Below are 72,089 nucleotides of genomic sequence, written 5' to 3'. Positions count from 1 at the left end.
GCATGTTAGCACATCAAAGATGACATAAAAACACGTTTGCTGTCTGTACACACAGGAATGCAGAATGCACAGATCATTAACCTTACAGACTCTTTCACTGACGAGACTCATTTTACTGCTCGACGTGTGTGCTGTTGCACGTACATGCGCTCTCAACCCCCCCCCGCATTATCAGGCAAACTTGATTAGACGGGAGGCTCTCAGTCACCAGAGCTGCTGCTCTTTGTTGTTCATGCAGAAAGGTTGCATATGAACGTCTCTGGTTCTCGTAGGAGCAGCAGAATACCAGCGCCTCCTCCTGTCTCTCATAAACACACCTGAGACTAAAACCAGCAGAGCATTCCAGTTCTGTTAAGGACCAAAACCAGCTTTTCTCCCCAGTTTTCCTTGGCGTCGTTCAAGAAAATCCGCGTCCAAACAAATCGATGGTCAGAGTTCCCTGTCCAACGAGACCAGCGGGAGGTCTGAGTTCACTGTCCAACGAGACCAGCGGGAGGTCTGAGTTCCCTGTCCAACGAGACCAGCGGGAGGTCAGAGTTCCCTGTCCAACGAGACCAGCGGGAGGTCAGAGTTCCCTGTCCAACGAGACCAGCGGGAAGTCTGAGTTCCCTGTCCAACGAGACCAGCGGGAGGTCAGAGTTCCCTGTCCAACGTGACCAGCGGGAGGTCAGAGTTCCCTGTCCAACGAGACCAGCGGGAGGTCAGAGTTCCCTGTCCAACGAGACCAGCGGGAGGTCAGAGTTCCCTGTCCAACGTGACCAGCGGGAGGTCAGAGTTCCCTGTCCAACGAGACCAGCGGGAGGTCAGAGTTCCCTGTCCAACGAGACCAGCGGGAGGTCAGAGTTCCCTGTCCAACGTGACCAGCGGGAGGTCTGAGTTCCCTGTCCAACGAGACCAGCGGGAGGTCTGAGTTCCCTGTCCAACGAGACCAGCAGGAGGTCAGAGTTCCCTGTCCAACGAGACCAGCGGGAGGTCTGAGTTCCCTGTCCAACGAGACCAGCGGGAGGTCTGAGTTCCCTGTCCAACGAGACCAGCGGGAGGTCTGAGTTCCCTGTCCAACGAGACCAGCAGGAGGTCAGAGTTCCCTGTCCAACGAGACCAGCGGGAGGTCTGAGTTCCCTGTCCAACAAGACCAGCAGGAGGTCTGTGTGGAGGTGTTTCTCCACCTGAAGGAAACAGTTTACATCTCCACGGTAACAAAGCATCTGTCTGCAGAACTCTCCGTTAACAAGCGGTGAAGTCTCTGTTTTCAGCTGATATCTTACTTCCTCTCTGTTCACTCACTGGATTTCTAACTTCTCTATTTCCTCTCCCGAGAATGTTGAATGGTGTAGAAGAGAATGGGTTTTAAAAGGCTGGCACCAACGCTCACTGGGCTTAAGCTGGTCAGAGCTCAGAACAAGTCCAGAACAAGTCCAGAACAAGGTCTCAGACCTTCAACACTCATAATAAGACTCAAATACGCTTCACTGTGGACAGCCTTTTAAATCAGCATGAAACACATTCATAGCCACCGTGTTAGGAATAAAACATGCAAACCAATGTTTTCAGCTGAGCCCTTAATGATGATCAGTCTAGTGTGTGTGTGTGTGTGTGTGTGTGTGTGTGTGTGTGTGTGTGTGTGTGTGTGTGTGTGTGTGTGTGTGTGTGTGGCAGGAAGCCGAGGCCATTTGGCGAGCAGCCGCCTCCGTCACCGGGATGAAAACGCCGCCGAGCATCAGGAGAGGAGAGAAAGTGGAGGAAGGCAGCAAACGCCAGCGGACACTCACAGGAATCACACACACACACACACACACACACACACACACACACACACACACACACACACACACACACACACGCACACACAGTGAGTCCTGTCAGTACTAACACCGCCAGAGGCAGACCGACACGCTTCAGCAGGGAAAATATCACACATATATATACTGTATATATATATATATATATATATATATATATATATATATATATATATATATATATATATAAATATATAAGGCCTGGTAATCAGAGTCACACACAGACAATGCTGAGTTGGTCTGAGTTGGTCTGTGCAGCCCAACAGGTCACACATTTCTGTGACAGCAAAGCAAACAGCAGCTGCTCTCAAATGTTTAATGAGAACGCCGGCGTCGCAGCCCGCGGAGACACTTTAGTTATTAATGTGCTTTGTATTTTTCTCAATGTGACAGATGCTTTTTATTATGAAGCGAAGCTGCATGAAAAAAAACTAATTTTAAGGAGAAGAGTTGTCTTCTTAAAATTTTAAAATTAAGAAAATAAAGAAGATGAGTTTCAAATGATAAATGAAGACATTTAGAATAAGTTTAACAGTCAAATTTGCATCTTCATGGCTGTGTGGGTGGAGTTTGGTCAGATTTGATTGAACAACAAAAATGATATTGGATGATTCTGGGATCTTGTTAACTTACATATCTATACAATTCTGCAGTTACACTATTGGTTAAATAAACTATGGTTACAGCTCGGCGACCAAACCCTCCAGTCAATAATAACAATGTATCCACTCCGTTAAAGGCATGGATTATATTAATAATCAGGTTTTCTTTGGTGTATAATCACCTGAGAACAAGAAGTGTTGTGTTTTCGTAACAGAGAAACAGTCATGGCCCAGTGATTGGATGAAACCATCAGCCAATCAGAGGCCAGAAGGGCGAAAGCATCTGTTCCATCTTTTCTCTTCTCTCAATGAAGAAATACTCTAGATGTGACCGAGCTGCAGCATCCATGCTAACCTCTAGTTGCTGTTGGTTTGACCCAACAGTAGCCCCTCCCACACTTAAAGCACACCTGTAGCTGCAGGTAGCTCCTCAGGGGAAGCCGATTGGTCCAAACCACTGTGGTTCAGACCAAAAAGCATCACCTGAAGCCTGATAGATGGATTTTTATGTCTTTAAGAGAGATCGTGAGAATCCTGCTGCCGTGCAAAGGTAAAGGATCAGAAATCTCCTGTAATAATATAATATAATACTTTTGCCTTTAATATTGTGTTCATGTAGCCGGCCGCTTAGAGGAAGAAGCTAAAAGGGGGAAAGAAAAGTATTTTAACATCTCAATGACAGCAAGCAGTAAATGTTGTTTCACGTTGCATGTTTCCAGTCGGGTTGCTTTGTGATGCTTTCAAGAGCATCATCGGAACTTTCCAGTCGAGTTTACCTTGAAGTGAAAACAAAACAAAGACGGCTCGGAAAAGGCAATTTGCTTTTGAGGGAATTGCTTCAATCCGTTTCCTCCCGTGAGCACGGGGGGGGGGGGTGATTGACAGAAAACCACAGCAGCAACGATGTGAAGAAACACACAGAAATGAGATCAAACAGAAGAAAAAACTTTGCAGGAACCAAATTTACCATTTCCTCTTGTCAGCCATTAAAAAGGAGATGAAGATAAGTCGGTGTGATCGGGCCGAATGCCAGTCAATGTGTTCAAATGTTTTCGCTACAGCCACTCCACTACTCAGGGGCACTGTGTGTGTTTTATGTGAGAAAACGAGAGAGTGTGTGTGAGGTAACGCCATGGTAACGGGAGTCACTGATCATGTTTGGGGTGGGTACGGTCGGAGGGACCGGAGTGTCTCCGGGTCGCAGCAGCATCACAACAAACAGCACCGATGCTGGTTTCAGGTAATCCAAGCAGGAAGTCAGAAGGCCGAGATGCTCCTTCTCTTTGGAGAAAACTAGAGAGCTGATGCACCATGAGTCACTTTAACACACACACACACACACACACACACACACACACACACACACACACACTTTTCTGACTGAGACCCAGTTGGATGTTCTGAATATCTTCTATGTACAATGTGTATTGTGTTTTTTTGGTTTGTTTTTTATGACACCAGTGAGTTACAGCAGCTACCATGAAAACAAATGGTGGGGGGGGGGGGGGGGGGGGGGGGGGGACTATGACATCATCTTCTTTACAAATTAAAACACCGTGATGTGTGTGTTTTCTCCTGCTGGGACGTTAATGAAAGCCATTGTGACCTGAATCAGGCTCCGCTCTGAAGCAGCGTGTAACTCGATTGCAGTGGTAATGGTATTGTTGGATCTTTAAGTGATATTCTCTCCGCTGGAGGAGAAGAGAGCGGCGGTGCATCGGCCGACCCTGGAAGCTCCCATCCCACTGGCTCCCTCCACAACAAGCAGTTTCTTTTAGAAATTGGATTTTGGATTACAAGCAGCCGTCTTTGATGCTTCCATGTTTTGTTTGGGGAGATAATCCTCACAAATCAAACCAGTTTGGAGGGTAAATACGATCGCCAGAAGCAAAAATCGAAACAAACAACATCACAGTCTGCATGATTGCAACTACACACAACTCATTTAAGACACTAGAAGCTTCAAAATAAGAGCGTTAAATGGAGACGCTGATGAACAGCTGAGGATCTGGAGGTTTCTCCCATTAATAAGTCGGCCCGCTGTAATCTAATTCTGTCCCAAAACGTGACGGAGTGACAGCGACTGACCTCAGATATGAAATTGGAAACGAAGCAGCCACTCAGTCAGTCTCAGGAAGTCCTGACTGAGCGACGGAGCAGTGGAAGGTGTGGATGTGAGACAGACAGAGAGACAGACAGTGGAGGACGAGAGGCAGAGGAAGCCTGCGTGAGGGTGAACCGTCTCGGCTCACAGGGGATACGTTTTCAGGAGCATAACAGTCCATCTGTCCCCTTACATAAAGTGTTTCCCCTCAAGTGGGATTGTGAATGGAGAGGGAAATGCCCGGCGCCATTCAGTCTGGTGAAAGAGAAAGCCATGTGACCCGTAATAAAAAAGGCTGGGACCGTCCTGAAGGGCATGTGATGTTCCCGTTCTCATCCCTGGCCGTCATTCTCCTCCTACAGTAGGATTTTACTGTAAACACCAGGGACGGAGCGGATATTTTACTCCAATAAGAACTACATTGTGCGAGATTCTATGCGGATAAAAGTAAAAAAGTATACCGTTAATGTGCTCTAAGTGACCGTTTGTGGGGTTTTTTTTACAAAAGGTGGCAGAATAGAATGCATTAACATGCGAGGGTTTATACACTTAACCAAAGGAGGCAACTACGGAGGCTTAACGCATTTTTCTGAGTCAATGACATAATTATCTGAGAAATATAAAGATATATCTCATCATTAATTCAGAAAAGCAGCGGCTGAGACACTGGACTTTCATGCAGGAGACCGCTGTTCCCATCCTGTGTTTGACTAGAAGTCACAGTAGAGGATTTTCTCACGACTCCTTTCCATTATTTTTAGCCTAAATTATGATCGTTTTCTGAACACAATCAAGTGCTTTTGTTGCTTAAACCTAACAAACATGTTTGAAGTTTATTTTGAAAAGCCTGCTTGTGTTGCTGGACATTTGTAGGAAAACTGAAGACAAGATATCACACGAACCATTGAATATGATATGTTGACCTGTGACCTCACAAAATAGCTTTTGAAGAATAACTCAAGAATTCATGCAAATGATGACAATCTATGTAACCATTAATTAATACAAATTCTATTTTTTTACTTAGACTTTTGAGGGCCAATCTCCCATAAAAATGCTTGACAGGCGTCGCAGAACCATAAATTGATATCGTACTGATATTAGATCACAACGTTCTGCAGCTCCAATTCAAATAGTGTTTTCTCAGACATAATCCAGTGTGTCGGTGCTTCCTTTTAAAAAATAAGACAGATTATGAAAGAAACAATGGAGCGGAGGGATGCTTAAGTTTATTACGTACTTGTGATTAAATTGTGAGTCGCTCCATTTAGAATAATCATGCAGCGAGGGCCGGTGGGAAGCCTTATTTTGGCTCATGTCCTGAGGCCGGAGCCAATCTGTTGGGCAACCGGCCAACGAGCAACTGAGCAACGACGGAGCGACCGAGCTCCATGAAGAAACACTCACAGGGAAAAAAGAAAAGTCCTCCAAAACATTTAAATATGATTTTGATCCTAATTAGTTTTGTTGCTTGACACATCTGAGATTGTTGTTTTTTTATATTCAATCATATTGTGACAGCATTTCATTATAAGTTCCTTAAAGCATGTCGCTTTCCTTCACATCAAAGAGAGGGGAAAGGGAGAGGGAGGCGTGGGAGAACAGCTCCCTCAGAGATTGCTTTCATAATGTGACCGCGATGTGAACTTTGTCGTGTCAACAATCCTCCTCGGCAAAGAAACCACCGTCAAATGTCTCACATTGATGATCGGTTGCTGGTTGTTTCTACGGGACGAAGTTTTAAAGTGAGGGAAAAGGAGATGATGTGGGAGGGTGGGCGGAGGGGTTCTGGCCGGTTACCATGGCGATGCTGCACAAGTATCACTGAGGGTCCTTTTGCCTTCCATCACCCGAGATAAAACTCCCCCACAGAACCACATCGAGAAAACGCATCGTTCTCACTCCTGGTTTGAGTGGATGATGTCAGATTTTGGTCATGTCAGATATCTGCAGGATTTAGGAAACATATTTCATATGTCATGCTGCTCACCGTTAATGAAACACATTCCCAGCCGTGCCATAAACAAATAAAAAAAGACCAATGTGTTCAACATTTCCATCTGGGAGAAAAAAACCCAGCATGAAAGAATCCGAAGTTCCTCCGAATCCCAGCATAAATAAACAGGAATGAATATGCAATGGTGGCATCTGTTGATCCGGGCGATTTAAAGCCTGATGCATGGCATCCTTCATGCATCACTCCCGTCTCCATCAGTCATATCTCACATGTGGAAACGCAGCGCTCATGTCTCATGCACAAGAACTCAATGAGCCGGGCTGCAGATCCTGGAACATGTTTGACGTGTCATCCAGCTGGCGTTGCTAATGATTGCCTTTTATTTCCACTATCGGGCTCAAGCACAGAATATATCAGCTAATGTTAGATAACAAAAAACATCATGTTAAAGCCATCCAGCCAAAGATGAATTGGCTTTTTTTCACAGCGGCCATTTTGACATGTGATTGCAGCGTAAACAACAGATGTGATGAATAACATTAATCATTAAGGTGGACCAGAGACTCTGCTGGTGTCCTGCTGGTTCACTGGAATGGAACGACCCAACAATGTGACCAGAATTACTTTAACTAAACACACCTGTGTTCACCCTGCTGTGGTCTCAAAATGGCTGCAAAGAGGCCCAACCACCCAACATTGTTCATTTGTGATGTTTCCTACATGACATGAAGCTCATTGTTCCATAGTGAACATTGAATGAACACACTTTACCGGTGCTGAGGCTTCTTCTTCTTCTGGTGTTGAGGAAGGAGCAAAAGATGCTCCGCCCACAGCAGAACTCTTAAATACAGGAAGTGTCCTGTCAGAATGTACCAATTAACTGCCACATCATGGGGGGGATAGAAACTTTTAATGAAGAGGTTTTTATATACATATACATACATGTGTATAAATATATAGGCACTCGGCCGTCGGGAAGCACGACTCTTCAGAAACGAGGCAACTTCCTGCGGACAGAAAACGCTACAGAACCTTTATGTGGCTGAGCGTGAGCAGTAATCCCTCCGGTGAAGCGAGTCGTGGTGCAGCTGCTCTGCCAATGTGAGATGTGGTTTATGTTCGGGTCAAGCCTGCACTCGAGTAGAAGACGGCAAGGTAAAAAGTGCAGCCTGCGTGTCTTTAAGTGGTTTATTGATGCCTGTCGGCGGCGGTGCAGCTAATCACGAGCGACACCTCGTCTCCGTGCTGAGTGAACGGGGGCTGTAGGTGGAGGCACCTCTCCAGCAGGAGATCAATCAGCCCGGCTCATCCTCTGAACTAGCCCAAATTGGAAGGACTTAAAGTCTATTGGCGTTGTGGGCCTGTAATGATCAGATAGTGGAGGAGACAGCTTTCCTATTCTTAGATCACTGCCATCAGTGGGGCAAACATTAGTAATAGAAAAGGGGTAATTATATTTCCACAAATACCACTAGCTCCAAAGATCTGTCTCACTATCCAAGTTTCACACATTTTAAAAGCATTTCCAAAACACTGAGACTACAGACCTGTTACAGACCAGTGGTGGGACCCACTGAGACTACAGACCTGTTACAGACCAGTGGTGGGACCCACTGAGACTACAGACCTGTTACAGACCAGTGGTGGGGCCCAGACTACAGACCTGTTACAGACCAGTGGTGGGACCCACTGAGACTACAGACCTGTTACAGACCAGTGGTGGGACCTCACTTGCAGAAACTAAAAGCAACATCCACCATACGCGGAGCTGTGCATTGTGGGAGTTGTTGTTTTCCATCCACATGCTCCAAAAAGTCTGTCTTTTCTTCAGTCAAGAAGGCACCAAATTGTAAATGTATTTTACATTTTGATCACATATATGACCCGCTTACAGATTCATGTTCCTCCGGTGAAGTATCCCTTTAATGATATTTTCAAGTAACAGCCGGTCGTGCAAATACTCCAGTCAAGTGCCATTAAACCATCACAGAAGACGATGAGGAGATTAAAGCAGCGCCAGTGGAACCTCAAAGGATGGAAAACTACGTTCAATCACGGACGGCTTTCATGTTCCTTTCATGTATTAAGATGAGGAAGGTTCAGCTTCACGCAGGATGTTTTCTTGGTGTTTGCGTCACTTTGTTTGAACGATGCTTCGTGTACATCGTCGTTTTAAAGCCGTGTCCATTGTGTCTATTATGCTTTGATCAATACATGATCAATACTGTTCCACCTTTGTCAAGCAGGAACTTTATTTTCTTGGCCTTGCCACCTGAGTGTCGTGTATACACATTGAAAATGTGCATAAAAACAGGTGGATGCAGACGTACTTTACTTACTGAGTGAGAGTTTTCTGAATAATTCTGAGTAAAGCAGCAAATATTGTAATATATGGTTTGCACAGTTACATATTTCATTACTTTGAAACACAGACAGACCTGACTTTGTTTGTTGCCTACTCCTTCACCACTCTATACAGTGGATACATAGAGAATATAGACGAAACTTGACAGAAGGCAATTAGAAATCCGTCTGCGACTTCAGCACCACGGACAGCAACATGAATTTATCAATACGCAGCATAGTTAAGGCTGCTGAGCCGCTGTTGGGGTCACGGATTCTAACCTGCTTCAGATCAATGAGTCAGACTCGACGAACACATTCAACCCAACAACCCGCCTGCCCTCATCCCCCTCTGCTAGCAGACGATGAAGAGAGATGGCCAGATAACAAGGAGGCGTACGCTCTGGTCATTATGCTAACAAGGTGTACTGGAAGGAAAGGCTCGACCCGTTTGTGGTGACAAGAATTCATCAAATCCAATCCTTGTGGATCATTAACAACAAATTTGATGGCAAATCCGATCCGATGGTTATCTGATATGGATCTACCATCACCAACAGACCCACTGGCTAAACTACAGTCCCGAGAGTCACGCCTCTGTGGTGATGAAATATGTCATTTATGCACTTCACAGTACGAGAGATTAATCATCGCTCAATGGATCATCAGACTCCATCAGATAAATTAGGGCTTTTTAATCAGTCTGTTGAGCAATCGCAGTGAAATTAAACACTAAAACTGTCTCATGATGATTTAAGTGACCTTGCCAGAGCAGACATTTGGATTTTGTGCATAATTATATCATAAATAATGAGATAAACAAGTACAATACAATAGTTTGGATTATTGTGCAGTGAAATGTCATAAATTATAGACTGTCAGTATACATTAAATATAGTTTTATCAGAGCAGCGACGTCAATCATCAGCTCACGTACATGAAAACACAGCTGAGAGCCTCCATGTAAAATAGAAGCAGCAACTCAGAATCCGTGTGATGCTTTGCTTCCATTCAACTTGTGATTTTAGTTGCTAATCTAAAAAGTGCAACCCTATCAGCAGATGCACGCTGTGAAGGATTGGGCATCGTGTCAGTTATTGCTAAGTATGCATCCGGGGGGAGGGGGGGGGGCATCAAATCCAATCCCCTACGTCGATGATGTTTAAACACATCAGTGACACCCGTCATCTCCAATGAGAGCTTGAGCGGTGAGTCAATACCCTCATTAGCTGTTTGAGCACCATGCCCGCGTAGATAAGAGACTGTTCCGTCTGACAGGCCAGATTATTTTCAAATGGCGAATTGTTGAAGCTAGCAGATTGGGAAACCACGTCATCGACGTGTGTTTGCATATTTAAAAAAAAGAAAAGTAGGACACTGGAGGAGTACAGGACACAGACAAACTGATTTAGACATTAAGTCACTCAGCTTCGGAGAAAAGTAGAAAAATCTTTCGGGGAGCAAACGTCCAAACAAAGAACCTGTAAATGATTTATTGCTCATGAGTGGTATTCTGCAGTACGACTGAAATCTCATCAGTAATTACCACTTTGATCAACAGTTCGTCTGTGCCTGTGTATTGATTTGTGATGTGAAAAAACAGGAATTGGAAACCAGCCAGTAGGAGGCACTGGACCACAAGGAGCATGGCAGCGTGGGTGAGCTGGGGCAACTGGCAGTACCGGGGGTTGATGCCCGATGGAGGGACCCCCAAGGCTGCATTTATTTAATATTTATATTTGGTTATCATAGGTTGTATTCATATATTCATGTATTCAAATATTTAAATTGTTGGAAGAAAAAAAGTTTGGGAACAAATCATTTGGGGGGACCCCCCTGCAGTAACCCCTGTTGAAGATCTCTGCCCTGGATTCTATTTAGGAAGTGGTCCTAGTCTTCATGTGTGCACCTGAGTGGAAGCAGTGAGGATGTGTTTGCATTTCAGCCATGATGGCAGCCGGGAGGTCGACGCACCGGTGACGGGGAGGTCTGTTATGCAGCTCGCCATCAAGGAGAAGCCATTGTGGCAGTTTCACTCGGCCCCCAGGTACGACTTATTCTGCGAGTCAACTATAATATCGCTGAATGTGATCTAAACATCTGTTCCCCTCCTTCGGCATGTGTCTGCCTCCCGGGGAGTCTGAGAGAGCGAGACATCACATCACCCAACCACACTATGAGTGCTGTTGTGGTGTCCTCGAAGATCAGCAGGGACCCAGCCCTTCGTAGCTTCAAGTGGCCGTCCGTAACATTTTCATCTGTTTAACTGTCTTTTAAGTTACTATCTATCAAAGAGTGAGTTAAAACAATGGTGATTGATCATGTGACCACTCATGGAAGTGCTTGTACTTGTGTTGCCACATTCAAAAGAATTCAAAATGAGTGATTGGTTGGTCAGCCAGGTATGTATGCTGCATTTCATTTAAAGATTTTTTTCCCCCAACATTGTAGATATAGGAACAGAGCATTGTTTATATATTTCCTTCTGATTCTTATATAGAAAAAACACAACCATCTCATTTGTCTGTGTCTTTATCTAATGCACATTAAAACATTTCTATTAAAACACAGATTTGGCACTTTTGATTGCTTTCGTCTCCGTCATGTTTCGGGTTTTGTTGGTGCTGTAAACTTTTAGTTTCATGAACATTGGTATCTTGGAATGTTGATTAGTCTAAAGCTGCTGCTGCTCCGTGTTGGCCTAACAGTTAATGCAGTATCTGTACATCTTTAACTGCGTGAGACTCTTCTGATGACAGCCACGACACAGGAGGTTAAGAGTTCTCTAATGCTCCTGCCTAGAAGGCCATATGCCGGCCGACCGCCTGCCTGGGAACTGTGTAATGGTATTGGCTGCCTGGAGATTTGGACCACGTCTTGTTAAACTTCTTATCACCATCAAAACAACGTGATGCTGATAAGAGAGTGGATATAATGGTTCAGATTTCTGCAGGATTATCTCCAGATGGATCCAGATCCAGATCCAGTGAGGGTGCCGCTCTGCCTGCTTGTGTTTCATCAGATCCACCCGTCGCCCCTCCACAGTCCAAATATGGTCACTTCCTTCACTGGTTGATAAAATTCTAAGATGGCGACAAACCGATGGGTGACATCGCCATGAGCCAGGTTTAGGGTTGTTGTTAGGGTTAGGATTAAGTTCAGGTTTGTTGTTAGGGTTAGGGTTAAGTTCAGGTTTGTTGTTAGGGTTAGGGTTAAGTTCAGGTTTGTTGTTAGGGTTAGGATTAAGTTCAGGTTTGTTGTTAGGGTTAGGGTCTAGATTGTTGTTAGGGTTAAGTTCAGGTTTGTTGTTAGGGTTGGGGTTAGGGTTAGGCACCCCGCCTAAACAGGAACCCCCCTCCACATATCAGATGCTGCTGACGCCCCTGGACACAGCACATCTTTTTTTCTCTCCAGTCGATGTGTAAGAATCTTAATGAATCTCTAAATTATTGCTCAAAATTGCAGAACACTCTGTTATCAAAAGAACAAAGTGCTTCATAAACATCCCGTGAAAGAAATATCTCCTTTCAATCACAGATGAAAGTTGTTTGGCTTTGAGGCCAAAAGCAACAAAAACATTTGGTTCATCCTTCCTCACACAGTGTGCTATAATGGGACGTGTGTTGTTAATAACCAGTCTGTATAATGTGGGCTGATGGAATCACAGTTTGACTGCTGCCATTCTTGTGTACATGCTCTTCACTTGTGCAAAATGCTCAATTATTGATAACAATTTGATCAATAATATATGCGGTCCTGCTGATTTAACATCTCAAGGATACGCTGGCGTTGTGGAGATGTTACAGAGATGTTGAAGTGTATCCCATCAGGGGGCCAGATAATGAAAAAGGAGTTTCTTCCACACAATTAAATATGAATGAGAAGTGAACGGAGCACATAAGTGGCTCGATGCACACAAATACTTTTATAAATATGTTTAATATGCACATGTCTGTGACGGGGAACAGCTTCATTGTAACTCCTGAGTACGGGAATTTAACTCGCTGATCTGAAAGCATGTTTGCAATGAGCTCCTGGTGTGAAACACGGGAGCGTCAGCCTTCTGGGACTTTGCTTCTTCTCATCTCTGGTAAAATGTTGGGGGGCGATTAATGTCTACACCGGTGTGTAAACAGAAGCTGAGCGGAGCCAAAAACAATCTGGGGAGCTTAGCACTTATTCCTTGGCTTGAACTTCAGCTCGCTCTGTAGTTGTTCAATTAAATTCCAAAAGGGTCCAGGCTTGTTATTCTTGTAATCCGAGACAGTTCAATCTCTCTCTGTGGATGTGAGCCCGTCCTGGTGTCGCTCCATGACAGTGAATTAAAACTCAGATATTGTCGACACAGCGAAAACATCATGGTTGTTTTTCCTCGACAAACACAGAATGCAAAAATAAACATTTATACACATACAACACGTCTCATACTTTCTGTGTTATTAATTATATTCAAAGATTAAAATGTGTTGAAGCCTTGGATATTGTTTTTATCTTTATATGTGACAGATATTGATAGAATTGTATGAGAATTGCTAATACATTGTATAAATCACAGCTAGGCAGGTGTATTGCTGTGAAACACTGGATGACCGCATGAACAAACACATTTAGCATTTTAACAGTCTATTCATCATCCGATAGCACCATCTGGGTCGGCCAGATTTCCTGGCTACTGGCTTTACGAAGCCACGACCCTGCTCCGCTATGGATTGATTATATCACAAACATAAAAACAACACTTGTTCTGTACCTCAATTTCCCGAAAGTAGATTGTGAACGTTTCGTCTTAATGTATTTAAATGAAAACTTGACAACATCACGTTACGTTTATGAGACATGTTTTGAATGAGTGTGTATGAATACACCTGACCAAATCACTTTGTAATAAAAATAGCAGTAATACAACACATTTATCAGCAAAAGCACTGACAGAGGTGACTTTTGGTGATTTTTTGAATAACAAATAAAAGCAACTCCAATGATTAAGTAGGTCAAGTGATAGAGGAAACATCTCTCCCAGTAAATAATTATATATCTCACATTTAAACCAATCCCAACGGGTGAATATTCTCTTTGTGTGTATATTTAGACGGATCCCACTGTGAACTGCTTAACGAATTTGCTCGAGGGCCACTGGGGAGCTGTGGCTGCCGCTTTGAACATTTCTGGCAGGTAATATGTGTTTCTGTCAATTAAAGCTCAAACTAGGAATCCCCGAGTCCATTATGGGGAGGGCCACTTCAGCAGCAGCACTGGTTTGACCAAGAAAATGATATTTGCACACTGAGTGGCCTGATTTCTAATGATGCACTTTGAAGTGAGAGAGGGGGGGGGGGGGGAGAGACAGAGAGAGAGAGAGAGAGAGAGAGAGAGAGAGAGAGAGAGAGAGGGGGGGGGGGAGGGGGGGGGGGGGGGAGACGGAGAGGGACAGAGAGGTAGGGAGAGAGATGTGGATGTATTTGTATATATGTGTATATGTATGTATATACAGGTATATATGTATTTATGTGTATGTATATGCATGTGAATATGTATTTTCTGCTTATATTATTTGTATATATGTATGTTCATTCATTTATCATTGAGATAAACAAATAAATAAAAAGTCAATGTGATTTTAGAGACAACAGTGACTTGTTTGAACTCTAGTCTGCATTCTGTGTCGTGTAACGCAGATAGTATAACGTGTCAACCCTTTTTGGACCAATTCGCTTACCGTAGTTCAAACACTGGTCTCGGGTTGCTTAGCAACGGCCTCTAACTGCAAACACGGAGGTTGGATCGATCTACCTTTAGCACGGACGGTCGACGCGGTTAGTTTAGGTCACTAATGAGCGGCACAATACATTCATATGTATATATAATATATTTATATTCATATTGGCGGGAACGCGTGAGCATATTAATAACAACAGGAGGGAGTAAAAAGAAACTTCCCCCGCTCCGAATCAAACGACCGGTTCTTCAGAGAGAGACCGGACCGAGACTCGCGAGACTTGAGTCATATTAGAAATTGGCGCGAACACCGGCGTGACGCTAATTCGTTTTGGCTAGTTAGCCAGCTAGTTAGTTCGCTAGTTAGCTTAGTTGGTTAGCTAGCTAGTTAGCTTAGTTGGCTAGCCAGCTAACGTTAGCAGGAAGCTAGTTGAGTTCTCCTGACATGGACCTGGATATTCGTCGGCGTCTCATCGAGGCAACGGAGCAACGAGGTCTGTAACGTAGCGACATTGATTCAGGTCTCCAACGGCCGCTAGCTGCACACACAAAGAAAGTTCAGTTTTAATACTGTTTTTTTTTTTTTTTAGAGTATATCAATTTGAGATTTTACAAAATACATAATGTGACATTCGAGTCCAAAAGCTAGCAGAATGTAAACAAATTATACAATACATGTGTCAAAGATTCTGGTTCATTGCAAAAAAAAAAAAAAAACTGCACATGTAACGTTACTGTACGTAGACTCGGGAGCTCTGCGCTCAGCCTTCCGCTTAATTGAGGATGCTGCAGGAGCTGCAACCGGCGGACCAACTCCACCTGACCCGGATGTGTTCGTTGTTTGTGCGGAAGCAGGTTTACAGGTGAGAGACTAGAGGCAGGTGTGTTTTCATTGTAATGTGGCCTGTTGACATTAATTGACAAAATAACAGACCCTAGTTAAATGCAGGGGAATTAAACCACTACATATCATACCCGTACATTCTTACATCAGGTTAATATAGAATTGTGTGTAGGCTTACATTGAAGACAGTCACTGTGGGTGTACAGTACACTTTCACCTAATTCTGCCAAGCCGTCAGTCTGATGCTAAAATCCTTGGAAGGTTGACATGAGATATAACACATGCTCTGAATGTGCCTGCAACCTTCCAGGTGAGCGTTTTCCTGTTGTGAGGAGTTCAGAGGCAGCCCAGGTGTTACATGAGACGTGATGCTTCAAGCAGCCTCCAAAAAATTGAAAGAATTGCATCTGACAAAATTGTAGAGCTCATTTCATATTGGTAAATGCCTGTCACGGTGATGACACGTAAGCATCTTCATTTGTGGAAGTTCACGAATTGATTTGATTTGACTGAATAAAGCAGGAACTAGATCCTTTTTGGGGTTGTTGGTTGACTAACACACTCCTCTGCAGGCTCTCAGTCCCCCCGCTGATAGAAGAGTCTTATCATAACTTTCATTATGGACAATAACTTTCTCCAGCTAAATCTAACTATTCTTCCAGTATGATAACATAATGAATATTCACTAATGTAGAGTGAACTGTCCTCGGGTGAGGGAAACATATTTGAGTAATGAAACACAGTGATATTCCATAGTGTTATTTGTTCTCTCATTTCTAAAAACAGATTAAAGTTTTCTCAGTGAAAATGCAGCTTGCCTTGAAGTGTCAGGCTTTTTTAAATACTGAATTTAGACCATCATCCTCACACGTATAGTCTACATGAGAACTATGAATATTCCTTTTGTGAAAAGATATTTTCTAACACTGATGCAAGGTTGATTACTGTTGTGTTATGATCTTCCAGCTTGAGAAACAATACTTATTTATAATTTATTTTACCCACACAGCACTTCAGGTCAGACAGGAGGCAGTATATAACAAAGTACTGACATTCTCAAGGGCAACAGCCTGCAATTAAAATACATTTTTTGTCATGCATAAAATAAATGTGCATTGCACATACATTAAGCCATTTCTGAATTGTTTTAACATCAAATGTAAAAAAAAGAGGCTGGTGACACAATGCAACTCTGAATGAGGTTTAAATATTCATTTAGCCTTTGTGGGGCTTTTTTCCCTGTTTTCAGCTGGGTTGTTTGGAGATAAGCACAGCGTGTCTAAAGATGTACTTTGAAGGGAATCCGCCGCCTAATCAGTTTCTGGGTCGAGCCTACCTCTGCCAGGGCCAGCTGACGTCTCCGCCGGCCACTGGGAGTGTGGTGAGGACAGTACATTGGACACATCTCCTCAGGAGGGTTGTGTGTAGTTTCTTTGCCTCTGGGATAAACACACACGCATGCAAACACACCATTACTGCAGAGACTACTACTGCATACTGTACTTATTTGCACTAACAAAGAAGCAGATGTCTTAACAATGTTGTTTTTTCACACTTTAGTAGAGTTACTGTTTTTCTTGGCATTTTATCAAACTGTGACCTTTATTGAATAGTTGGTTTGTCTGTTTATACTTAGTGACAACGTCTCACTTCCCCTTCTGCCTTATTTTTCTATTTCAGGAAGACTTTGAAGAGGCCGTGCTGTATTTGCTTAAAGCAATTGAAATTTCAAAGCATGAACCCGGGTATGTAACCGCTCAGAAGTATGCTTCCCTTTGTTGTAATAGTGTCAACAAAGTTGACTGATTTATGCATTGTACAGTTTATCATCTCTGATACTGCTTGGCAATGCCATTAAAGTGCTAAGATGCACCTGTAAAGACGTGCGATGAAAGTGAAATATTCACAACATGGGATGTTTTTTACTAGCTATGAGAGGTTATGAGGGTTCAATCTGCTGCATAAAACATATTCTAGGTCACGACTGTTTCATTTGCCAAGAATATTTTGCAAATATAACATGATTCTTCGTGCTTCACCCCAGAGCTTTATTCACATGGATGATGTTCAGCATGTTGTCCTATGCATTTTAACAGCTGACTTGAAGGATCTGTGAGCAGGGCGAATATAGATGCAACAATACATAAATATAGATGTAACAATATTAATTGTGGAAGTTCTCTTCTTTCTTGCTTTGAGAGGCGCGTTGGGAGATGGAGACGTAGCATTTGCAGGCAAGCAGCATTGGATCTCTTTGCTAATGAACTCATAACCTGTCAATAAAAGGACTGAACGAGCGATCCCAATTAACACCAAAGGGAACATATATCTAATACATCCAGCCCAGACTAATACACAGCAAACTCTCTGGTGTATAAATTAGCAGCACTCAAACTGTCTGTTCACACAATTTCCTCTAAAACAGCACTTTAAATTCATAAATTTCCCCCATGTTGCATAGAAAGGAGAATGCAGGAAGCCCTCCCGAGGCTCATTGGACGATGGTTAATCCACACGCATTTGCAATTCACAGAGACCTCCATAAGGAGCTGACACTTGTGGTCTTAATTGAGTTGTGCTAAGAGATGAAATGGCTTGCATGTGCATCATGTAAATAATTCAGTTTTCTCTGTCAACTTATTTAGCATGTGTTTTATTTTTCTTGCAGATACCATTTCTTGGTCTTCAATGCCTCCGTGCTGTACTTCCAGACTGCACGTCTTCTCCTGCAGCCGGGGCGGTGCCGCCACCTTGTCCCCTCCCTCAGGCAGGTGATCCAAGGTCTGGAGGAGGTGGCAGACCAGGACCACAGCTGGAGGGCTGAACTCATGATGTAAGTGACCCCACGATGCTCTCTTGGCTCTCGTTCATGAATAAAGTCCTGTTCTGACTCTGTCCAGTCTCACGCTGGATTCATGGGGGATCACAGAGCTAATTATCCAGCGGTTCATTTGTGACAGTAGTGGTCTGCTTGATTTATTCACTTATTATTCTGGAGAATTTATTCTCACGTAAGCTGTTTTTTATCATGTCTCCCATGACACATCAGGCTTGAATGTTAGTTACCTTTTTCGGAGGACATAATGTACCATTTATCTACAGTGTAATGTCAGTGATACAACCAGCCTGGGTATAAATAGGATTGGGTACAGTTTGTTCAAAACACAATAATGCAGTGCATCAAGGTTCTTTGGGACACTTGGTCCAACAACCTTTTAGTAGAATACAACGCCACTGTGTCCACAAAACCTGAACATTACAATCTTAATAATTTATCTTTTATAATTGATATTTGATTATGTCAGGTTGCATTGGATGTACAGTAATATACTGGGCACATGCTATGCAGTGCTGTGGAGAATGACCAATGTCCATATGTGGTGGAAATATCCCAGTAACCTTTGCAAAACACTGCTCTCACTTTTCTCTCTGTTTCTATTCAGACATCTTATCAAATGTATTGTGGACTCGGGGCAAATGGAAGACGCTGCAAGTTTTGCCAAAGTTACAGAAGAATTCATAAAGTCACAAAGCCCACATCTTTATCCGAGACTCTTTACGTTCCTGGTAAGCAGCATTTCTTTGTGAATTATTCAAATTTACGGATTTTGTGGGATCATTTGTTTTGGGAGTTCACATATTAATGAATTATTAACAATTAACATATCCAATGAAATGATGTCTTGAATGTTGTTTTAGCATTTTGCAGTGCTAAATGCCAACAAATATGGACTGAAGCAGAATATACAGTGACATCTACATTTGACTTTTCTCTCCTTAGGTACAACACAAGCTGACAGAGAGTGATGCCCTCATTGAAATGAGCAGGCAGAGCAACACCTTAACGGTCATTTACGAAATACAGGAATTTAAAAAGTAAGGAAGGTTTCTTTCTTATATTTATCTCTGAAAATGTTGGAGATGATGATAATAGGTTTGCCTTTGTTTGGAATGCTCCTTGCAAATAGAGGCGATTTCAGTCATGGCCTTCATCAGTTACCATGAGGTAGGCACAAAGCCGCAAGGCTGTAATTCTAGTTTATATATGCCAAGTTTTCTTCAAATGTAGGAATTACAGGGATATTGGTGAGTTTTTCATCCAGAAAATCGTATGCTTTCAGCTCACATGGAAGCTCTTCACACATGAAACTTGATCCACTGGCCCTCATTTTAGCCTGTAGGGTCCCATATTGGGTAGGTTAATCTGGCTGCCTGGATACAATCATGTTATTGCACTATGGCTTCTGGTGGGGCATAGCACCAACCCAGGCCGAGCCCCCACCCCCCCATCCTGCAGGCATGTACTCAACATGTCAGAGCTCCTTATGGCTCTTCAGCTCAGCCATAAACATGGGCTGCATGAGTCAGTCCGACCCAGGCGTCGTCAGCATGGCATAGGTTATTTTGCCTGAGGTTTATGCACTGGTGTGGGTATATAAGGGAGACACAGATGCTTGCCTATTCTTGGATGCACACTTGTATGTATATTAATGTACACAGACAGGTTTTTTCACATTGTTTGCAGCAGGTTGAAAGAAAGAAATGCGGCCAAGCCAAAGGCAGAGAAGCTTAAGGAGATTTTTTCTCTCCTGAGAGAGCAAGAAAAAAATATCAAAGAATCTGAAACATCTGCTACGCCTGTGAACTCTGGTCCTCTTCAGAGCCCAACACCTATCCAACCATCTGACAGGTCTGTGACCCAAAGAGTCCTGAACAAATCTCCTACCCAGCACACTTACCTTTATTACTCCCTCCCTCCTAGACTTACATAAAAAGCACACGTGTATATCACCGAGGGCAGCGCGTGGCTCAGATTACTGTACTGGAGTAAATTATATTTTATCTGGGATTTGCAGAGTCGCCTTCCTCCTGGAGTTGGCGCATCTGGCCTTGGAAGTGAAGCATCAGAAACTGGTTGCCGCCTGTTTGAAAGAAGTGAATTCATTGGAAGAGGCTGATTGTCTGGTATTGTCTTACATCCTCAGGCAGCAGCGTGGTGACGGTGCTGTTACTGAACATATTACACACATGTAAATGTATGCATAGGATTCCACATCCCATCTTCAGTAGGTATTTAACAATAGATGAGTTAATTAACTGAGCTCATGTCCAAGAGCTTAAGAGGTTCCTGCATTTCTTTATTTTCAACAATGTAGAATTAATTTCATAGAAAGGTGTATGGGTTTATTTTTAAGTTGGGAAATGACAATAAGCATCATTGCATGTGTCAGAACCTTTGGCATTAAATATAAATAGGATCTACTTAATTGTAGATGTGTGTTCACCGACTCCTTATTCCTAAACTCACATGTACGTGTATTTGTTCTTTTCAGACTAATGGCCAGCTCATAATAATGGAATGTGTCAAATGTGAGAACGAACTCCTGAAGAGACGGGTGGAGATGAATGACGGCGTGGAGGTGCTCCATCATTACATTTACATTTAGGCCATTTAGCAGGCGCTTTTATCCAAAGCGATCTGTTTCTGATGCATATGATGCAAGCAGTGGAACCATTGACTCTAGATTAACAGTTCAATGATATTTTCTCCACTCTCATTTTGTTATAAGGCAGAAATCCATGAAATCCCCGTTGAATTGAAAAGGTTTCCTGCCTTAAAAAACACTAAACCATCTAGAAGTGTCTGAAAGAGTTTCAAATTAAATGATCACATAATGTTTTCAGGAGATTTTCCTCTCTGACAAGAAAAAAATAGTCTTGAGGGAAAATTGGAATCTCATTTTGTACCATTTGAATCATTTATTGTGAAAACCGTCGCATTTAAGAATTGGCACCAGATATTAAATCTGATTCAGTCCAAGTTTACTTGCCAAATGATAGAAGTGTTACACTGTTGTTGCTACAGGAGAGCCTTTCAATCTGTTCCCACAGGCGCGGCTGACGGAGATAGGCAGGCTGGATGAGTGGCTGCAGACGGCAGTGAGGGAGAAAGACCCCCAGGCCATGCAGGCCGTGTGTGCTACCCAGTGGAACCTCTGCCTTCCTCTCTCGCAGCACAAACTCAGGAAACGCATCCGGACACCTCTGCTCAGGGTGGCCCAAGTACTGGAAGATACACAAAGGTTTCCACTTTCCTCACATTCACCCTGATATGTAGCTGCATGCTGAGACTAAAAAGGCCCCCACACACCGCCCAGACGTCCAACTGCCTTATCCGACCACTCTCCGCCCACTCTGTTGCCTCTCGTCCGACCCGTTCGGCAGAAAAGTTGCGTTGTACACACCGCTTCGACGTGCTTCCGACAGCACAGCAGCGTGTACGTTCTGCGCCTGCGCGAGATGCAATAAGCCTCCTTAACAACGGGTGGCGCTAGTCTCGTGCCAGTACTCCAAAACAGGAAAACAGGAAATGACGGAACGGAGTGCAGATAAAAACAATGCACACACAGTCTTGGTTCAGTATTCGTTCGACTCGAGAAGACCTTTGTGGACTAAATACTTGGCATTTCTGGAAAGATGACTCTGGCTAGGGTGACACTCGCGTTGTGTGCTCTCGGGCTCATTATTTTACGAAGACGTCGTGAAGTCGTGGATCGTCACTTCCGCCCCGCCCACACACCGCCATTGGATTCTCTGATTCGCTAGCACACCGCCAATCAGAGTATCCAATGGCTCAGACGTCCAACAGCCCACCTCCTCAGACTTCGCATGCTCAGTCTGATCAGACAACGTCCGCGCGGCTCCGAAAGCTTCCGACGCAGCTGTACACACCAAACATACGTGTTCCCGACCTCGTCCGAGCCTCTCCAAACGCTTCAGACGTCCAACGGTTGGGCCGGTGTGTTCCTGCCTTAAGGTTGTGGCCTAATTCATCACGTTGCCCAACTATGGTGCACACAGTTTCTAGATCTAGAAGGTCCTTTGTTCCCACAGCAATCAGACTCTTTAACAAGAGCTGTTGACATGATTTATGCTGTTACTGTAACTTATGCTCTTGTTGTGACTTATGCTGGTGGTATTGCTGTGATTATTGTGCCCCGTCAGTGCCTATGTCTGGTGCAAACTTACATATTTGTTGTTGCAGTGTGTGTTGTACTGTGCCCTGTCTTCAGTATCAACTGTCCTGTTGATGTATGTTGTGTGTGGTGGCTTGGTAGCAAAAGAATTTCCCCCTGGGGAACATTAAAGTGCAATCAATCAATCAATCAGTACTCATCATGGTATCGTGGGTGAGCGTGTGCTTCAATGCAAATATATATCGTTTTCATAACGTTCTCTTGGTTTTTGAGGTAATGCAGACTGGCTATTTTTAGCTCTGAGGAAAATAATTTTCAAAAAATGCAGTATGTGTTACATTTGGATCTAGAAACCTGCTATTATGATGATTTATAGTACGATTCAAGATGACATAAGTCCTCTATATGTCTCCTAGTTGTGGTTTTTGGTATCAGAGCTACAACATATTTATTAATGTATAATATAATAGCTGGGTGTGTGTTATTTTTACAGTGTGTTGCTGGAGACGCGCTGTCACGTCCACATACAGCTGTCAGAGATTGAAGAGGAGGGCGGCCGCCTCCAGGCCTCTTTGACTCATGTTGAGAAAGCCATGCTGCTGGATGACGGGACACAACGAGGACGCCTGTCCTCTCGCCTCCTGCTACTCAGAGGGGCCCTCACCCCAACGCCTTCCCGGGCCGAGGACAAAGTCGCTAAGCTTATGCAGCAGGTTTTTGTGCACAGCCTAACATTTCAAAATGAAACGGCTCTTTAAATCTTAACAAGCATACGTGGCTTATCACCAGCAATCATAGCTGTCAGCGTGGCTGCACGTTAACCTTTATATCTCTTTCTCAGACCTGCAAGATGCAACCCCCAGATGGGGCCGACAGTCGGCTCTTCCTGGTCGCCCAAGGTCTCCTTTTGGCCCCTGATGATTTCCAAACGGTGCTCGATGCTGACAACACCTCCAAAAGTACACATTTCTCTTCCTTGCTTTCAGTTTTAACACGATAACACAAGTCTTATTTTGCAAGAACAAATTAGGATCTCATTTGTAGGATAGCTTGAAACATATGAACAAGCGTTTGGCTCTTGCATCTGCACCAGGAATCGCACATCTCATTAAACTGTGTTACTTTGCAGGAAAATAGCCCAGACACCTCTTATCCGGGGTTGATTGCACATTCCTCTTTATGCTTATACATTTAAGAGAGGAATGAGAACCCTTATCTCACTATTCTATGACACCAAGCGGGTGTCAAGGCACTGGTGGGGTTAGTTCTCATTATACTTGAACTTAACATTCACTCAACTTTAAATTCTAATTTTATTCTTATGATAAGACATTTACGGTTTCCTCCTGCTGAACCTGCTGCCTCGTCATTTTATTTAATTGTATTATTGCATTGATAACTGTGGCCTGCATCAATGTTTTCTGAATCTTGTTAGATCATTCCTGAGCATCTCATTGCTACGACGTCATATTAGGGCCACTGTAGAAAAAATGTGCCGCTTTATTACCTCGCAAATTTGTCACTTTATTAATGTGAATATTGCCCACCTCTTTCGGCTCCGTTTTTTGTTGTTTTTTTCCTACAGTGGCCCTAATACGCCGTTGTACATTGCAGCATGATATATATATATATAGATATATATATATATATATATATATATTATAATTTAGTTTTTAAGCATGGCGATCCCAGACATATCCCACTGTTGTGCGTCGACTGAGCTCTCCCAGAAAGCAGCCGGTAGGCAGTCCTCTTTGATTGTGTAATAGACTGCTGTCTCAGTAAAGCAGGCGCTGATTACACACAGGTTGATGAACATCACAGAGCAAAATTAATGTGCGCTGCCTTGTATGTAAATCAGTCTCTTAAGTCTTCAACTCTGGAAGGAAGGTCGTTCGCTGTCGTGAGGGTTTTTGTGTGTGTGTGCAGCTTTGATCTCAGACTGATTCCAGGCTCCTTGGTCCACAGCATCAAATAAACAGCAGTCTAATGTCCCAGGATAGAACAGGCCGCAGTCTTTTGACAGCGAGTCAAAGGGCTTCTACTGGAGGCTTGGGGGTAAAAGACGCCGGTCCTTGGAGTTAGTCCTTGTTTTGGTCCATAAACCTCAAGCATCCCCTCGATGACAACACTTAGCCACTGTGTTCGGAGATTCAAAGCCTGCTCTAAGTATCTCTTGAGACCCGGGAGTTTAATTAATTGATGCATGCATTGTTTGCTTTTTGAGATGTGTGCGTGAGGGTTTGTGTGCGTTGTGTATTGGAGCGTGCAGGCACTGGAGCATTTCACTTCTTTCTACTACACTCCAGTCAAAGTCACAAACCTCCTTTTCATAATTCAGTCCCCTGTTGCTGCAGGCGTGTCTGACTCAAAATCTGGAACATGCTTCTTTGTTGTTTTTGGTTTGTTTTGTGTGGTTTTTGTTGATCTTTTTTGTCTAGATGATTACATGTGCCTGTTTAAAAGAGTTGGCGATGTTAGAAATGGGACATTTACCTTTTAGTTGGATTTCCGTTTGCTGCATGGAAATGGCATAATAAGGAGAATTTTGTCATTCCTCGAAAGGATAACATTCTCACTATGTATATTAGGGGCACATTTATTCCATATTTTATGTATTATGGACAATTATTGGAGGATAAGGAGTTGTGTAACAGAGTGATTCGAGTTTATGTTATGCACACTAGTCAGAACATTGTATTGAATCATTATATAGAGGGAAATGCAGAAGCTATCTAAAAGCATTAATAAAGATCATGTTATGTATTCAGTCCTACAATTGTCCAGTTCCCGTAGGCGGCCTTGGATCCGGACCAGCGGCTCAGCTCTCTGCTAAGGCTCAGCATCACTCTGCATCTGTACTGAAGGTGGATGAACACCTGGCCAGGCAACCAGATGACGCAGACAGCACAGAGAGGTGTGTGTGTGTGTGTGTGTGTGTGTGTGTGTGTGTGTTTCCACGTGCATGTTATTATTGTGATTATATGTGTGTGAAAGCCCGTCTTTCTTGGCAATTAGTTTCAGCTGTCAGACTTCCCAGAAACCCAGTTGGAAAATGTCCATAAACAGCCTTTTATGCCTTGTTGGATTCATCACTCCTTGCTGTTACTGAACATTATATGCTAATCAACAGTTTGATCTGTCAGTTAAATGTGTTGTGTGGCTGTAGGAGCCTACAAACTGCTATTTCATTGTTTATTTATAGTGCATAGTTGAGTTGCGTCTGTCTACCGATATCATTCCAGTAACAAAGTGTGCACAGCAGAAATTGCAGGTTTTAATGGTGGTATAACTGCAGAGACGTGATGTGAAGGAAAAGCTTCTCATTCATGGCCCTGCAAACAAACAACCCTTGATCGTGTACAGTGTGCTGCCGTGTCCTCGCCCTGACCTCCTCGTTTCAAAATGGCATCATTTCTACGTGTTCTTCATTCCTCGGTTGCTCCAGGGTGAGACTGTGGGCCATGCTGGTGAAGACGGCCAGGAAACAGGAAGTTTGGGACGTGTGCCGAGCCGCTTGTCGATTCTGTTTGCTTTACGACGACGGGAGGTGGAAGATTTCCAAGACTGAAGGTAAGATGATGAATGATCCTCAGACTCACTATAGAATAACTGAATTATGCCTGTAATATCACAGTGATGGGCAGGAAGTAGTGTTTTATTAGATACATACATACATACACAAACTAGTGAATTCACACCACACATTTTGTCACTTTGATCCAGAATGTCGATGCTCAGAGGAACGAAGCTGTGCAGAATGTCTTCACGGTTGCAATGGAAGCCAAGCCGTCGTGAGGGACCTGCTGCGCCTTTTATCTGAAATCCACTTCATCAGTGCTGAGGTGTGTGCTATCTTAACTACTAATACATGCACACACACTTTTCATATGTTCCCACTCCTACTGAGCCTAAGCAAAGTCTGTGATGTCATCTGACCGTGGTGATCCATTGTCGGTTAAAGTTGTAATCCTTACTACACTCCCTGACCAGCTACTCTTTATAATGCAAACCAATGGTTAAAGCAGCAGCCGCTCTAATGTGTCCTCGCTGAGGGTTTGCAGATACGACAGTCAGTGGACTAAATGAGGCAAATTGAACAACCTATTGCTTCACCCACACACTCTCATCACAACGTAGGAAAGCACGTTGCTGTCGTCCGATGAGTGACAACTTTCATTTTTCGCCTTTTTCTTTTGTAGTCGCACTTCGTAGCTTGACAAGCTATTGCACTCTGCCCTACTTCTGTGTTCACACACATAGGTTTGTCATCATTATTTACAAACTGTAAAAGGGTAAATCCAAAAGGTAAATACTAGATATAAATACACTGAATGGCTGAGTTGTGGAAATACTGCCGTTATATTTTGAGGTCTTCCAGTTTTTATTTCAAGCTTCTTTGGATGCCAATATTTTTCCACTGAGGCGTTCGTGTTCACAAAAACTGTTCTTTCTTAGATCATAGGAATATTTAATACATTTTTTTTAGCTTTTGAAATATAATATATGAGAGTAGTAAACATGCGTTATGGGATTTTTTTATGGGATTTAATAAACTGGCACGGTAGATGTTGATTGTTTGGAGTCAGAGATTGTTGTGCTTGTTTTATGAGCTTGTCTTGTGTAATCCAGCTCCCCGTCAAGCCTGCAGCTCCGAGTCTTTATTAAGTCCATAGAGATGCCAACATGATGGCACTTTGAAGAAAATGATCTACAACAACATCAACTATCCACAGCAACTTCATGACCTTGTCAAAGCTGACTCACACTGAAGCCTCTTGTCATGTATCTCTCTCTTTGTTGCATGGCACATTTATTTTTCTTTTTAATCGGGGTTGAAGTGAATTAAAAAGATACCCAGCTCTCTGTCTGATGATGAAGACAGGTTCCTCTTCCCCGAGTTTTACTGGAGTAAAACGCTTCTTTTCTCTTTCATCTCCTGCAGCTGAGCTTTATCAGCTCTAGAGAAACTGTCACAGCCATAGTGTGAGGTCTCTCCTTTTATTATGAAGTTATCAAAACAGGAAGTCAACTGTAATATTATCTCTTCGCTGAGAAATGAACGTGTTCTGTCTCGCCTCAGGCCACCGTCCAAAAGCTGCAAACAGAGGGGGTGCAGCTCAACGGCCCTGTCGTCCCCCTAGTGGAGGGTGAGGTGTGTGTGCAGGAAGAGGATCCACACTGGGTTGTCTACAGGTGAACTATACGCACATACATGCACATGCACAGGCATGATAAAACTAGAATATTTTGTCTGTATTGTATGTTTTTTTTTATCCTGTTTATGTCTGCTTTATTAACTGTATATGTCAAGATTTATCTTATTGATCATTTTAAATCTAAAATGGGTCATATTAACTGATTTAACAGTTTTATTTATGATTATGAACAGCTGTAAGGGGTGCAATATAAATAGGGATATGAAGCCTCACCTTCTTCTTGACGGACTCATGATTTTTTTTTTTATTCTAAGGATCTGAAAGTGTTAAAACCTGGTGTTTGTTAAATTGATAAAATGTTTTGTAAATAATGATTTTAAATCCCACCAATGCCTCTATGTGCATTGTGAACCTTAGCTGGTGACCGTCAGTTTAAAGGGACAGCAACACAAGAGATGATGTTAGACAGTGGTGGGAATGACGATCTATCTCTCGAGCAACAAATCCATGAACAAAGACAGCTTCCGTTTCCTTCTGAAACCATTCCCACACCGGTTACGTGGTTTAGACGAGGCTTCAAACATCAGTGATGTGATTATCTTTATTAAAGACCCGAGATGCTGTGGACGTACGCTACGAAGCTCCGGGATGGGAACAGCCTGTTTTCCTTATTGAAATGTTCAGACCTGACATGTTGCATTCATCGGAGGAACTACTTCACTGCTGCGCTCTGCCTGAATTCCCTGTGAAGTTCACCTCCAGCACACTGTAGTGTAATGCGGGCTGAGAGCCGTATCCAAGTGCAGTGGTGTTGGATGCCTCATTAGATATAACTTACTTGAGTTCCACTCTGCTTCACGCCTCGTTCAGAAAAACCTGCCAGGAAATGGAACTAAACCCTGCACATTATACGTTCAAACAAGCACATTTCTTACTAGTTCATTGACTTTTTCACCTTTTAATCGTGTGCTTGAGACAACACTACCCCTTTCCCACTCTTTTCTACCTCTCTCACCCAGAGACTGGATCCAGGCTCTGTCCGCCCACGCCACCTCCAGCTTCTTGAGGGCAGCGGAGCTCGGAGCAGAGCTCAGGGAGCCGTGGGTGGTTGCAAATGCAGCCGTTTACATGTGGAACTACAGCCACCACTCGTTGGCAGCCGGGGAGTACCGACGCCTGCTTCCCGCGTTCCAAAGTCTGGTGGAGATTTTCCAGAAGACCAAGTTCACCGGCAATGCTGGGTATCTGAATTAGCATTATATTACAGAGTAATGTATGTATGCCTGTTGGTTGGAACGATGTTTGGCCTGGAGATCTTTAAAGTTTATTTCAGCCCAGTGCCAAGCTGCTCCACTGACAATGAATGAAAGGCTAATGTTGTGCAGTTGATGTGTCATTCATCAGTGTGTTTTTGTAAACAAGTCATAAACAGAATGTCACAGTTGTTTGATAGAAACCCTTTCACACAATGTCAGCCTTACAGGAAACATGAAAAACGGCCTGACTGAATTTCTCCAGTGGGGTTCCAACTCTGGACAGTCTGTCTTGGGTGGGGGGTGGAAGATAACTTCTTTTTTTTAAATATGCAGAAGGCCTTTTTTCAGCTTTTTTTTTAAGATTTAAACTTTTTAAAGAAAACCCAGAGAAGGGCACAGTGAAGACTTGAACTTGAGCATTAGATATATTCATGAGAAAGAGCTAATAGCATGATGGCCAACTTGTATTGAAAGTTCCTAAAAAATAACAGGAAAACACTTTTTTTTACACTAACACAGATTTACACAAATATCCCCAAAATAGGTCACTTTGTTGTCTGTTTACTTAATGATACAAACGCGGCCCCTTGAGGTAAAAGTTTGCTCAACCATCAGTGAGCAAACATAGTCATTTTCACAACAGCACTATGTTTTCCTCCAGTAAAAAAACATGTTAGGCATGGTCAAGGTTGACTTTTTAAAAGAATGTTTGTTCATTTATTTTCTGGCACTGATGCTCGCTCCCAGAAAAGCAGGCGCTTTAAGCTCTGCTCTTGTTTTTGGCTGCAGCGAATGTTCATGCAAACAGACAGAACGGGCGTAGAATAATTATGTGAATTTGCTCATATTCTCATGTCATGATGTTCCCAAGGAACAAATCAGTCGGGAAGAACTACAATGCAAAAGTAAAGCCCAACTTTCATGCTTTGTTTTTTCTAGATGATGTCAGTTTGGAGCATTCTTATTGTTGCAGTGTGTCTCTCAGGCATCGTGCTCTGTTTGTGCTGCTGTGCGACGCCGTGGCCCGGGGATGGATTCAACCGCTGTGTGGACCAGACAGCGTGGAGCCAGCACCACCAGGAGACGAGGGCAGGAACCGACCTGAGAAGGCTGCCAGTGTCCGTGGGGTTTCCTTAGACCCTGTCGCCCTCCAGGATGTCCGCAAGGCATTAGAGGTGTGTGTGTGTGTGTGTGTGTGTGTGTGTGTGTGTGTGTGTGTGTGTGTGTGTGTGTGTGTGTGTGTGTGTGTGTGTGTGTGTGTGTGTGTGTGTGTGTGTGTGTGTGTGTGTGTGTGTGTGTGTGTGTGTGTGTGTGTGTGTGTGTGTGTGTGTGTGCGTGCGTGTGTGTGTGCGTGCGTGCGTTAATTCAAAGTACCATAGAAGCATTTGTGACCAGTTCATGTTCCTATGTCACCATATGTTGCCATAAAATGAATTTAATAATACTTTTTTTTCTATAAAATCCTAATCAAACTTTCTATGTCGCAGTACATTTGCTTAAACGCTGCACACATCATTTACCGCACATTTATGTTATTCTTTCTGCATCACCATTAATTCCCAAAGCAATCATCATATTTACATGGAGATAAAAAAGCCTATAAACATAACTCCTTACAGGCCAACTATCCAGTGAGACTCCAGTGGTTAATGCACTAATCCGGTCTAAACGTAATCTAAAAGATAAGAAATAATTCTGATGAAAGACTCATGAGGTCGAGTGTCAGGTAACATGTTCTCATGACTGCAGAAATCACAAAACTGCATAAAGTAAAATAAAACATGTTTAGTTGGAAGCAGATCGGTTGTATTTTGTTGGAGCAAACAAGGCTGATTGGATTTTTTTTCCCATTGTTTGACGTGAGAAGAGCTGAAAGGAGAATATTTGCCAGATGTGTTCAGAAACTCATTTTCTAACCCTTTTGCCTGAATAATGTGCAGAAGGTTTTTTGAATGACTTTCTGAAAGAATAATAATCTCAATAATAAATATCTAAAACATAATGTAAAGTCCTTTCAGTCTCAAAGTAGGCGTGCCATTTCATTTCATGGAGTCTTGTCTAGTTGTTTAGATTACTATCAGGAGTTGATCACATGGAGACGCATGTTTTCAGCTTTGTTGACCTCCTTATGTGTGGGGAGCCTGTATAACAGTGATGTAAGTGTGACATCAGCCTCTATCGGAGCCCAGTTCCACCCCCTACCCATGTCCAGGTATCGGCCGATTAATGATTAATTGGTTGGCTGCTATTTAAACGTCTAACTCGATATCGATATCATACAGATACTGTCCTGTTTCCCTGGAATGTTCTGTGTTTCTGCCCTTAGGTACAGTATATATATTAATATACCAAAAGGGTAATGGGGTTCACCAAAACAGACGATACACACTTTGTTATCTCACTCATTACTTGACACGCAGGCACACACATACGTGCCCGCTCACATGAAGCTTCCATGACTGTCTGATGTCTCTATTCTTTAAATGTGCTGCTGTTGCCAATTAAAACCCGTTTCCTTTCTCCTTTTTCTATTCAAAGGATCCACCATGAATATCGTCTCTTAACTCCAGATGAAAGGCATTTTATCAATGAATTATTAACTAAATTCCATCATGTCTGTTTCCTTTTTGAAGGAAAGATATAAAAAAAATACATATTTCATAGTTGGCAGTGCAGCGGGGTCAGATACAGTGTCCAACTCCAACAAAGTCTGACTGGATTCTTCTGTGTATGACCGTGGTGTCTGCAGCTGACAGGCTGGCACAGGGCCTTGGGCCAGAGAACGTCTTACAGATATGAATCATCATTTATGACATTTGAACCACATTGAGGATTCAGGATCATGCATAATCACGACTATGTTAACATCACGTTGTAACACCACGCCATGTCCTTGTACCTGATAGATTGCGAGCTCATTGTGGTTTCCTCCGCTTCCTTCTAGCTGTGTGACTACGCCCTTTGCACATCCACCTGCTCCGTCCCAGGGGAGGCCGTCCCCATCGCAGCCAGGAAACAGGTGGTGGCCACCTGGGTGCAGATCAAGAGGCTCCTGCAGGAACAGATTGGCTCAAAGATGGACCCTACGGATGAGGTACCGTCTCTCAGCTCCAAACTGTCCACGCTGCTTTGTTTGAGGTTGCTCATCCATGTGAAGGGCCTGATCAATATTCTAAAGCACTGGTCATCACGCTGTAGTCCAAGATTAGGTGGAAATCATTACTAAGTGTGAATGTTAGCTTCCTTATTTAGCAAGATATTCTTGTCAATTGGCTCATTTAGGTACACAGTGGTTACTTCTGGCAGTTATTGGGTGTAAAATATTTAGCAACAACTAATCTCAACTAATCTACGTGAAAAACAGCCAATTTTAATGTAGTGATGTGTAGAACTCTTACAAACAGAGGGTAAAACCGGCTTCAGGGGAGTCAACCTTTTCTCAACCTTTTCTCAACCGACGTCTGTCTCGTGTCACTTCTGGCTTCAAAAAATAAAGACAGCGACGGACCGAATGCAAAATGCAGTGCTTCAAACCTGTAGTCCAAAAAGCAACGGGTGATGTCATGACGACTAAGTCCACTCCTTGTATACAGTCTGTGAGTTCGATCCTAAAGCGGAAATTAATGCAAATATCCTGCATGCAAAATAACGTTTCACAAATCAGAAATTTGCAAGAGCTGCGTGAAAAGTAAACTGTGTGCAAAGAAGCAGAAATGGTTAAAAGTCAGGGGAATGCATTTAGGTGTTGTGATCCCTGCATCGCTGCATTTGCATTTTTCGAACACAGTTTGCAGAAGTGCATCAAAAAAATGGAGAAAAACCGTGCCAAAATTGATTTGAATAGCAAAACAAACAACAAAAACCTCCGGTGTTGGAATTTTTGTGATATAAGAAAAAGGCTGATGTATATTATTTTTCTTGGAGGGGATGGCCTCCTCTGGGTGCACTATGTCTAAGACTGAAAAGCCTGCTTTGGAATTTGTGAAAATGCGAAGGAGGGCGAATACTCGCTGAGACAACTGTAGCTGGGGCTCATTGTCATAACATAATCGTGTCACATTCATAATGTATCCTGTATAACAGCATGGCACAGCTCTCCTTTAATGTGCTTATAATACTGTGGGCTGATGATGCTTCACATCTTTATGAATCTTTGCGATGCGGTAGGTGTTTCTTCCACCAAAACAGCGTTTTATCCGCTGGACTGCCATCATCTCCGCATATTCCCTGATTGTACTGCTTCAGTGGGACAGAAATGTGGGGAAGAGCTTATACAATGTGCCTGTACATTAGTCACCACAGTCCTAAGACCATTCTCCTGCCCTACATCAGTCCCCTTCAGCCCCATGCACTTTGAGTCACGGCTAACTGAGCTTTGTTTCTCGCAGCACAAATTAAGAAATTCGGCGTTAATATAAATGTGGGTTTTATCTCTACACTCAATGAATCATTCATCAACTTATGTTCCACACAATAGCAAGTCATACATTATCAACGAGGTTATCTCTGCGGTATTTGGGACACATACAATATGATAATCATACTGCAGGGCCATGTATAATTCATGAGCAAATAGTCATACATGTATATGTATTTTTCCGATAATTACACTTAAGGGATTGGTGTGTATATTCAACACTTTCTTCCCCTGCAGTGCGAGGACGAGGAAGTGTCGGCGATGACACGCGTGCTGGTTGGAGTGGAGATGCTCCGGTGCAACAGGGACCCCAAGCATATGGAGTTCTCCGCTCCCAGCCCTTCCACAGTATGTGCTCCTGTGTTCGTGTTTCCCCACAGTGGCCCTGGTCCAGATGGTGACGACAGATGCCAAGATGGTTCCCCCCGGAGCCCACAGACCCCAAACCGCATCTCATCATGTGTCAATATCTTGAAAATACTGTAGCTGTCTCCATCGCAGCACTTCGGTCGGATTAAAAATGCGCCTGACGTGAGATGTGATGTGGAGATCTAATGAGAATCCCTCGCTATGATACTCGAAGCCCTTTGGCCGTTTTTACACCTCTATCTTCCTCCTCTTCCTCCCATCTTCATTCTGCTCATCCTTTCCTTTTTAATTTCATCCACTCTTCACGTTTTTTCACCCAATCTTTTTTTTCTCTTCCCAATCTTTCCCTCAATCTTTCCCTCTATTCCTTCATATTCTTCCTTTCCATCCCTGATTACCTCCTACATCCACTTTACACCTTTACTTTTTCCACCATGCTCATCTTTACTTATTTTACTCGACTCCTCTGCTCACCACTTTTCGTCTTTTCCCTCACTGATACTTTCTTCATTTCACTTTGCCTTTCCTTTTTCACTCCCTCCTCCCAATGTTCTCCCTTCCCTCCCCTCCTCTACATTTTCCCACCCTTGTTTTTAATCCAGCCCCTACTTGCCTTCCCTCCTTTCTCTCACTCGATATTCGCCTCTTTCCTCACACCTCCTCCTCTGTTTTCCCCCTCACCCCTCCACATCTCTCCCCTCTCCCCTCACCTAAAAGCTGGTGAGCATGGCGTCTGAATGCAGCTGGACCGACGCCGTGGTGGCGTTGCAGGTGTGGTGCCAGCTGGCTGACTTCTGCCACCATGCCAAGGACCACAGCTTGGTGTTGCGCTGCACCAAGAGCGCTCTGCAGCTGGAGGAGGCAGCAGTAAAGGGCCTCAAAGCCATGCCCTCTGCTTTGTAAGTCGAGTTGATTGATTGCAATTTATTTTGAATTGTCCCGATAGATCTGTCCCCCCCCCCCCCCCCCCCATTGCCTTAAAAATGGGCAAGAGAGACGGCACCTGATATGAATGTATGGGATTTGTTATGGAAAGCATTAAAGGTTCATGAGATTTCTTGCTTCCAAAGCTCTCTGTGGAGCAGCTGACATCTTGTGCATATTCAAGAGTATTGCAGTTGATGAGCAAGCATCACTTTACCATTTTTGCATGGGGTTTTCAATATTCAAATGAATATGCAAACATTGATTGATTGGCATTTCCTCGTATCCCTAGGTACAGCCTGACCGCCGTGGATGAAATGTTGAGCGGTGCCAGTTGTTTGAGGGGTTTAAGTTTAGTCCACGAGTCCAGTGGAGATCTGCACGCTTACAGAGAGGCGTTGATGGTGTTTCTGTCCGGTGTCAGGTGCTGTTCACCGTTAATGTGTTGACTAATCGTGCAGCTAAAACATTTCTTTTAATCTCATTCGTTTAATGTAATGTATTGTCTGATTTGAGCCTGCTGTCATTCTTGTCCATAGCTATGCAGAGAAGGCTGATAATCCAGCATTGTGTGTCGCAGCTGCCAAACATTACTGGAACACATGTCTGCCCCTGACACATACACCGGAGGAAAGACGGCAGCTCCAAGAGCCCCTGGAGAAGATCCTGATGGCTCTGGTTCATACCGACCGGAAACAACCACACGTACAGACCCCCTCTTTAGCTGCATCCTCACATTCATGTTATCCATGCACAGTCTGTCCATTTCATGGCAGACTTGGTCAGTTTTAATGTGAAATACAGCAAAATGAAATCCTTTAAAGGTCTGTGTTGTTTGGAGGTTTCGTCAGACAATTGGAAAATGTGTATTCAATATTTTAATGCATATGTAGATATTTAAAAAAGAGGGGTTACAACATTTTTGCCTTAAATCTCTGTTCTGTTAAACATCTATGCATTATTAGCAGGGCGACACAACTCCTAAGAGGAGCAATTAAATGGCACAGCAACAAGGGAAACAACTCCACAGAGTCTGCCCTTCTGTTAAGGGAAATGTTCCAGCTCCATCCCTTCACATTAGACAAGTCACTTTCAAATCTTACTCATCGCAACTGCTGACGGGACTAAAAGCTCTGCCAAGCAGCACAATGAATAACAAGCCAGCAAAACAAGAATTGAATAGCGGCCACACTGAAGTTCCATGTTCTGCTGTTCAGGCTTAGTTTTCCTGTAAAACCGGCTCAGTCATTATTGATGAAGGATTGTGTTGAGGGTGCTGCAGGGGAGAAGTGTGAGGAAAGTTCTCTCCAGTGCTACTGGTGGACAGCTGTCCAGCCAGGGGGATAAACACTCACTCAAATGCAAAATAACTTCAAAATCTATAATTAAAGGCAGCTTATGTGAGGTTTTCCAACGTGACAGTGTTTCAGCAGCGCTGCTGCAACCCACAATAAAAGACCTGTCCCACACATCTGCTCTTAACGGACTGCAGATGTGTTATGCTGTATGTGATGCCTAATTGTGAACATCAAACGGCCGATAATGCTGCAGGCTGCAGCTGTGGATACGGGAGCCGTGTCTGGGAAAGATCACATAGCAATTAGTGTTACAACACACATCAGTGAGTGTTAATTGTGGCCAACAATCCACCGCCACCAGCAGCACTTTCCTACACTTTCCTACAGTATCACCCTTGTAGCAACATGAGCAGTAATGCTTTCCCTTTTTGATTCCAGAAACAGGGCAGCATGGAAGGGTTGCTGACCTCGTCGGCGCCGCCTGTTAGGAGTTTGAGACATGAAGCAGCAGGCGAGTGATAAAAGGACCTTGACACGGTTCAACTGATGCATATTTGGAGATGGCGTTATGTTTGGTTTTGTGTCTTATTATGGATCTGACTGGCTTCCTATCTACACTAGATCAGCCGTCCTGGATATTTACTCGGCAGGGCGTTTCCCCATCACGTGCTGCATTCAAGTGCTCCTCTAAAGCTCCGACATAGCCAATTTAGATAGAAATACAAGGATGGAACCGTGGAAAAAACCTAAAATGTTATTGCAAAACCGAAAATACCACAACTCACAACTGCTTATAGAACCGTGCATGCTGTTCCGTACGGTTCAAGATTATATGGAGAACCGTGGCATCCCTAATCTACACTCTACACTATTATTTGTACAGCTGAATATCGTATATCCATGTTGATGATTACATTTTGAACACACACTTGAATTGAATGACAGATCAATCATCTAAATATCATTTCTGTGTATCTGTTTGTCCCTCTGTGAGTAGATGAAGGCGACCTGACCCTGAGAGCAGCCATCTACGACTTGTTGCTCCACATCCACGCTGATCAAACAGACTGGAAAAGTGCTCTGAAGCTGCTGGAGAAGGCTGTCGTAGATATGCCTTCCTCTAAACACACGTGAGTAAAAAAAGAGAGGGGGAGAAGAGAAGAACTGTGAAGGTAGATGGACAGAAACACATCTTTACTCTGTGTTCTATCAGGCCTCTGCGGAAACAGCTGATACTGGTGAAAACACGACTGGGTGAAAACGTACTGATGGACATGCTGATGTTACAAGATGGAGAGCTGTGCTGTTCGGATATGTGGCACCAGATGGCGCTGTGTACTGTTGACATAACCCGACAGTTCGACTGCTACCAGAAGTCCATCGCCTGTCTGTTGGTAATAACTCTGTTCTGCCACCATTAGTATAGAATTACTCAAACCTGATACATTCATTCATTTAGATCATGTTGGAATCCGTCATATTAGAACATTCCAGTCATCATTTTATTTCCTGTGGAGTCTTTCTGCACTGAGCAAAGGCAAATATTCTTTAGCAAAGTCTGTAGCACCATCATGTGGAGCCACTGTGTCATTGCAGCTTGGAATACAAGAGGAAAGCCAACCAATTTGGGCTAAATTAAGATTATACCACCCACAGGTGTCACGGCGTCCCAAACTGCAGCATTTTTTTTGATTTCTTGTTATTGAACAGAGTGTAGAGCATCAGCGGCAGAAGGTCAGCCTTCTGTTAGAGTTTGGAGAGTGGCAGTACTGTCACAACTTCCCCAAAGCCGGTGTCCTACAGCAGCTTCACAGGGCCGTAGACGTCCTACACCTGGAGACCGGACAGACAGAAGCAGCAGGTAGGACTCATCTCGATCATTGCATCACAACACAGCTGTGTGAGTCACTAGTTTTATCGTGCGTCTGTGTTCTTTAAAATCCAGAGGGAACGTTAGAGAATCCCCCTGGAGGGATGCATGTGGGTATGAAATGCAGATGTCTTAGATGTTTTACACTGACTGTAGTTTAAAAAGTAACATTTGCATCATCAGTAGAATTCAGTGTTTGTTCTATCATTCAATTGTTCCCCTGTGCAAATGTAAAACCAATTAAATGGTGTTCAGAGGGAAAAGGAACTGGCCAGACAAAGAAGATGATATTTTAACACCCCATGTGGGAATCCGACGAGAATAGCATCGCACCATTTAAAACGCTGCTGTGAGGCGTCTCTTTAGTATCCTGCTACGAGCTCCGTTATCGTTTCCCTGAGAGACGAACAAGTGGAAACGAATTACAGAGATATGTTTATTTGAACTTGTTGATGTAATGGACGGTAACGATGCTGTTCAGTTATACTGACAGTGATTCTACTTATGGGTCCAGAGTTGAGCTCAGTGAAGTGGGAGGCCCCGCTGGGAGGCCACGGCTTGTTTCTGACGGAGACAAACGTGAAGGAGGTGTGGCGCCTCGACGGATTGATACGGGCACACACTCTGCTTGCTGTCATGGCGGGCAAGGCTTCACCCGAGCACCAACTCCACCTGCTCAGAGCCTACGTCTTTGTGCTAGGCATGTGGCAGGTACGGCACCGCTCACTTTGACAGTGTGGATGATGATGAAATGCTGAGTATGGAGCGTGTTTTTTGTTTCTCCAGGTGTCATTGGCGGTTGTGAGTTGTGAGATTTCCAGCGAGGTGGCAAACAGCCAGCCTCCCCTGCCTCCCCCTCCCTCTGCTGGATCAAAAAAGGGCAAAGGCAAGGGCAAAGGCAAAAAAGTGAAAGATGTAAGTCCCATAGCTCAAACTCCATTCAGAATTGTGTTTATTTGCAGTTTGTTGAAGTGTAAAGTACTCGTTTTTATTATTGGATGGATAATGCAGTTACGTTCAGCTGCTGTTTACCCTCTTGGTCTGTATGATGATACAGAAATAATGCTTTTAATGAGTTTTATTATGTTGATAATGAGTTACAACATTTTATTTCTAATGGGAAGTTACCACAATGATACCTGATACCTGAAAATGTGAATACAAATGTGTATTTGCTTCATTTTTAAATGCTTACCGCACACGATTAACAGTAAAATATCAAATATGTATCTAATCTGTTTGCCCAGCCTCCCCCTCCAGAAGAGAGACTGAAACCCATGGTCCTGGATCAGGTCCTTCCTTCCACCCCAGAAGACTGGGCTCGCTACGTCTGTCCGGACCAGACCAGGCACTTCTTCAGAACCAGCAGTAATCCCCACTGCATCAATACACACAGCATTACAGAGCAGGCACGTTTCTCCTGTCTGTGATCTCTGATTGAAAAGCATTGACTTGGTATCAATGTCCCTCTAAGAAGTAAATGCATTTATATATAAGATGACCAGAAGGTTCTTCAGGACTGAAAGTATGGAAACAGTGTTAATATGTAAACTTTCTGGGTTGGACGTAATTATTTGTAATTCTTTATCTTTTCGTTTGTTTTCGTTGTTTGGCTGTAGACTCGAAGCCTGTTTTATCTCGACCTGCTGGAAAAAGAGCTTCACTCGCTCTCACTCGACCACCTGACCCTACCCATAATGCATCTTGCTGAGACCGTTGCTCATGACCTCTTGGATCGGAGGAGCCTCTCTGACGTCTACCGACTCAGGTAGGAACGCTGGTGCATTTAACCTGGAAGCTCCGCACATTTCACACATAGAAGTCTTGGCCAGTAGATATGCAAGTCATGCGTGTCCAGGTGCATTGTGGGTAATTTAGCCACCAGGGTTTAACAAGGAATGCATGGGATTAAAAACATTATATCTCTGGTTCTGCTGCACTGATTTCAATCCTTTTTCATAACTGTACATCACATTCAGCCGGAGCTCGAATCAGCAGAGCTTTAGTTACTGTGAATCACTCACAGGGATCACTCAGTGAAAGCTCTGCCGTAACAACAGACCATACTCACGTAGCTGACAGACTGAGTGAATCTGCTTCCTCTAAACTCAAACCACCCATATTTAAGGAGTGGATTAGACTTCAACACCATAAATCACTTTCCAAAACTCTGCACTGACTTTGTGTGTTTCTTTCTTTCGTCCTGATTAGGATTGTGAGGACCTGCTGTCAGCTGGGTCTGGAGACACACTCACCGTACCAGGAGGAGCTCGTGAATCTGAGTAGAATCCGAGAACAAGAGCGGCTGAGGTCTGTCAGCTGAGCTATAACGTTTTAGCGTTTGGTCGTTTTGCTTTAATGACTTGTGATTATTGTGTTTGTGATTCCAGTGCCCGCAAAACGATCTTCTCTTCACAAGCTTCACAGGAGAGGAGTGGCCTTCAGGTCAGCAAGCGCTCACTAGTGATTTATATTGGAAGTTTACTACATGCTGTGTAGGTTAAAACTTGTCCATCTCACAGCATTTGCTTTGAAAGCTACAGTTCATCCCATAAACCCAGCAGGCAAGCTTGTTGAAAATGACTGTTGTCCTTTTGAGTTAATTTAGAAATAAAAGCGGTCTATTTTGGTGATTTTTCAGATAGTTAAGGTGGCTAATTCTGAGCGACGGAGTAGGGATGTGTCTTCTCAGGACATCTGGCTGGACAAAGCTGAGGTTTGCCTCAGCATCGGGCTCTGGCAGGCAGCCAGGCAGCTTCTGGTCGAGGCCCACCACGTGGCTGCGGTAAGTGCAAACAGGTTTTCTTCTTTTATATAAGCTAACAAATCTGGTGTTCCTCAACCAACCAAACTCCCATTTCCAGGATAATTGAAATGCTCATGCCATTTTCTTGTGAGTGCCTTATTGCTGCTCACACCTTCTCCATCGTCAGCTCCTGAGAAAGAAAAATGACACTGATACCCTTACTGATGATTTATACCCACTAATATTAGACTGTTCTCCTGAAATCGTTCCCTACTTTCCAGGAGCTCGGAGACCACAAAGCAACGGCTAGAAGTTTGCTCAGTCTGGCTATTCTTGCTTGTGATGAGCAGGACTACAGCATGGCGTGGATCCTGCTGGACAAAGCCCAGGACCTGGGTGGGGATGAGGACTTCTGGTACCAGCTCACCCTCACCAAGGTCAGAGCTGCAGTGGGCCAGAAACACCCAGACCCACACACCAAGGTATGTCATCACGGCCTTCTCACAACCCTCTATGGGGCGTTACATCATATTTAAAGTGAGTACTTTTGCCATCATGCCCATTCTTTTTTCTTCTCGCAGACTGAACAGATTATAAAACAAGGCTGTGCGGCTCTGAAGCTGGTCCTGGAGCAGCGGGTCAACCCAGTCCCAGATATCACATTCTTGATCGCCTCATTAGAGATGAGGTAAACCCCGAACATCTACGGTCAAACCACTCTCATTCTGTTATGTTGTCTTTTTTCTGATTAAGATTTCAGCCATTAAGCTGCACAATCCATTTAGAGTAATGATATGCTGTATTCATGTTTAGAGGCACACAATATCGGAGGAATCGCAACAAATAGCAACTGCACCGGAGGAAATTTTAACCTCTGGGAAAAGCAGTCTAACCCTGCTAAATCAGCAAAAAATGTAAATACATTTTACTGAAACAAACGTCAACTGTAGCAAGTGACTTTCAGCATGTGACTGTATGTAATGTCATAGTTGAACTGTAATCCTGATCTGATGGGGTTGTGTTGTGTTCCAGAGGTGCTGTTGAATGTCTTCGTGCCCGAGGTGGCGGTGAAGCCGGAGAGGCGTTGGACCACGAGGTCGTCCAGAGGCTCATGGCCGCCTGCAGTACGCTCAGAGAGTGCGCCGGTGGTTTCACTAAACTGGGCTACGGAGAACGAGCAGTGGAGGCTCGTGTGGAGAACGCCCAGGGGCTGAGGTTAGTCCACATGGAGTTATTATTATTTAAACCATATAGGCGGGTGCATATATGAAAAAAAACAAACACCTAACCCTAAAATAATTCTAACAAAATGTTTTTCAACTGTTTTTGTAGAAGTTTACCAAATTCTGACCACTATAAAGGTGTCATTTTCAAGATGGCGTCCAAGATGTGTAAGGAAACCCTTAAAGCTGGAGTCTACAATTTTTCACTTGAGCCAAACTTTAGCCAATAGTAGCCATAAATTAATAGCCATTAATGAGCGCCACAGATTCTTTAAATCACTATTTGCGACATAAGAACAAATCTGTTGGCTCTCATCCATTTGTTGTCTTTCCTCCATCTTTGTTCACCCTTCACAATGTTGCTGTACAGGATACTAGCCAGCCGCTCGACTCACACTGAAGACAAGCGGCGCTTCCTGCTCGACGCCGTGTCCCAAATGCAGCTGGCCGTTGCAGAGCAGGAACATGCGGCGCTGAATGCTCAGAGGCTCCTCCCCTCGCACGAGGAGGCAAATGAAGTGAGTGCATGTTCCTTGAAAATCCATCTTTTCATTGTGAGGAAAAAAAAAACACCTTGGGAGGTCACGTGTTGGAAGAAAACGTTGGGTCTTCTGTTATCCACGCTTTTAACCAGTTGCAGCCGCTCTTTGTTTTGAGGACACTGATCAGCAGAGAATGAACAGAGAACACTGGAGAAAAAAAGAAAAGCTTTTAACAACAGTCGGCCGTTACACTTAAGCACAGAGGCTGAGTTCTGAAATGCTGGCCCATTGAGGACAGATGGCAAAATATTTGATCCTCTTTAGAGAAGTACTGAGCATGTTTTTCCAGTGTTGAGAGAATAAAGGATTTTTCCTGTGAAAAGCTTAATGACAGAGAGAGAGGCTTTGTTTGCACTATACGCATCTAATTGACCGAATCACAATTAAGCTGCTGCGTGAGGTTATGAGGCCCTGCTGTGCCACTGTCATGGATATATGGTGTGTGTGTGTGTGTACCGCTGTTTGTATCTCAGAGATGTTCTGACACAAACAGATAAAGCCTCCGTCGCTGTTCCTTGTCAACAGCAGATGGGTTGAGTGAATCCTATTTTATCCACACTAAACTGTCACACAGATGAGGTTATCTGAAGGCTTCCTCGCCAGAGATGGCTCGGCTGGAAACTGACTGCTGCAGCCTTCATTTATGTCGATGGAATCGGGGGAAGAATATATGAAAATTTAACAACTCTCACGCCCGTTTGGTATTTACAGCAATGCACGAGTGAGAAATGAGGTAGCGTTTGCCGTACTTCCTGTTTCCTCGTCTCAGAGCCGATGAGTTGTTGGTTGGACGCCTGAAATAAGGTCTGTGGTTAACACAAGCTTCAGAGATTGTGATGAATCAGCAGATACGTCGTGAGTTTTGAAGCTTCTTAAGAAATGTGGCGGCTAACAAGTAGCTAAATGAGACATCGTCATGCCGACTAAATAATCTTTACAGCCTCGTTGTGGTCATACTGCTGCTAATGCAACTGTGATGTAATTCATTCACGCCTAACTTTATTGTTTTACTTCTGCCGATTGCATCCACCCTCATAAATCATCTGTTTCCACAGACTTTATCCAATGAAAGAATCCCACTGTTATATTTTGGAGAGAGAACCGGTGCTATGCTAACTTCTAGGGTTGGCCTATTGATGCTTAATTAGTTTTTATATATTATTAATTGAGGGTTTTCCCCTGCATGTATGCATCCTTTATGGATTGGGTGTGAGAGGGGGGAGGAGCACTCTCTCAGTGCATCAGAATAACACGCCTAAACAAAGACTCAACATAGAGGACCAGGATCAGTGCAGGGATAGATGGAAGATGCTAGACCAAGCAGACTCTGTGAACCTCGCATTGCAAGACCCAGTGACGGGCACAAATAACCGATGTGTGGACACGTTTCAAAACTAGTTTCCTTCTCTGTATCGAGAGCGACGGACCAAACAGTGCATAGATTTATCAGAAGACTGTGGTATCGCTCTGAAGCTGAGGATTAATATTACGATGGTGTCGAATAACAGGAAGACCAGGGAAGCAACTACAAATAAAGACTCGGATCTGGAAGTATCTGGAGGAGTGGATCCTCAGTAAAAGATCAAAAGAAGCAAATGTCCCATTGAGACTGTGGATGTTGGATTGTAGCGGAGTGTGATCAGCAGATGGCGCTGCTGCCCTAGTTAGTCAGTACTGGCATGAACCTGCACTGGAAACCAGAGGCCGCTGTCATCACAGGAATCCTGCTCTTTAATTCAGTTCCTTTAGTTTAATTTCGTCTCATTCACACCATTGTTTCTCGTTTGCCACGTCTCACAATATCATATATTATATCACAGCCCACTGCACCCTAACCTGCCACTTACCGTTTTAATAGTCGGCAGTCTTTTTCATAATGAGAAGCTGTGTCTTATTTCCTGTCTGCAAATGAACTTCTGTGGCGTTTCCTGTGTCGTGTTTAACGATGGTGTTTGAATCCTGGCCAGAGTCCCGGACTGTCGCTGGTGGCCGAGCGGCGGCTGCTGCGTCTGCGTCTGGCGCTGGCAGAATGTTGTCTGGTCGTGTTGGAGGAGCAGCGTGCCGAGGAGAAACGCCAAGCCGTGGCCCGCGAGAGGAAGACCTCCGCTCAGATCGCTGTGGAGGAGTTCACACGTGAGCCCAACTCCACAGAGCAGGTGAGAGAGCTGAAGGCTGTACTTATATAACCCAACCAGCACAGTGATGATGCTCTATAGTGTCGCCCTATAACACCAATCACTGTAGCTAATTAACATATGACGCCAAACAAAGTGTTGCATTAACTGGTCATTTATCATGAGGGTGTTGCATTTTAAAGAATAAGTCAATTTGTAGCAATAACTTTCTCCTCTTTGGAAAAACAGATATTAATCTAAATATCTAGATGATGTTCATTTGGATAATATACTCTGCTTGCATTAAAATATAATAATCATGTTTTAATCAAACCTTATAATCATGCATTAAAGGAACAAAAAAAATAAGTTTATACTTGTATTATTATTGTAGTGTTTTGCTTGCATTAAAAGTACTCTCCTCCATTGTTAAACATAAAGGGCATTGCATCAGGTGACATTTATTATTATTAGTTATTATTGTTTCATAGGCAAAATATCCTCAGGGAACGCAAAGCGACACGTTTACACTTCAAAGAAAGGAACATATTACTGCAGACATCAACAAGTTAAAGGCCAATGTTGATGATGTTGATGATGTCTGTCTTGCTATGGAGGTCAGAAGGCTTAGTCGCACATCATTGCCACTGGGTGGCGCTAACACTCAAAGTAACAGCAGGTTGTTATGTACTTTACAGTCCTTATCTGTGACCTCCAGAGCAAATCTCTCTGGTGGCTGACCAACAAATGATAGTGACTGTTTAGCTTCTCTGTCCCTCTTTATGTCCTAAAGTAACCACATTAATTACTTAATTGGCAGTTGTGTATTATTAATCACTGTTTCAAGCAAACAGCAACAAGTAAAGTGGCTTTTTCACGTTTGTTCATGGGACATCCCCGGATCCAAGCTGTTTGGAGAGTTTTACCTTCATTTAGAGTATTTATGTGGGAGTGCTGGTTTTAGAGACGGTATAGTAAATAGTGTGCATGTTTGAAAAGTTGCCAAGGGTCATGGGTTAGCATACACTCTCTTGACTCTTCTAATCTTATATTAATATATACTTTATTTATAGGGCACTCAGAGTGCAACAGAATAAAACAGACTAGTGTAGTAAAAAAGAAAATGAACATGTTTAAAGGAAATACAAATTAAAACTCAGGTAAAAAAGGCTGACTCAGCTGACTGAGGATCTCAAAGTAGGTACCGGCAACCAAGAGCAGGTAGAGCAGTGGAGATGGTGGATTCATATAAATATTTGGGGACAATAATTGATAAAAACTTGACATATGACCTAAATACCTCAACAATCTGTAAAAAGGGCCTTCAGAGATTATACTTTCTGCGCAGACTAAAATCTTTTAATGTTGATAAGACCTTAATGGTTCTGTTCTAGAGATCTTTTATTGAGTCAGTTTGAACTTTTTGCTTGATCTCATTCTATGGAAACCTGTCGGTTAAAAACAAAAATTGCCTGCTCAGAGATCTTTGACAGACGAGTCTTACGGAAGGCTCGCTCCATCCTGTCTAGCCTGGATCACCCATTGTTGCAGGAATTCATTTCTCTGCCGTCTGGACGGAGATATATGCTACCTAGGGCACGAACAAATAGGTATAAATTTTCCTTTGTTCCACGTGCAATCAAAGCAATCAATCTGCACAATTCTTAAATGCACTGCTCCTGTGGCATTTCTTATCCCTTATACGCTTTATTCTCTCTGACACCTATATTCTTATTTTGTTTAAGATTGTCTTAAATCAAGTTTGGTTGTGTTGTACTCTGCAACATTGTTTCATGTCACTGTTTGTTTATTTACTGTTGTTGTGTAAGTTGCATTGCCACTGCAAATCAAATTTCCCCTGGAGGGACAATAAAGCTCTGAACTGAACTGAACTGAACTGAACTGAAGAGGTCAGAGATCTCGCAGAAAAAGAGGCCCAGAGTCTTAAAACGAATCAGTAAAATCATAAAAGTCCATCTGTAGTGTTTTGGTTTAGGCAAGGAAAAGCATGTAATATAGTCTCTGTTGTGTCCTTAAAAGTTAGGAGAATTCTTAGATGATTAAACCATGATTTTACCAGCTTTGTGCTGCTCAAAACCGTTCAAAATCACTGTCAGACCAGATGCCAAGATTCCTCGAGACCGACTCGTGATCCAATAATCGAATTCTCCGAGACAAATAACAGGATTTGCCGTTCGCCGACTTATCCAGAGAAAGGCTCGGTGCCCGTCAGCCAATGTTAATCCTTCAGACGAGGAGGCTTTTACTACGATGTGGAGCTTGAAGAAGAAGGCACTTTCATCAGTCCAGCAAGGGCAAACCAGTGTTTTTACTGTACACAGACACAAACAGGATTTATACATGTTAGTCAGAGATGTTAGTCAGAGCCATGTTGCTCAAGGGCTCATCAGTATTACACCTTTCCAGCTACCGGTCCAAACTACTTTGGTTGGAGCTGAACACGTGAACATCCGGTTCCCACAGTCCCTGCAGATGGAGCTGCTTACAATTCAACCACTTACTGTCCTCCGTGATTTCTCCACAGGTAGAACGCCTCCGTGCACTCTCCCCCCGCTGCCTCCCAACGCCTTTTAACAGCACAGCAGAAAAAAAGAACATTAAATGTATGGGAGACCTTAATCAATATGTGCGTTGAAATCTAGACAAGTTTGTGAGTCCAGAAAGCTTGTTTGTGAGTTGATAGTAAGTGTTTTGCTCCCATCTCCTCGTATGACCTGAACGTACTTGGGTCCCATCCAGGAGTGGGTGAGCGTGGGCAGCACCTTGGGGCCGGTGGCTCTGAGCCAGCTGGACACAGTCCGCTCTCACCCCCTGGACGACGTGGAGACCAAAGCCCGTTGCCTGGGTCTGCAGGGGAAGTACCTGAGACTGCTGGCTGTGCAGGAGGACCCCGGCTATGTGCATGCTCTCTGGGACGGACCAAAACAGGTACCCATGTTCACACACACACTGTGTACATCGAGGGTTGCCTGGGCTCCCTGGATGGGAAGACTTTGATGGAATATTTAGAGAATCAAACAGGGGAAATGTAATGAATTGATTAGAAAACCAGGCTGTTGGAAACACAAAATAATATGTTAATTTAACTAGCTTAACTTTACCGCCGAAATACAAAAATCTCCTGGCTCCGATGACTGGGAGGTCTAATAAGGTTTGTGGTCCTAATCTTTTAATTCAAAAAGTTTGCCTTATTAAGAACTTCATGGTGAGGAATGGATTCCTTAAAAAAAGCTTGGGGGAGAATCATGAAAAGAATAGTCTTAAAGAGGCTCTTCATCACTCGTTTAATGTTTTCTGCGTCTCTAGAGGGAATTTTATGGAGGCTTGTGAAAAATGCTATCGAGTATTTTTATTGGAAATGTGAGCTCCGGGGTTTTTCTGCTTGACTCTTATTAGGACGTAGAAGTCAGGACATCCCGGCCTCGGCTCCTTCGATTTCAACCGGTCTTTTTCTTCTTAGCCTCTCGTCTTTATGAAAACGCAGAACTAAATCTCTGAAGATAGAAATGCCCTAAAGACAGAAATGCCCTAAACCTTCTGAAAGTCTGAAAGGACTAAGGAATTTAGATCAGTGTCTCCCAAACCTTTTTTCTTTTTCTTTTTAAATATGAAAAACCACGGCAACCCGATTCACAAAAGGCCATTTCTATAAATCGTGAGAAATGTGATTTTTTTTTACCATTTTTCAACGTCACCTTATATTATCCCGAACATCTGTTTAGAAGGGACATGCATTTGTGTTATTGTAAACATATATATCATATAAGTATAGATAGATCAAATAAATGCATTTAAGCATAATTAACAGGATTTCTTATTCTTTTCGATTCCTCTCATCAGCTGAACATTTCGTTGGAGTTAGCAGGCTTTTCCTCTAATCAGTAAAACAGCTATGCTAGCCTTTCATAGTAGAAATAGGCTACAAATATCAGAACAATACAAACACTGTGGCTCCATCATGTGGCTGAAACATGTACTGCAGATATAAATGTTAAGTAAGAGACTAAAATCCTGCATCTGGCGACCCAAATAAAATTCCCGATCCAGTTTTTGGGAACGACTGGTTGACGTTCCGTCTAAAGCGTGTGACATCATCAGTGCGACCGGTGGAATCAGCAGACGTACCTGCTGTTTGTTTCGTGTCATCTCTGCCTGCTCGCTCTGAAAGTTAAGAACTGAACTCTGAAAAACTACAGCTGTTTACTTTGAAGTAACTCCAGACTGTTTTTGCCTTCAGAAAACACTTTTGAAGTTTTTGAACACCCTTTTACTTAATAATTGGAAGTCAAATACATTTTGGGGGATTTTACTCACAAGCCTTTTTGGGAATACACACACACACACACACACACACACACACACACACACACACACACGGACGAATAACCTGGAGAAGAAGTTGCTACACGGGATGAAAAGCTTATCGTAATTAGAGAGATTGATGTCAGCTTACTTAATAATAGACGGACAGGTCTTGGCGGTTTGTGATCATGAGTGTGGGTTTTAATTGAATCACGCTCGTTGTTCTGTGATCTCTGTGCAGAAGGAAGCCTGGTCTGACCACAAAGCTGTTTCCGTGCAGGAGGAGAACTCGGACAGCGTGACCTCTGCCAAAAGTGCTGAGCTGCAGGTACATACCTCCTGACAACTGCCCCCATCGCTTCTGACTCATCTGTAATCTAAGGTCTTTATACCGAGGATCGTCTCGCATCTCAAAGCCCCCCCGGAGCTAAATCTCTGGGCGCTCTGCGTAGCTCTCATATTGAAAGTCAGCGCAGGGAGATCTACTGTCCACATCAAACTCCAGCAGAATAAAATGGATTATTTATGTGGCAACATTTTGGAATATCAAGTAAAATGCAATTGGCGAGGCGGAAAGGTTGAGTCTCGACTTGGGGCGTCTGCATCGAGATTAACTATCATGATGGAGATGTCATTTTAATAATGATAAAATAGAAATAATAATAATACAAATCAAAGAGAGCTTCAATCAGGTTGTTTATTGTGCTTTTGTCCTTGGAAGGAAATATTATCTCCAGACAAAATGAGCTGTAAAACCAGCCTCATGTTGAATCCTAAACTATAGACGGGACGTTTTTGGTGCCTTTTAAACTACTTACAATCACATATTAGTGCCGTCGTTGGTAAAAACAAAAAAAAGGGTCCGAATCATGGCAATGTCTTATGGTCATATGACTGAAATCTAGCAAATTCTCTGTAATTATTTATTTTTGACCTCCTGCAGTAAACGACTTGGACTTTCATTCTATGTATATGCAAAGTTCAGTCCTGGTAAAGATCACAGGAAATAAGTGTTTCTGGACACGTTTTAAACAATACTCGCATCTCGCATGAATGTACATGACAAGAGGAATGGGTTGCTGTAACTGTCTGCTCCATACTGGACGTGAAGATGTCATTCCAGTTGAAGAGATGGGAAACAGACCCAGTTCTCTCTGTGCTGTGTAAAAAAAAAAGTGCTTTCTAAAGTTCAGCTGAAGCTAATATGAAGCTGAGCAGTCTGAGTAAGACAAATGAAGTCACAGTGTTTTCCCTCTTTACGTTAACATCCCTCAGCTTACCGAAGAAATGCTGCCGGGGAGGAAAACAAGTACTCTAAAGCCACAAGTGAGCTTCATATTAGCTTCAGCTGAACGTTGGAATGTGTTTTTAGGGGGAAAGAGGACTGTAGACAACCCCCCCCCTCCATCACTTCCACAGGAGACTGGTTAGGAAAGAATCTCTTAACAGCCAGTATGGTGAAAAGCAGTGATTACACAGTTATGGTTGCATAACCCTTACGTGTGTGTGTTTGATGGATTGATTATGCAGACACACTGCGCAGGGATGTTAATGTGTGTGTGTGTGTGTGTGTGTGTGTGTGTGTGTGTGTGTGTGTGTGTGTGTGTGTGTGTGTGTGTGTGTGTGTGTGATCTCCTTCTCAGCGTAGAGCCCAGCAGCTGTTGGCCGAGGCTGGCGAGGCTCTGGCCGAGGCCGTCGGTCTGTGTCTCCAACATAAGCTGCCCTCCTCCGTCCTGGCCGACGCCTCCATCAACATGGTGGAGTGTCACGGCCAGTCTGACCCTGCAGCGGCGGGTCAACATCTCGCCCTGTTTCAGGTATTTCACATCACATGTGCTTTCTTTTTTACCACACAGGCATTCGTACGACGGTATGTTGAGGCCACTGTAGGAGGAAAAAACGGAGCTGGGAGAGGGGGGCAATATAAGCGAGTTTATAAAGTCTAGCTAACGTCCCATGAATGTACATTTGTGTTTGTAATGAATCATCCCAACGTGTGACATCGCCTCATTAAGGTCCTTAGGGTGATGATGTTGATGCTTATTTACTTATATGAGGTCAAATCGTCATCTTATGGGTGTTTATTGATTGGGGCGGTTGGGCTAAGATGCAAGCGGTAGCTTTCACTTGTTGTCATAGCAACAGCAAACATCCGGTGTTAGTGGAACCTAGAAACTTGTTTATATTGGCTATATATATATATTTATAAAGTGATTTCAAATTTGCCTTCATTCGGCAGTAGAAAGTTCCACATGGAGTACATAGTAGGAAACAGGGTTCACTGTGTACATCTGCACCAGTCATCTTTCACTTTCAGGAACCTCTCAGGATAATTCCTGCTCTTACCAACAGCTCCTTCATCCGTCTCCTGCTTCGTTCCCAGAGCTGCTGCACTGTCGCTCCCTTGGCTGAGGTCCTAAGCTCTGCCTGTGCCGACACCAGCAGGTCCCAGCTCTCAGCTCTGCTCAGCCTTCGCAGGAAGCTGCTCCTCTCCTGGGAGGAGAGGCCCAGCAGCATGCTGAAGAGAGCAGAGGACTTCCTCAACAGCCTCTCCAAGGTACCAGGGTCACCAGACCCCACCGCTCATGATTCATGGATGCTGTCATACTCCGCTCGGTAAATCCCCTTCATGGGAGACGCTGCCACGGTGCCTCTGAATGCACTTCTGAAACCACAGCGAGTAGCAGAGCTTCTTCTTCAAAGTAACGCCAGCATGTACAGACGCTGCTATGTGGGACGACTCTGCAGCCTCGTGAACTCAGGGGGATATTAAGCTCAGAGATCCGGAGAAGAGTGTGCACGACGAGCAAAAAGTCACCTTCCCTTGTTGTTCGGGGCTGCAGTCGAAAAGTATCTTTCTCTTAGAAGGTTCCTAACGGAATAAATGACCCGGATATCCTTTTAAATGTGTGATCTTCCTCCTGGTTCGCAGGTCTTCAGCCACCTGTCCGTCCATCCCAACCACCTAAACATCCTCGCTGATTTCCCGTCCAATCTGAAGATCCTGCTGCTTCAGCACTCTGAAGACGGGTAATTTCTACTTCCCTTTCTTTGCCACGCTATAAAAGATGTCCCTATCCGTCCGAGCCTTTTATTATATAAGAGTAAAAGACTGCAGGTTCCAGGTAATACTGTATCTGGAGAAGAGAAAGCCTGCTGTGTGATGGAGGGCTTTACTTGTGGATAAAGACGGGATGCCTCTACCTCACTAGAAATGTGAAGGTGTTTTAAATAAGCATGCAGTGTGCAGGTAAGTAGTAAACAGTGTTTGCTGGTTGTGTGTTTTTCTAGGTCAGAACTTTACGGGGCCTTCTATGAGACGACCAAAGCTCCAAACCAAAAGGGAAAGACTGCACACGTTACAGGTCAGAGGTTGTGCTGATGTTCTCGGTCCGTCTGTTCTTGTCATGTGGTGAATGTATGTATTCACCTGATCTTATTAGATTTAGGGGGGTCAACAGTCTCTCCGACCTCACATCGTCCCCGATATCTCAGGAAGGCCTCATGTAAAGTTCTTCTGAAAGCATATGTCTCAGGAACGCTCGGAGGGATATTACATTACATCCAGCACTAACATCCACTTGGACTCGAGAACGAACTCATTGCTGTGACCTCACAAAACCAATGTTTGGCCGTAACTCAAGAATTCATATGCAAATAATGTTTGTGTGTGGGAAGCAGGAGAGGAGGCTCATCACCGTTAACTCTGGAGAGAAGCAGAATATTTAGGTAAAAACATTTTGGAAAATGATTAAATCGGTCTCACACACGAGTCAGAAACGATCCTGTGCCACTGGAACCTAATTGTACATGAATATAATACTAATGATGAGTGTGTCCTGATCTGTGTCTGTAACTGCACAGATTTAAACACAATAGATTCTAAGCTTTGAACTATTCCATAGAGCCCTACTTCATTTGGAGTATTTTTATCCTGCATCTGATTCCCGGGGGGATGTGGTCTTTGTCACACATACGTTGCTCGTCAGCATTCAAATACAGCCAAAAACATTATTAAGTATTCCCATGTAACATTTATCTGCAAGCCAGATGAAAAGTTCAGATTTAATGAAGAGAAGGAGAAGAGGAAAATCTTTGCTTACCGGCCTGGCACGCAACGCCAGCCTGCATAAGTCATGGCAAGAGTATTACAGGCTCGCATGACCTTTCCTGGGACTTGTCTGACATGTGGAGTTGGAGGAATTGTGGAGGGGAGGCTGGGATGTGGACTCGTTGCCTAAGAATGAGGACAAGAAACAGAGACAGTGAATGAGACAGAAGGTCCAGGAGGAGGCGGGGTTGGAGGAGGCGCTCGTTGGGACCAATTACCCGGCTGGTACTCGTCCGTGAGTCTGATTGCCTGTCAATACTGTTGTTGCAGGTAACCTGACGTGCTCCAGGGTGGCCAAGGTTCCAGTCTGCCCACAGGCTCTGCTGGCACTGAGGGAGCAGACTCGGGCCTTTGGAGCCTCCGAGGAGCGCCGGGTTGTTCCCCTTGTAGGTCGCGTTGAGACCTCCTGCTCTTCTCTCACTCTATTAACATGATCCACCGCCAACGAGCTCGCTCCACCGCAATTATGAGCATCTCATGTCTCAGACTTTATCATCCACAGATGTGTGAAAGCATAAAAACATCATCCCCTTTTCTTGTTCTATACAGAAAACTGCTGCAGAAGGAATGTTAGAAACTGGCTTCAGAGAAATTGTACGAGAGATGGAAGACTATTTGAATCCACTTCTCAAACAGTTTGACTTCTGGTGCTTAAGGTGAAGTACTGAGGAAGTAGACTTTCCTACTTATAAGTGAAGATAGCACCACTGATCCTCAGCTGTCCTTCCCTCAGGCCCGAGTCTGCACCGCCACCGGGCCCCGAGATGACAAGAACCAAAGAGAAGGAAGACAGAGGCAGCTCAGGTAAAGAACCTGAGGGGCCTTTTGTTTATTTCAACATCCAATATCTGTTTAAGTTCCCCCTCAGGGACGTTCCTGTGATTTAATGTGATACAGGTTCATTTACACCAACAACGTGAACGGCTTAAAAAGAGTTTACTCTGTTAACTGCCGTTTAGAAATGATGGACTTGAAGGTGAGCAATCAAGGTTGACGGTCTGAGTTGTGAGTACATGTTTGTACTTGTGTGTTTCCAGTGAAACTCCCAGCAGAACCAGAGGAACATGTGGTGCTGCTGGCAGACAGGAAGTTGCTGGCGTTGCCGTTGGAGGCCTTGTCCATCCTGCAGGACGAAGGCCTGAGTTCTGTGTCTCGAGACTTCTCCCTCCAGCTTCTCCACAGTCGCCTGACCAGAGAAGAACCAGCCAAAGGTACCACAGACACTCTGACATGTCTGAACTTCTCTGATTGGTTTTAAAGGAGCTTTAAGAAGCTGGCTACAAAACAACACCTAATGAGTAATTTAATTTGTATATAACTAGCTGAATACCTTTATGTATTATGTTATCTTTTATTCTAATGTTGTAGAACAAGGACTTGCTTTAAATTAAAAAATAATACATTTTTATATTGCTTTAGATTTTATGCTTTGGTGCTTAAAATCAATCAATCAGAACACGCAACTTTAACAACATAGAGCCTTTTGAGTCGTATATTCTCAATCTGGTTAGAGTGGCTCAAACCATCATTCTGACTGTTATTTCTGCTTGAATTAGACCCGGCACATACTTTTTTTAATTGTCCAAAGAATGGTTCATCCAGATCAATTTCCCCTAATTTCCTGTGTTCTATTCAAAGAAACCACTTGTTTCCTTTGTTGCAGACTTCTGGCAGATTTATAATTCCCTGTCAGATAGTGTTTGGGATCAACGGTGGTCAGATAACGTAACACAGGTGCTTTATCACAGTTCTTTCACTAACTTGCTCATTGAGTAACATGAATTAATTGTAATAGACTCTCATAAGCACTTCAAATGTAGGTTTCTGGTGATATTGCATGTGAGATAGGTAGAGTAAAGGCTTAGGAAACAACATGATGTGACTTATTAAGAATGAAGACCCACGAGAGGAGCTGAACTAAAGAGAAAGAAAGCGTTTTTTTAATGTGGCATGGATTCTGTAGGAGACCACAGGTTTGAAACGGAGCCGTATAACTGGATGTTTGCCTCACATACCTCCCCATCATACTTTAGTAAACAATTGCTTATGCTTGCGAAAGCATCTTGATGCCTGGAATCGGACTGCAGGCAGCCATCCATAGAATTGGAATTTGTTCAGGAGAGAAAGGTCATTTCACATCCTGCTGGCATGCAGAAGTTCATGCGGACATCCGTGAACAACACAGGCTGCTCTGCTAAAGTGGATGTCCATTAAATGTGGCCGTGGTGATGCGCCTGCCGTAGCGAGTTAGAGTCAGGACTGCAGGTTTGGTTGTCCAGGAGCTGATATATGGTCATACATATATATATATGGTCATATTTTACAGCCATAGGCTTCAGAAGCAGAGCTTGTTGGGAAAGAGTTTCATCCTTTTCTCTCACTTTGGACATTTTTGGCTGTTTTAGTTTATGATCATTTTGTGTTCAGACTTGTGGCACACATTATGGCAACACATTGAGGGTTTTGTTTTCTAATTTTGTCCTTAATAAACTGTGTAGCTGAAACACATTGAGTAGTGTACATCGTTCAACTTTTGCCTTTTTTTATTATTATTTGTTTTGTGGCATTATTGAAACAAACCGGCATTTAAAGGGTTAACATTCTGAATGGTGTTGCGCTGTTAAAGGGACAGTGTGAAGCATTTCAGAGGATCTATTAGCAGAATTATGTACAATGTTTTCATTGGTGAATAATCACCTCGCTGTTTCTACGGTGGCCTGGGATGGACAAACTGTGGTAACGTGCAGAACCGCCAGCTGCCGTCTGATTCCGTTGCTCCCATATTAGTGTTATTACGGTAAGGCAAACGCCGGCTCGCGTCTTTGAACAGGGAGAAATTTATAGAAAAGTATTCAGTTGGTTGCAATCTCCAGTAATACCACTAGATGCCGCCAAATCCTACACACTAGATTGACTCCACAGTCACACTCTGGTAAGAATGCCTTTTGATTTTCATTTTAGCCTAAATGTTTCAATATCTTTACCCAAAACACCGGGCAAGTCCAGCTTCATCACCAGAGAGCACTAAAAAACAGTATCACTATTCAGCAGCTTCTAGTATTCTGCTCGTTTTCACCTTGTTACTGTATAGCAATCATATTTCCTGTGAATATGATTGATGTGTGAACATTCATCCAATGTGTCATTGGAGCAGGAAACAAGGTTTAAATTAGAATTACCCACCACATTGTGTCCTTCTCCAGTCTCTCAGGTTGTGTTTTTTTGAGGTCTTCTATGGGCGTAAAAAAAAAAAACCTCCGGCGAATTCTGCACATTAATATTTTGAACAGAAAAGACGAGCGAGCAGAAGGAGCACTGGATCTGAAGCTGCAGACATCTTTACCTTTTTAAAGGTTGAATCATTTGCATAACTCGAGTGAGTGTTCAAAGGTTACCGTTAAACTAGCGTGTGTGTGTGTGTGTGTGTGTGTGTGTGTGTCTCACTTGACAATTGCATATGCCACAGGCAGCAAACTACATCTTCCAAAGCCTGGATCAAATACACGGGTGGGGCTGAGACCAGGAAAGAAAAGAAAAAGTCATCATCTTCTGGACCGTCATTACAATAATTTTGACATCTCCAGTTTACATTTTGTCAAGAAGACGGAGCGGCTGATTGGTTATCCTGTGATGTGCCTTCATGATGTATGCACAGGACAAATTAGCAGGAACGTACGCTCTCACTGCCTCACATTTCATTCATCGGCTGATAGAACCACAGATTGTGATCATTTTAAGACATTTAACGTGTGAAATAATACAATATACGGCATGAATAGAGCGAGCCACAACAAGAAAGATAACTGTTTAAAAAGGGTAATGAAACACAACCTGGTCACCTTTGCTGAATCTCCTCCTTTATTCTGTGGGATGAGAAAAGCCGGACCAAGACCCCGGTCCTGCTCCGGTCCTGCTCTGGTCTTTCACACTAACTTATTCCAGTTTTCCAGACCTGGTCAACCAAACGCCTGCAAGCCTTAATTAGCTTTATGTTGAATTTCTGTTTGGCTTATGTGCAGATTGGCAACATTTAACCCTTTAAATAATCCCTTTTTTTTCCAGTTTCTCATTGAAACTCAATGAGTTGATCCTGAACGTGTCTTTAGGGGATTATTTATGGGTTTTTAAAAGTGTGTTTCTGCTCTGCGGTGGCAGATGGATTGCCTTTTGAGATTCCACATTGGACCGATGGACTGATCCCCTACACACTTATCACTGGTGTTGACTAAATCCATGTATTGGTCTGCTTGCTAAGGAATGAAATCAATGAGGTCATTGATAATCAATCAGTGCTGATGAGAAAACTTTTAGAACTGCTCTTCATTCACCCATAAATGTCATTGACTTTGCAGAAAGTTGCCCCTCCCCCGTCCAAATGTTGTGTAATCCAGGCCGTGTGTGTGTGTGTGTGTGTGTGTGTGTGTGTGTGTGTGTGTGTGTGTGTGTGTGTGTGTCCGGTGTGTGTGTGTGTGTGTGTGTGTGTGTGTGTTAATTCTGCTTCCTGTCTGTGGCAGTTGAAAGTGACAACAAAAAGGAGACCAAAGGTGGCAAAACAACCAAGGGGAAGGCAGATCAAAGCCCAGCCATCAAAGTGGTGAGTTCAGTAAATTAATCTGGGCCCGCCAGATAAAAAACGCAATATTCCATTTACCTGCTGTCAGCGCCGGCAATTATTTAAGTTGCTCTCGCCTCCCTTTTAACTGTGATTTTCAATCAATTACATAATGTGTTTTCATACAGATCCTATTTCCATCTTCTGAGCGTTTATCCCGTCGTTCACAACCTTCTGCTTTTTATTTACTTCATTTCTGTTTCTCCGTCTCCTCTGTTATAACCACATTCTGTCTTGCAGCTGGTATTTGCTGATGTGCTCCAGTGTGTATCTGATACTGTATATTTGATTTAATTTATTTTCCCAGACGTCTGCGACTCGCGTAGCGCCTCCGAACACCTTCCCAGTGGACATACGGAACATGAACTGTATCTTTTTGCTTGAATATTATTCCCATTTCTGTTTTATTCTGTGTTCTTGATGTATAGTTATGGTAATGTTTTTCACAGAGTATTGCTCTTAACATACCCCACAGATGTTGTTGACCTAGGTAAGTGGATGGAGAGATACTTACCTTAGATTACATATCAAAGAAATGATAAACTGCTGCTTTTCTTTATGTTCTTGCAGTGATTAATGTTCTCTTTGTACTGTATTGCAGCTGTAATTTGCCACAGTTGGCTCTGCATGTTATGTCTTAAAGCACCCTCCTCTCTTTTACAATACAGTACTTTATTCTACATTTGTGGCCTTGTGTGAGTCACATTTCAGCTCCCGGGTTACTGGATGTTGGTGATGTTTCTGTGCAGGAGGGTTCGGCCCCAGCCTGAGGATGACAGAGATTCTGCAGAGCCACAGCCGGCGTGTTGCCCGTCTGTGGGAGGCCTCGGTGGGCAGCTCGGTGGGCATCAGAGAGAAGCCCAGGTCAGAGTGCAGAGCAGCGTGTATTTACACTGAGCATGCCATGAGATCTGACTGTGTGTGTGGTGACGCCTTTAGTGCTTCTCCCATGTGTGTCCAGTGTGTTTGATATGGAGCAGCTGCTGTGCAGATGCAGCGCCTTGGCGTACCTGGGGATGGAGCGCTTCACGGCCAACACCACACCTGCCAAACTGGCGGCCCTCAATCTGTCCGGTACTGTACATACAGCATCTTTATTTGTGTTTATGTGAAATGAATCAGGGAGCCGGGGCAGGGAGGGTCTGAGAAGAAATGCAAGAATATTAATATTAAAATATCCTTTTTCCTCCTGGTATATATGGGAGTGGCAGTCATGTGATTTAGTTGATAATTATGAGAGGGAGGAACGGGGCGACCCATCCTTCCTTCCCCACGACGGGGGAGACTGTCTTTACATTATCATTATTAATTCTCATCCCCATCACCCTTTCTGATATTTATATATATATATATATATATATATATATATATATATATAATATATATTAAGGTAGATTTGAAGGGGGAACCACGATCACTGCATTTAGGCCCTTACAACAAAAACCCCAGAAACAACCGATTTAAACGTTACTACGTCATAAAAAACACTAAATGGCCAGAAGTCAGTGTCTTCAAATACCTTGAACATCTGGTGTCCTGGTTAACTTGCCATATATTTATGAAATCAAACATCTTCTTGACTTTACTAAAGCCTTTGAACTGGTAAATTAGGAAGAAAAATAGCAGCTTCTTAATGACTTCAAACCCATCAATCTGTAATTTAACGTGTGGGCTGATATAGAAATATCCCTGTTATGAAGGGAGAAACCAATGTGGTTTTGTTATCAGATCCCTACTATAGCATTCCCACATCCTCACTCACTTCTAAAAAAACACATTTAAAAGATTGTAATACTGTATTAAATCATTCAGTCATTCTATACCCTCAAGAACTCTGGGATCCTCATTTGTTCCAGATGTCATCTTATAATGTTTAGACACGATGAAGATAACACATCTGTGTGATCCTGAGATATTTGCTGAATCATTTCAACCTAAAAGCACCTCAATGTAAAATAAGACTGAAACCTTTTCTTTGTTGTTTTTCCCTCGGAGGAGTCTTAAGAGAACCCCTGGCTATTAAGGTATTTACAGTCAGGGGAAGAAGACGACTCCAACCCCCCTCGCCCTCTTCTAAATTATTACAGGAGGCCTTTTCCCTCCCTCAGCACTCTTTCAATAAATAATAACCCTAACCCCAAATGACCTTCCAGTTGTTCACACCTTCAAAGATATTTCAAAGAATCAATATGTGCTTCGTCTGGACGACTTCTTCGCCCTCTCTCTCTCCACACAAAGGCGTCTGGACTTTGGCCGGACTCCGTGTGACTGACAGAGTGTCGGCCGGCCTCACGCATGGCCGCGGGCCAGACATATGTGCCTCCTGCTAACTATAGCGTGACTGACACCATGCTCTGAAATCCAGCTGTTACTCAACAACCGGACCTGCTCCGACGTAATTGGCCACCAGGACGATATAAGCCGATGGCAGATTTAGGTTTCTCAGAAAAAAAGAGAGAGAAAAGCGTCACGCAGCACCATCTGTACTCGTATCTCATATAACTTCTTAACGGGACTCTCTGGGGGAGAAAGCTTGATGTCTGTGACTCTGATTCAATGCAAAAATAGAACCCTCAGCGTTATTATTGTTAAATCTTTTATATTTTCTCATCAAACTTCTCAAAAGCATTCTGTATGTGACTCCACTCTCCTGTTTCCAGACTTCATTCTGTCCATTCAGACAGCTGTATCACTTTGGTTGCGTTCAGGTGCAGCTGAGAAAAGCTCTTGTTGCTTTTAGATGATTGAAATTCATATCTAATAAGTCAGAGGCAGGTTTCTGCATTGGGAGGGACATGACAGCCTCCTGGTACTCTCTAGATAAGGATAATGATGTTTGCTCTCCTCAGGTTGCCGCCTGGCTCTGCTCTTTGACCTGGTCCACAACACTGCCAGTGCTCTCCGCCAGTCAAACCCCGACGTGCACGACAGGTACACAGCATTATTGTCATCGCATCCCTGTCCGGGTTACACTGATCACTACAGGTGGATGATTATTAGAAATCATGCTATTTAACAAATGTTGAATCATTAAATACCAGGACAACGTAGTTAAATGGATAGCTTCACTTTATAAAGGAGTCTGTAGTCTCAGTGTAACAGGTCTGTAGTCTAAGTGGGTCCCACCACTGGTCTGTAACAGGTCTGTAGTCTCAGTGGGTCCCACCACTGGTCTGTAACAGGTCTGTAGTCTCAGTGGGTCCCACCACTGGTCTGTAACAGGTCTGTAGTCTCAGTGGGTCCCACCACTGGTCTGTAACAGGTCTGTAGTCTCAGTGGTCCCACCACTGGTCTGTAACAGGTCTGTAGTCTCAGTGGGTCCCACCACTGGTCTGTAACAGGTCTGTAGTCTCAGTGGTCCCACCACTGGTCTGTAACAGGTCTGTAGTCTCAGTGGGTCCCACCACTGGTCTGTAACAGGTCTGTAGTCTCAGTGGTCCCACCACTGGTCTGTAACTGGTCTGTAGTCTCAGTGGGTCCCACCACTGGTCTGTAACAGGTCTGTAGCATCAGTGTAACAGGTCTGTAGTCTCAGTGGGTCCCACCACTGGTCTGTAACAGGTCTGTAGTCTCAGTGGGTCCCACCACTGGTCTGTAACAGGTCTGTAGTCTCAGTGGGTCCCACCACTGGTCTGTAACAGGTCTGTAGTCTCACACAAAGCCTCATGCAGACGGTGAAGTGTCCCTTTAATTAATTTGACTGTTTTGACAGAATACAGCTGTTTTCCACGTGACATTTGTTTTCTGTCTGCCGTGACAGTTTCTCATTGTTTGAGTCAATTTCTTTTTCAGCTTCAAGGAGACATTTTTCTGACCGTTTCCAATCCTGAAATCAGGATTCTGTATGAAGGCCCCCGGATGAAGAGTGTAACTGTGATGCCTGTATTTCCCTCCTCTCCAGCCCAGCAGGGCTGGACCTGGAGGAAGCCCTGGAGACCGTTCTGCTGTTGAGCTTGGGGGGTCTCGGCTGTGTGGTCGTCAACCAATGGCACAGCAGCCTTCAGGAGAACACAGACAACATGGTGGATGTTCTGGACAGTAGGTTTCTGTCCTCTTTGACCTCCACGTTTACATGAACAGTTACGGTAATACAATCTGTGTGTGTGATAACATTAGGGCTGTTGGAATGAACTTCAGGAATCAAATATAATTTAATAGGAAAAAAAATCGATTCGAATGCTGAAATTATTTTTTGATTCATTTTTAGAAAAGTGTTTTCTAACGTTAGCTAATCTGGTCCTCCTCGCCTTGGCCCAAACGCATAAACGGAGGCTTTTGACACATGAAGTCAAATGAACAATAAAGTTTTCTGAATCACAATCTCAACAATAGCCGACAGCGCCGCATCGCGGAGATAACACACAGAGGTTACCTTCCGGCAGCACTTGTGAGATGAAACAAAGATATGGGCGGAGCTCTAGAAGCGATGATGTCATAACAAAGAGGCATTCATGCTGCAGTAATTGCTGCTAGCTAGATCGACCCGCGTCTCCATCAGCGGATTCATCTGGAATGAGACCGACAGCAGGATGTACGTGAGAACGTGAAAGTAGAGCTGGAGACGAGGAGGGCGTAGCCATGGCAACGGGGACACAGCGTTCCCAGGAGAACGGCAATGTGGTTGTTTTACTTTCTTAATTATTACTTATGGAGAAAGCTGTCAGCTGTTGATATTTATTGCTAATATTGTTGGAACGCCCTCTAGTGGACAGGAAGTAAAACAACCACATTGCCAATAATGGCATTGGCAACGTATAAGCCTTTGTAGTGTAGTTAATTTTAATAAAAGGCTGAATTTTTAGAATTAAATATTCGAATAGAATTTGAATATTGAAAAAAATATGGAATGGAATTTGAATAGTATTATAGAGGAACATTGACAGCTGTAGTCACCATGTGTTGCAGGTCTGCTGAGGGTCCAACAGACCTCCGGCCAGACCATCCAGGCCCTGAGGAGACGGGACCGGTCCCCGACACCACATCAGGTTACAGGATCAGACGGTACGAGATCTCCCTTTTACATTTCTATTCACCGAAAAATATCCGTGCTCGTCTTTCTCTGCAAAGAGAATAAATGTCGAGCAGAATCACTCAAGTTGTGACTCCAACCAAGCTGGGTTTCAGGGTCACCCTCAGATGTCGTGATGTTTTTTCTGTCTGCAGATCGAGTGCTCCTCGATTCGGAGGAAGACGAAACAACTCTCACTCCATCGGCCTTCACCTGCGTTCTGTATGGACTCCCCAACTTAATTGTCAAGTAATAAACGTGCACGTTCTTGTGCGTCCTCAATTCAATGTTATTTATAGTGTCATATCACAACAGAAGTCATCTCAGGACACCTAACACATTGAGCAGGACTAGGATACGCTCATGATTTACAGAGTCAACACACTTTCAGAGTCCCAACATCACCAGGGGCGTTACAGCCACAGTGGCTTTTAGGCAGAAATCTGGTGCAGCCCAGGCCCTTGGGTTCCAACTGCATTTGGTGTTTGTAGTAGTATAGTAGTAGTAGCATTAACAGTAGTGGTGGTATTTACAGAAGAGATAGTATCAACAGTAGTAGTCCATGGCAGCAGGCACAGCCACGCCGAGATGGATCCATCCCAACCACGTCGCCGTAGACCAAGAAGCAGCAGTAGTTGGTGGAGCTACAATATGGTGTTTCCAGCGTCAGGCCAGTTAGCAGTCTGCATCAGTCAGGACCTCAGCGGACTCTGCTGGACCAGAAAGCATAGCCAGACTCCCGGGAGTAATCAAGTAGTCAAGTTAGTAACAGTAGAGATGCCGAGTTTAGTCAATTACTTTAATCAATAGTCATCCACCTTACATATATGTAAGAGTCAAACACGACCACAGCATTGATGCAGTCCGGATCAGGTTCCCCCACGGTGCAGGGAGACCTGCTAGGCCAGAAAGCACAGGGACTCCGGGGGACACAGAGAGAGAGGCCAAGTAAACACACAACAGAGATCCTGCAATAACAAGCGCTGGTGTCATTCCATGACCTGAAACTCTCAATTCAACCATTTCTAACTCTTTCAGAACCTACGTTTGAATTGAACTCTATGAATTCACACTGAATTGTAACCCCTCACGCTTGGATCGGATTCTTCTTCTGTGGGTGTTAATGCCGGTTAAATCTATTATATTTTTATGACTGTTGTAAATAAAGTTATTTAAAAAAGCATTTTGGCGTCATCATCTTGGATTTTGGTGAAGGAAGTGACCATATTTGGACTGTGGAGGAGCGGAAGGTGGATCTGATGAACACAAGCGGCAGAGCGGCACCCTCACTGGATCTGGATCCATGTGGATTCTGGTGAGAAGCTGTTAACAAAGTTAGTTCAGGTTAAAGTCATCTTTGTTTTGATTCTGCTACTTGCTAAATATCATAAACATAAATCTAAATTTTAAATGAACCCCTATTTTGATTTTTTTTTTTTTTTTCATGAATTCAAACAATAAATGATGTAAATTTTTATATTCTAAAAACAAAAAAGCTATTAAAACCCTGAGTCGGTCTACCCTATATAACATTTTTACAATCTAACCTATGATTTCTTGCTGTATTCTGATCCCCTGGTATTCTGCTGTTGTTTTTGTACATGTTTTTGACCATGCTGTCTGATTATTGTCACTGTTAATGAATAAATAAAAGGTATTTAAAAAAAAAAGTAATCTTAGTAACGGTAGCGTTGGTAGCGTGGCCTGTCAATCAGCATGTAAGCCCCGCCCCCTAAAGCATCCCCTGCTTTCTGGTCTGGTGGACTCTAAATGGACCATAATGTACTAAATGAACATCATGCTGGATTGAAGAAGACTTGAAACTAGAGATTGAGACCATAAACTCATGTTTACAATGTTTACTGAGATAATACATCAAGAGAGAAGTAAGACAATTTTTCTATTAGACTGTTAAGCCACTTCCGGTTGGGCTTTGCCTTCAGAGCCGGAGGAGGTTGCCGCCTGATTGCGACCTTCGCCGCGGACCGAGGTGAGGTTTTGAGCCGTGAGGTCGTAATGTTGACGAAGGCCAGGGGACGAGGTGAACACAGCACCACAACCTAACCGGAGGGCTGGTTAGCTAGATTGCTTACCGGTGGGCTAGTTAGCTAGATTGTTAACCGGCGGGCTAGTTAGCGAGCTTGCTAACTGTCGGGCTGGTTAGCTAGCTTGCTAACCGTCGGGCTGGTTAGCTAGCTTGCTAACCGGCGGGCTAGTTAGCTAGTTTGCTACTTCCGCTTACTTCCCGCCGCTCCGGTGGAGGACAAGCTAACTCGCTAGCTAGCTCGATAGCCATCATGTTAACCGGCGACTTTGAGCCGAACTTTCTGGGTTGTCCTAGTTACAAGCATGTCGAAAACCGGTGTCGGTCGTCGTGAATGCCTCTCTGACGTTTATTCTGTTTTATTCGTCTTGTGGAGGCTTCATGTTCACTTTGTTTGTGGCGGTACATTGACAGGGAATCATTTTTATACATTCGGTTTTTAGGAGCGTTTTAATACGATACATTTTTTCTTTACGACAAATACGAGGTGTAGGATCTCAAATCTGTCATCTTTGCTCTGAAAACATTTTTTTTTATTTGTGCAGCTAATGCAGAATATTCAATCTGCAATTTAAACAAAAACATAATTGCAGCAGATGACGCAAACGGTAATTGATTTGCAGCAATTATGTTTTTAATTAAATTGTGTTGTAGTCTGGAGGCCTCCACCACACAGTGTGATCACAGGTTGATCAGCTGGTTAACAGATGATTGTTTTTATGCTACGAATATAACAATGTGGTTATAATCACTGGGATAGATTTTTACTAGTTTATGATCTCTCATCTGCTTTCATCTGGATCAAACAGTCAGGACAAACACACACAACTGTTGTCCGTGGTAATAGCAAAGTTATGTCTTTGCATTTGAAGTTTAGGTAAAATTATTCTCTCTGATAATGTTTTTGATGACTAATATCCTTATTTACATTAGGAAACTGGACTGTTATTCTCATGATTTCTGGACTAGGCTGCCAAACGTGAGGAAAACCTGCAATGTGTGATAATATTGCGATGATATGACTCTCTCTAGTCTCGTATGTATTTTTTTAAAATCCTGTGAACATATCCCTTTCAAACATTGATTCAAGCTTCTCAGCCAAAACTTAATTTCACAGGTTTACAATTGTTATAATTTATCTTCACACTAGTCTTTTTTTCTTTTCTTTTCTTTGTACCGAATGGAACTTCAATACATAATAATTCAAGTGAATGTAAGGTCCTTTAACGTCAGCTGTTAGCAACCTGTGCCCACAAGTGACATGATTGAATGAAGGTGTGTCTGAAATGTTTGTTTGTTTGTTTTGTGCGTCTCCGTCCTCCAGAAAAAGCTGGAGGAGCAGCAGCAGGAGAACCAGAGGGAGGCTCATCAGAATCCCCTCAACCTCCTCCAAGACCATGTCCAGGAAACCTAGAGGATGCTGCACAACTCAGAGTAAGGGAAACTTGTCTTGCTATTGTTTCATTGAGGACAGAATGCCCCAAAAAATCCTAAAAAGTAATGTTACAGTATGCCAACACCACAAAATGCCAAGAAACTATCAAAGCTTACTATGCCATTTTAAAATGCCATTAAACATTTCATTTAGTATCCCATTAAAGAGTTGTCATAAAAATATTATTCTATATGCCATAAAGAAGTCATGAAAAATGTCATAATTTATTATGAAATGAAAATGTGTGATTGTCTGCATCAAAGGGTTCGTTTGTTCATTTATGAAGAGGAGATTTAAAAACAATTCAGGATATATATTGCGATATAACCTAAAATGATTACGATATTATTTATAGACCGTATCGCCCAGCCTTAATGGCAATATATGACTTCATTGAGGGTATTCTGTCTGGACCAAAGTGTCGGACTGACCGACATTTCCGTCCCTCATGTGGCCAAAAAGTATTCATTACCTTCTAAAACAACGCGGGAGAAAGAAGGCGGTTGTCACTCCCGATCCGCCCGGCCTGATGACCAGCGCCTCGCCTCGCTTCGCCGTGAGAGGAAGCAAGGTGACGAGAGAAATGAGATGCACGTCCATGTTTGTGTAACCGCTGGGCTGCATAATAAGAGGAGAGCTGCGTATATCTGGAAGCGGAGTCGCGAGCGCTGGTATCGGAGCGCAAAGACGTTAGCCGATGAGATGCATCATTTTCAACATGTGGAATACTAATCACGTCTGCAGTCCTGCACGTCTGCCCCGCGTGAAACCAAACTTATTTTACGGTACACTTGATGTGTAACTCGAGGATTTAAATAAGTTACACAACAAGCGTACTTATTCTAACCCAAACTGACTTTTCTGAAATTGAACCGAGTGGTTTTGCTTGAATTCACAAATAAGTTTCACTTTCACATCCTGGCCGGTGAAGTTTGGATTATGATCAAAGTATATTTTTTGTTTTGTTTTTTCTGCATTTTTTTTTCAGGCTTAACTAGAAAGCTATAGAGTACAGTATATTGTACTGTATCGTATGCAATTCCATTCCATCTACACCTATTTATTTATGCAGTGCTGTCTGTATTCTGTTTTATAGTGACACTTAAACATACTGGAATGACTTAACACACACACACCTTTCTTTTAGTGAAAAACAAATAATCTTAAATAAGGTGATTATAAGTCAAAAGGCCGCCCTGCATAAATACATAAATGAAATGATTTTGTTGTTTCCTGTAAATCAGACTCTTTTTTTCACTTTTGCTCGACAGCTTTGTCAAGTCAATCGTGAGGATATTTACGATCATCCCGATAACAGAAACTCACCTCAATTAACTTATTGTGAGTGTTTTCTATTGCGATCCACAGTTAAATACGATCAGCTCCGGCTCTACCTAATTTTGTGCCCTAGGCGAGATTGCTCTCCGGTGCCCCCCCCCCCCCCCCCCCCCCCACCCACACACACACGAATTACACCAGCCAAATGAACAATCACACATGTTTAATTTGAACAACAACAGCAAACAGCAAAAAAAAAATTTTGGCGACCGCCTATATCGCCTATGCCAAGAGCCGGCCCTGAATACGATCCCCACCTATGCAAGTTATTTTGGAGCCGGTGGCTGCATGGCTGTGACACGCAGCCGTCCTGACAAGCAAGGTTGATTGATAACCCTGTGAAGTATTCATGAAACCTCCTCCTCTTTATTCAAGGCCTGAGCGCTCTTGCTTATTAACCATGGAAGCCCAGACAAAGCTCTGATTTATGACAATGCTTTATTTGACAGCCACCTTTCCTTGGCAAAGTTTGGGGGGGATTTGTTGTTTTGCATACTAGGAAACGTCCTAAACGTTGGTCTGCTTGCCTTTAGGTTTGTTTGCTGTGAGTTCACATTAAGAACCAATGATAACTGGCTTGTTGCCCCTCGTGTGTTTTTGTGGTTGATATCAGGCAAATTTAAATGAGTGGTCCAAGAGAATAACAGCAGCCTTCAGAGAAGGTGTTAACTTTTCATGATGCATTCATCTTAATGCAGCTGATAAACCAATGTGATGTCCTCAAAGTTAAAGAAAGACACAGAAACAACATTTAAAGGGATAGTTCGGAATTTTGCACATAACCTATTTTCCAAGTGAGCCGGTGTGTTCGAGACGTCTGGAGACGTTTTCAAGAAATTTAATTCAGTTCTTCTAGTTGCCGAGTTCGTTTATGCTATGGCTAGCGCAAGTCAATGGTTCTTAGCTAGACAGGCATTAAAACAGTCTTTCCCACTCCACAGTGCACCCGAGGCAAAGCCATTAAAACACTGTCGATGTACATATCTGTGTTGATAGAATAATATTTGAAACAAAACTAACCTCCCATCGCATGAATCATCCATTTTTTGAGGAACTAGTTTCTCAGCAGCAGCGGAACTTTACTTTGCCCCGTCGGACTCAAAACTCTAAGACGCGCGGCCCGAAATACTGCCCGTAAATAGGCAATCGAACCGGGCCAAACTGTCGGCACATATACCCCCAGGGCTGTCTGAAAAGCCCTCGGAGCTCACTCAAACACCGCGCAGCCCACGGCCACGCAAACCCACAATTACGCACCGCGAAGCCGGACCTCTGCTCCGTCTGTAGAACCGTAAAACCCTCGGACGCGTTGCGGGGATTCCCTCCGGTAAATAGACAAAAAAACACCGCCGAACTCTAGGCCCTTATGCCCCCAGACCTGGGTGAAAAGCCCTTGGACCGCAGACCAGCAGCGGGCGGCTCCGCGAATCCACACATGCGGACTCTCCGTCGGACTCAGAACTCTAAGACGCGCCGCCCGAAATACTGCCTGTAAATAGGCAATCGAACCGGGTCGAATTGTCGGGACTCATGCCCTCAGACCTGGGTGAAAAGCGCTTGGACCTCACGCACACACCGGGCAGCCCACGGCCACGCAAACCCACAATTACGCAAACCCACAATTACGCACCGCAAACCCGGACCTCTCCTCCGTCCGTAGACCCGTGAACCCTCAGACGCGTTGCGGGGGATTCCCTCCTGGCACCAACAGTCTCTGTTTGTTCGGTCCCGGTTCTCAGCTCCAGCGGGGGCTATCTCGGTCTCCACAGACGCTCGTTCACGTTCTGCCCTTTGAGCATCCCTCTCAATTCTTCCTCTGTATATTCAGGCTCGTACAGGTACGGTTGTGTTTGGGTGGGAAAAACTCCTCATCAGAGTCTTCAAAAGTTTCAGTATATTCTCCAAAAGTGTCCATTTCTGTGAGCTTGAAGAAACTAGCACTGCAGGCTACTCTGCGTCTGTAGCAATGACAGCAGGTAAACAAACTATTATAGAACCGGTAACTTATAAGTGCTCGGTGATATCACTCCGCCGCTGCCATAGCCTACTAGGAAGTATGACACGCTGCTGCTGCTGCTGAGACATAAATCCTTAAAAATGCAAGGTTGGTTTTATTTCAAACATTCTATCAACACATATGTACATCGATAGTCTACCGTTACAATGGATTTGCCTCGGGTGCACTGTGGAGTCGGTATGAGTGTTTTTAATTCCACGCTAGCTAAGAACGATTGACTTGCGCTAGCCATAGCACAAGCGAACTCTGCAACTATAAGAAATGAATGAAATGTCTTGAAAACGTCTCCAGACGTCTCGAACACACCGGCTCGCTTGGAAAATAGGTCTTATGTCCAAAATTCTGAACTATCCCTTTAAAGCCCGTTTATATAGTTTACAAAGTATATCACAGTTTTCTAGGCTAAAGTAAAAAGTAGCCCCATTGACTGTTCTCTTCAATTCAATTAAAAAAACTTTATTGTCTGTCACAGAAAATTGTCATCAGTTTGGGCTCAGTTAAACATAAACATACAGACACCAACATAAAAACTCACATTAAAAGATCTCACATAAAAACCATAAAAATCCTAAAATTCCTGTGGCGCTCACATAAAAGCTGCAACACCAGATAAATCTTGCCCTAAAAACACAGCTCAACAACACAGCTCCTTGGTCTTTGAGATGTTTAGGACCATGGAGCTGTCCCGGAGCCAGGTGGTCATGAAGTCCACATACTGCCTGTATAAGAACAGGGAATGGTCATCTGTCAGACACCAGGGCCATGTCCTCAGCGTACTTCAGAAGCGTCAGATTTTTGGCGTTGCAGGTGAGTTCGTTGGTGTAGATGGAAAAGAGGATAGGCGAGAGAACACAACCTCAACAACTTCTACAAATCTAACTGAATCTCACAACATTGTTTATACATTTTTTATGATATTCCCCTCAAATCCTTGTTTTTGTGAGGAGAAGAAGGTACAGATATTTGTTTTAAAATGTAGGAAGTACAAGTAAAACCTCAGACAAATAAAACTCAAGTAAAAGTACCTGAAGAATATTATTTCTATTCGTATTTAGTTACTTCCTACTAGGGATAGACCGATTATCGGCCGGGCCGATTATCGGCGCCGATAATCAGCATTTTGACGCAAATCGGCATCGGCCTTTTTCTTTAATCCGACGGCCGATAAGAGATCAATTTAAAACTGGGTTATTTTGGCTCTGATGGAGCCGCGCCTCTCTGTCTGCAGCCACTACTCTGTCTCCAGCATTGTCCCACCCACAGCACCATCTGATTGGTTACACACAGAGCCATGGCATGGGTAACAGCCAATCAGCAGTGAGAGCTGTGCATGCTCAGTGCTGCTCACACACAGAAAAAGTTTCGCCGAGTGGAGAAGCTGCGGAGGGCAGATATACGTTTCGAAGATAAGTTAACGCAGCAGACTCTCCTGAAATTGTAATAAACATCCCAGTCCTTTACAACTCACAACTACTAGTAACGTTACCATGAGCCCAAAACACAAACATAAGCGGCAGCTCTGCTCGCTCGCAGTCCCTCCAGAGGTGTCTGTTAACTGAGACCCATTGTAGCGTATACACTACAAAATATCATGTTGTCTTTAGAGCGTCATAACTCCGTAATGGTTTGCGCTAGAAACATTTTTTTCCTCTTAAACTAGAGAAACGGGGCTAAATAACGGTACCCTGCTTGTCCATGTGAGCGATTTATTTCTGACAACAAAACGAATGCGTAAAGTTGTAAAATATGTGACTAGATGTCTCCTCGTCTCCGTGGCGCATTTCTCCGTTTTGTTGATGTATATCGTCGATCACTTCTCATCCGCCATCTTGCTAGTGACGTATAGAGTCACGTTTATGTCTCGGACACTCCTATTGGCTCCCGTAGCGGCTTTTACAGCCAATCGGAAAGCCTGATTCACGCTTGGCCGTGAGTTGTTGTGTTTGCCCAAACGGGAGACACGGAGGAGTTCAGAGCAGAGAAAAGAACGGTCAAACAGTTACTGTAGTGATAGAGAAAGTTAAATACATAAATGGCACAGAAGAAGTACATTATATACACACATATTTAGGGCAGGGAGAGGAAAGGGCCATTGCTGGCAAAACAAAACGCCCATGGACACTACTCAAAAGAATATCCATATTTCATAGACAGAAGCAGCTTATTATTATTATATTATTATTAATATTATTATATTATACATGTTGCAATTCTGAAAAGCTGTTTAATAAACATATGCTTAAAGGCATTTAAAAGAAGTTAAGTGTTGGTGTTTGTATTATTCAAAATTTTGACACCAGTATTTTCACTTTTACTGCAAATGAATATCGGCTCCGAATATCGGTTATCTGCCTCCTTGACTACTAATAATCGGTATCGGTATCGGCCCTGAAAAAAACATATCGGTCTATCTCTACTTCCTACCTCTGCTAGTGAGAAGCTCACAGAAGTCATTATTATTATTATCCTCTTTAATCAGTAGCAGATTTCACTGCAACGTCCCAGCTAAGCCAAGGCTCAAAACATGACATTCACATAGCAAATTACATATACAGACACAAGGAACAATAATGATTGCTGGAGTCACTCTGAGAGGAAGTCCTCCGCTGTCATTCTCCTATAGAAATCACTTTGTCATCATTTCCATACAGACTGCAGTGGCGGCTAATGTACGTCATCCCCACACCGGGGGAAACTGAACACACCCCGCCTCCATGCTGTTCTATTCAAAGGAATGAGCAGCTAATGGCTCTGATGGGCTTCTTGGATATTTTCATGTTTATCTTCAAAAGGCTTTTGTTGGAGTCCGCTTTGACCTCCAGGGTTACATTTTCACGTACGCCGTCGTCAATGCCATGTTTAATAGACGTGTTCAAAAAGGAGCATTCAGTATCTCATAGTAACTCGCTCCGAAGTTCTTCTTCTGTTCTTCTGTACGGGGA

At 43.5% G+C, this 72,089-nt stretch overlaps 1 protein-coding gene across 1 annotated transcript; it reads left to right on the top strand.

The window, feature by feature from the left end:
- Positions 1 to 14,810: 14,810 nt before the first annotated feature.
- cfap46 (cilia and flagella associated protein 46) lies at positions 14,811 to 63,437 on the top strand. The gene is made up of 59 exons (XM_084020903.1): positions 14,811 to 15,014; positions 15,265 to 15,383; positions 16,614 to 16,745; positions 17,045 to 17,109; positions 18,033 to 18,197; positions 18,808 to 18,931; positions 19,146 to 19,240; positions 19,890 to 20,054; positions 20,221 to 20,329; positions 20,698 to 20,784; positions 21,257 to 21,447; positions 22,835 to 23,054; positions 23,183 to 23,300; positions 25,129 to 25,258; positions 25,790 to 25,914; positions 26,068 to 26,186; positions 27,425 to 27,537; positions 28,520 to 28,741; positions 29,742 to 29,931; positions 31,701 to 31,850; positions 33,411 to 33,521; positions 34,260 to 34,441; positions 34,759 to 34,890; positions 35,006 to 35,171; positions 36,203 to 36,275; positions 36,762 to 36,894; positions 36,978 to 37,158; positions 37,475 to 37,625; positions 38,149 to 38,345; positions 38,421 to 38,549; positions 38,882 to 39,043; positions 39,254 to 39,402; positions 39,846 to 39,944; positions 40,025 to 40,079; positions 40,276 to 40,419; positions 40,662 to 40,862; positions 40,962 to 41,068; positions 41,413 to 41,595; positions 41,974 to 42,121; positions 44,113 to 44,301; positions 47,020 to 47,208; positions 48,824 to 48,910; positions 50,226 to 50,399; positions 50,966 to 51,139; positions 51,515 to 51,612; positions 51,874 to 51,947; positions 52,964 to 53,079; positions 53,243 to 53,349; positions 53,427 to 53,497; positions 53,731 to 53,904; positions 57,208 to 57,287; positions 57,613 to 57,718; positions 57,781 to 57,795; positions 58,055 to 58,169; positions 58,267 to 58,379; positions 60,155 to 60,236; positions 61,207 to 61,343; positions 62,211 to 62,306; positions 62,469 to 63,437. Exons 1-59 carry the CDS (start codon positions 14,966 to 14,968, stop codon positions 62,564 to 62,566), a joined length of 7,686 nt encoding a protein of 2,561 aa, XP_083877029.1. The 5' UTR covers positions 14,811 to 14,965; the 3' UTR covers positions 62,567 to 63,437.
- The last annotated feature ends 8,652 nt before the right edge of the window (positions 63,438 to 72,089 follow it).

The sequence above is a fragment of the Eutrigla gurnardus genome (genome assembly GCF_963514095.1).
Source record: "Eutrigla gurnardus genome assembly, chromosome: 11".
Lineage (NCBI taxonomy): Eukaryota > Metazoa > Chordata > Actinopteri > Perciformes > Triglidae > Eutrigla > Eutrigla gurnardus.
This window is presented reverse-complemented; position numbering and strand designations above follow the sequence as displayed.

What these genes read in the sequence shown, in the direction of transcription:
- cfap46 (XM_084020903.1), top strand. Translation starts at nt 14,966, where the DNA reads ATGGACCTGGATATTCGTCGGCGTCTCATCGAGGCAACGGAGCAACGA. An exon ending in TGGAGGGCTGAACTCATGAT is followed by an intron (nt 18,198 to 18,807) that starts GTAAGTGACCCC and finishes GTTTCTATTCAG; the next exon opens with ACATCTTATCAAATGTATTG. An exon ending in CGCACGAGGAGGCAAATGAA is followed by an intron (nt 42,122 to 44,112) that starts GTGAGTGCATGT and finishes AATCCTGGCCAG; the next exon opens with AGTCCCGGACTGTCGCTGGT.